Consider the following 62,275-nt stretch of genomic DNA (forward strand, 5'->3'; position numbering starts at 1 on the left):
GAGTGTATATTAGGAGTGAAAAAAATGACAATTTAAGTTATAAGTATGCATTCTTGAAAATTACATACGTCAGTTTGATCAAAACATGCATTTAGTCATGGTTCCCTCACTGGCTTTTTCTTTCAACCTCATCTCAATGTTTATTTTAAAATCAGTCATTAGGGGCCCGGTATTTCAAAACTGGATCAGAATGATCTGGAAAATTAAATCTCCCTTTTATCAATGACTTTGCCCCAGCATTTTAAACACTGGCAGTTTGGATCATGGCAAACCAGATATGACCAGATAGGGATTTTCAGAACTCTAGTCCCAGCCCCTGGATCGGAACAGAAAAGCACAGGGCCAGACTATTTAAGAAGTGCAAGTGGTAGCAAAACTGTCTCATCCAAATCTACAAAGTATACCTTCGTACAGCATTCATTAGATTATCAATGGCAACCCACATGTCAACTAGTAAGCCACTTGAATACTCACCTACTAAAAACAAGGGTGATTGCGAAATAAAGGTGCCCTGCCACATGTATTTCATTACTTTGTGGTAATGTTTGAAGTTCTACCATGGACTTTTTGCAGAAAATATGCCTTGGTTACCTTGTTTCAAGCAAATTCTGGTGTAGTATAGAGGGCCTGAATGAAAACTGAGCTTGATTTGTGCCAGTTCTCATAAACATTCAACAAGCTAAACTGCTTGACTCTAATTGGCTAACAGCTAGCCAATGCCTGGCTATCAGTATCCTTTACCCAGCGCAACTGGGTGAGCTCATGAATAGTAATGAGCTCAGGCAACGACGTCAGCCTGGTCAGATTTTGTAATTGCCCCAATTTCGCCTCTTAATTCTTTTCTGTGGCTAGAGCTGACAGAGGAGGTAGCAGTTCATTTTCACAACATAACAGATATGGACCTGACATATTTCACAAAATGCAAGAAAAAAAAAAAAAAGAAGTGGCAGGGCACCTTTGAGTCTAGGAGGTCATGCAAACATCAACAAATTTTACTGTGCTGACTTCTATGTTAGGTAGCTAACAGGTTAGCAAGCCAGTTGGCTGTGTTGATGTATGACGGTCTAGGGTTCAACTTTAAAAAAGGGGAAATTAGTTGGAATTACATCATACATTGAAAGCCAAACCTATACACCCTGGGTCTCAAACTCACGGCCCGCGCAATATTTTGTGGCCCCCTACTTGACATCAAAGTTCAGTGTTAGTGCGGCCCGCGCGTTCTGAAACTTTTTGTCATTGCGCTTGTCACTTATGGGCAACTATAGTAGTCTCCTGACATTGGCGTTTGTTGTCAAAGGTTGTCAAGCTAGCTAAGTACCTGGGAAAGTATCAACGTTAGTCACTTGTTTGAAATGTGTTTCGGAGTGACGGATAATATATTACACTACCCAGTTCCAATCATGTCTCTCTCAAAAAGTGCCGTAAAGAGAAAGGTTGGCGACGAGCACAGGCAATTTCAGGGAAAGTGGGAGAGGGATTTTTTTTGTTGACCACAGGGGCATCCCTACATGTCTCATATGCACAGAGAAAGTTGCAGTGTTCAAGGAATACAACATCATTACTCAACTTGACATGCCGAGGAGTATACAAATTGCCAGGTAGATGAGAAAGAATCGGGTTGCCGACCTTAAAAAAAAAAAAAAAAAAAAAAAAAAAAAAAAAAATTTGTATTCGAGCTAACAAGATTTATTCAAGAAAGCAAACAAAGAAGGAAGCAGCAGTCAAAGCTAGCTACGTGGTGAGTGAGATGATTGCTAAGGCTGGAAAGCTGTTCAAGGAAGACTAGTTCATCAAAAAGTGCACGTTACTAGCTGCAAATAAAGTCTGTCCAGAAAATAAGGGTCATTTTAGCAATATCAGCCTTTCATCTAACACAGTGGCAGAGCGCATTTCTGGCCTGTCAGAAAACATGACCAACTGCATGACAAAACCAAACGTTTTTGTGCACTCAGTCGCTCTTGATGAGAGCAGGGACAACACTGACGCTGCGTAGATTGCAGTATATGTCCATGGTGTTGACAACACATTTGAAGTGATTGAGGAGTTGCTCACTTTAACTCCAATGAATCGTCAGACCACCGCTCAGGAGATATTCCGCCAGCTGTGTGGTGCCATTGAGGATGCCGGTTTGCTGGAATAACAACTGACGGAGCACCATCAATGACAGGAAGGAAAAATGGACTGGTGGCACTTTTTCAAAGTAAACTGGAAAAGGAGAATGTGGAGGAGGCCATTGCTCTGCACTGTATTATCCATCAGCAGGCCCTTTGCGGCAAATTCCTGAGGTTTGACAATGTGATGTCTGTTGTGAAATGCATCAACCATATCAGACCTAGGGGCTTAAAGCACCGGCAGTTCCGCGCCTTGGACTATTTTTGAGAGAATTGCCACCCACCTTCCCTGAGCTCTCCAGGATGTCAAGGGGACCATGTGACTTTTTGGGAGCACATGTAAAAAGCTCTTCTCCACCATGAACTTCAATAAATCAAAGTACAGGTCCAGACTTACTGATGGACATCTTCAAGCTATACTGAGGGTTTCAACTTCTCTGGCACCAGAGAGTAGGCAAGAGCTTAGGTTCTGAAGAACCGTTCATGTTCAGAAAGGAATTTTCAAATTCAGAGGGATAGTTCATGTTCAGAAGAAACATTCATGTTGAAGAACTGTTTAGAAGATTGGATCAGTTGTCCTTTTTTTGGAATACTTGAAACACAATTTTTGTGAAACACTCGATGCGGCCCACCCAAACCCAGACTTTACCTCCAGCGGCCCCCAGGTAAGTTGAGTTTGAGCCTCCTAACTTAAAGTCTTGTGTGAGGTATCATCGAACTTAGCAGTTCCCTTTTCGTTGGTGACGATTTGCAATGTCTGTCGTCAAATGACCTCAGGTGGTGTGCAAATGTACGTCTGTGCCAGTAACCAGCAAGGTGGTGCGAGGGCCCGTCCAACACTGCTTGCAGCAAATAATATTTGAACATTGAATGAGCAAATGCAGCCTGTTATAAATATGTACTCCACTACTCAGGCTTATGCACCGTCAATGCCACTATCAGCATGTGGTTGTTGTTACATGTTCTGTCCACTAGAAGGACTTCCAACCTCAATATGGCCTTGAAGGGGACCTACGTCATGGCTCATTGCATTTCTGGGACGCTGCTGTCTGTTTACATTATTTTCCAACACAAACACAAAAATAAAATAAAAAATAAAAATCAGTCAACAACTCAGTAAAGAAACATTATCTGACAAGAGTATTGAACTGTTTTAAAGGCTAATGTTGCTCGGTTAGCACAATGACAACATGTTAGAAAGCACAGCCAAAACGATGTCATAAACTAAGCCACAATGCTAATGGCCTTAATAACTAAGCTAAATGGTGAACGATTAACTGCATTTTGAATAATATCGCAATATATTAAAATGCAATTTTCTATATTGCAAAGGCCACAATTTGGTCACGTAATTTGCGAGATACAGAAAAAGCACAACATTAAAAAAACTAAACAAAAAACACTTAATGCCGCGATGAGTAGGATATTAAAGTGGACCCTCTCCCAGCTGTATTTCACAGGCAGGCAGCAGCTATCAGGTCCCCAGAGCAACCAGAGATAATAAAATTCAACGTCTCCTTTAACATTGCAAAAGAAGAGCTGCCATTCACTGAAATTTAGATTGGAAATAATTCTGATGAAGAAAAATGGATTAAACGTGAACTCAACGTACAGGAATTATATTTTATGCGCCCAATTTATTGGGGTAATGGCAGACTGAAAAGACTGTTGCCATTGTGAATTCCACATACATGTAATTTATTATCTAAGTGACTAAAGCTTATACAAACCCTGTATTTTTCTGTGTGTATATATTCTACAGGACCATCACATACGCGTGTTTAAAACTATAGTCAGTTTTATTTGATATTAGTAATCAGGACAGGAGAAGATCCACTCCTCTAACAACTATGCAGAGCTCCACCTCATTTGCATGCCGCAAAGTGTGTAATTACTACAGAAAGCATTGTATTATTAAAATTGTTCAAATTTGTTAACAAAAAAAGTCAGTACACAAACGCTCGGGTGCACCTAAATAAAAAAAACGTAGGCGCACCACTGCAACCAAGGCAAAAAATTAGTCTGGAATCCAGAGATCATATTTGAACAGAGACAGGGGTTACCATGTCCCATCATATACGACCACAAAGTTCATTTAGTAAACTCCATCCTTTGAGAAATGGAAAGATAGGGATTGAACCTTAAAATCTATCTTATGGTTTTGTTTTTTGTTAAATTCCAAACATCCCATTTCAAAAGGATGATCAAAAGAAATGACAAGCTCAATTCTCAAACATAAACACAAAACAAAGTATACCTTGATGGCTTCCACGTCTGCTTGAGACGGCCCTGTCCTTTTTTTCTCAAGCTGTGCTGGCACTCCAGGGGTGAATCTGAAAGGAACACACCTTATTAAGACAACAAGGACACACATGGGCTTCTCTGACCTCTCAACCAATGTAGTCAATCTCTTGTATAGCATCTGTTCTTGAGTCACATAAACTGATACATTGTCCAGAGACAGCAGTCCTGAGTAACACTGTGGTGAAAGTTTCTGACTTTGGGTTTTAAAAGTAGAGTTAAGGCCCATTTAGCTTTTAATGCAGATCCCAGAGTTTTTAAATGGATTTTCTTGCATTGTGAAATACTCTTAAATCATTTAAAATGTTTCAACCTTCAGGAATTTTGTCATAGATGACTGCACATTACAAAAAAGGAAAAACAAGGTTGTCTATCACTGTGTATTTTGATGTACACAGATCAACTGTATATGACTAGTGGGTAAATTGTGTGTAACTTATTACGTCATTTTATCCTGCGTCAGCCAGGATCCAGTATTCTGAGGAGCTGCTGTCTAACATGGACTTTCATCTTACGTTTTTGTTCGCCTGGCAATATCCTTTGCAAGCTGAGCACCTCGTTTGCCCTTGAACATTTTCTCTGCCTCCTGCCGTTCCTATGACGATATCACACAGTTAAAGTGAAAACCCATATCAAATACAAACTGAGCTTTAATCCGTGGGGGGAGGGGGGATGCACAATTCAAGAGAACTTAAGACATTCAACAGGACGTTATCTCTGGTTTAGACAAGTTCAACACATTGTTAATAACATCTGTACTACTGTTATCTTTGATTACCAATAACTATCAACCACAAGACCTGGCCTTAAAATACTGAAGACATTCTCATGTTTAATTGGGAGTTTCAAAAATTGGTACAATATACCTTCTGCCGTGCACTTACCTTGAGCTTTACCTTCTGAAAGTCAAGCACACGGATCTGTGGGATTTTGTTGATGACATAGAGCCTGTAATGCTTCTTGTTTGTCACTGGATTCCTTAACAAGCTGGAGATTCAGTGATTATTACAAATTATAATTCATCAGTGCACACAATAATTCAGTATCCAAATAATCTTTAAGTGTTGATTCATACCTGAGAAGAGTCAATGTCTTCACTGAGGCCAGTGGGTCCAAGTCACCCTACACATGAAGAGAATAATGCTTAAGAAACACACATTATGGTTGATGATATACCACCTGAGGTCACAGTAAACCCATCTAAGGGGGATGAGTAAAAAAATGTACATGAACAAAATACACTGAAATATCAGAAGTTTTTGATGAACTTTTTGAAATTGGTGAACGTCCCTTGCATTGAAACCATTTTCAAACGAGTTGCTACAAAAAGGTAATTAAGACTTCACAACTCTCTGTATTTGTCAGTATGCCTATGTTCACAAGATTTGTTGTCCGGTGACTTTCCCATGATGAAACTTGATTGAAGATAATCTCCTCTGATGTCCTACCTTGGTTACAAGCTACTGCGTGAAGGAGGGGTTTCATTTTCACCGGGTGCGCAACGGCTGCGGATCCGCTCCAGAACGGCGGCGGAGTCATTAGGTTTCCATTAAAGTGTGTGTATTTTCACTGACTGCGGAACAGCTGTGTTCCGACTCCAGCACAGCTCAGGCAATCCGGAACACCCCGGAGCAGATACTAAGGGTGGAAATCACCAAACGCCTCCCAATACAATATCATTACGATACTTACTGTATGCCACGATACAATATTATTGCGATTTTAAACATATTGCAATATATAACCTTTTTCCCAACTTCTTTTTCCCAAATCCAAATGACGTCCCCAAAACGAAACTTTGTCAAAATCTGTTTTATCTAAAAAGATCATTTTCTGTTTGTTCATCTCACTTTAAGTTTTATTGGTGCAAAATGGGATTGTCAAGCAGACCAACACATACAGTATATAATAAAAGATTGATACATTGCGCCTGTGTATCAATACAGTAATGCCATGAAAATATTGTGATACTATGCTGTATAAATTTCCCCCCCCATCCCTAGCAGATGCGCAGAGCTTCTATTTTTGCCAGATGCCAGAGAGCTCTGCAGCAATTCAGCACACGGCAGATAGTGCGGGATAGGAAGTTGAGCACAGAAACAATTTAGCATCCGGTTAATTTTCAAAATAAAATAGAGCGTGCTCACAGGCGGATCACATTTCCTTGCACTACACCTAGAAAACACAGCACAGAGTTGTTTCCCTCTACTCTAGATGGTTTTGTGGATCTATTCTAATGAATTTGCAAGATGTCGTCCGTCCTCGAGACTTCAGCTGTCAGTCATGGCCGCAGCAAAACAAATACGGACCTGGTGGGTGTTGACCGACAGCAGAGCATGGAGACACACACAACAGAGGGGTGTTTTCAGAGCATCCCTGTTTCACAGGTAACAGTCTGTCTTTAGAACACCACCTTTGTTTTTTGGATTAGCCCAACCCACTGGAGACAGATTGTAGATAGAACTATAAAAGCTTGTTTTTACTTTTCTGCGTTAGGTTGCCCTGTCTGTTTGGAGTAGGCTATATGAACATATCAGAATTGGCATATTTCATAGTATAATAATTGTTTTATAACCACCGGCGCACCCACCCGCAACAACGGTAGCGTTCCCCACACCCCCCCAGACCCCGCTGGATGTTAAGCATCTACCATCCAAACGCAACAATAATATCACGGAAGGAATTGTCGACGTTATTGCTCAGGATATGAGGCCCATTGCTGTTGTTGAGGGCTGAGGTTTTAAGAACTTGTTAATATACAGCGCCAGCACGCCACACCATCATGGACTAACCGGAAAATGTGAGGGACACAAACAGAAAGTTTCAGGGTTAATGCAACACAGCGAGGCACTGAGCTTGACCACAGATATGTTTAAATATGCAGTATATATTAAAGTAGACGTCCCTTTTGTGTTTAAGAGTAAACGCTTTAAATTAATAGTCTATATAGTTAAGCCGCTTGGTGCGAGGACATGCACAGCGCGCTGATGCAGCGCTGTCACAGCCGACAGACGAGTGTCATTTCAGTGCAAAATAATTAGGTCAAAAACTATTTAATATACTGCAAGCCTACAAGGACAAGTACAGTTAATTAATCTAACAGCCCCCGTCAATTTTTAGTCGAAATTTCATGACTTTAGTCGACCAAGATTTTCTTAGGTTGATTCCAGCCCTAGTGGCAGGCAAGCTGCACCTGCCATGTAGCTGCTGAGTCTCTTAGTTAGCCGAGTAATCCAATTTCACATCCCATACACAGTTGATCTCCCTCAACTCGCGGTCAACTTAGTACTTACATGATGGGGTGCCGCTTTCTACCCGTCAGTAATCACACTCTCTGTCTCTCAGCTAGCTCTGCAACCTCTCCAGTTAGCTATGTTTGTAATTTAGCTAATCTCCAAAAACAAAATTGTGACTGATTAACCCTTTTGTGCCAAATGCTTCGCGACGACACATCTACCGCCGGTTACTGCGTTGCTCAACTCTGAACCTCCTGTCGGCTGCTGCGTGGCGCAGCATTCTGTATTCGTCAGTCTTTTCATGACGCGTGCAGCAGAGAACGCAACGTCATTGGTTCAAATACACATGGGGCGGGTCCTGTTGGCTATTTAAAGCCATGTGACCACCAAAATGTACTGTAGTTTGCTGAAAATCATGTCAATCGATTAGACATGCATGTGCGTTTGTTTATGAATACATGTGCGTTTGTTTATGAATACATGTGCGTTTGTTTATGAATCTTGTTGAATATTTGTTTATTACGAGCGAGAAAATGGCTCCCACAGAGGAAGTTGTAGATTATGATGAAGACATCCTCCCTCCCAAACTCCTCACCATCTTCCACCTCAATGTCACTGCCCTCGCTGTCAAAATCCTCCTCCGTCGTAGCCATTTTCTCGCTTGTCTCTCAAAAGTTCATAAACAAACGCACATGTATGTCTGGTTGATTGACACAACAGTGCGTTCTCTATGGCACGCGTCATGAAAAGACTGACGAATACAGAATGCTGCGTCACGCGAAAGCCGGCAGGAGGTTCAGAGTTGCGCAACGCAGTAACCGGCGGTAGATGTGTCATTGCGAAGCATCCATCACAAATGGGTTAAGTGAGAGCAGCTCACAATTGTCTAGGTTGGTGCTCCATAATCAACTTTAATAATACACAGCACTATTCCAATACTTAACATAGTTAAAAAAAGAAAATGCACACAAACATTAACGTTACTCATTGAGTGACAGTTTAGATTTTGCTCTCATGATGAAGTGGACATGGTTGGCTGGAAAGGTTTGTCAGGCCAACGGTCAACATATATGGGGAACTCTCATGCTGGATATGAAAGGTGCAGTGTCAACTCCAGTCATTTTGGAAGCTACAGTTTGTTGTGCTGTAGCACACGTAGAATTAGAACAGTTCTTGTTTTGCACCAGATTGTAGAAGAATATCTATTTCACTGGTATTCCAGCAAAACAGTCAACTTTGTCTTTACCAGTTTAATCATATAAACTTCATGTTCAGATGGTTCTATTGCACTTACTGCTGCTAAAATGTACTCACCAGCTCCTGAATGTTGTTGCTTGTGAGAATCAATTCTGTCAGACTCTGCAGAGATTGCTCCAGGTTCTCACCTATGCGACTGGAGAAACATTTCATGAAGTTACAAGCATGCAACCACGTTCTGGTTGGTCAAGTGTACTGTGACAAATGTAAACAAAGGCAGTACTTTGTTAGGACAGTCTGACGTAATTGACAGTTTGTACCATCTCAAAAGGCTCACTATTACTTACTTGTAAAACACAGTCTCAGCAATGTGTGCTTCTTGACGAGGCTCAAATAAAAGAGACCCACATTAAATGCAGGTAAGGTTGGGTATATTCACATTTAAACAGATGCCAGTCACTGGAATTCAGTATTTTCTCTCGGTTATAACATTTACATTTAATTTCAGTTGGCCAAACACATGGACTTTGAACATTTTTTTAAAAAAATGTTTTACACACACACACCACACAAAATCAAACCCTTCTTGTCTTCCCCATTCCTTCAACCTCCAGCTTGTCACCAAGGTATAAAGAACGCCATTAGGCGTGTCTCAGAAAAAGTGTAACTACACTTGCAGACGCTTTATTGACATTCCGCTGACCACTGCGACTTGAAAAAGCTACACACAAGCATGCACATAAGAGCACCCACTACCACAGAAACAGCACAGATGCTTTAATTCAACTAAGCTCTATCACACTACATACTGTAATGACCTGCAGTGCCCTGCTATGACATGAACTACTATGACTACCATTTGTAGTCACTGTTCCATTATCTTTATTTTGACTATTATGGCCACTGTGCATCACACCCCCAACCGGCACCATCAGACTCCGCCTACCAAGAATCTGGGTTTGCAGAGCTTTCTTCCTAAAAGGGAGTTTTTCCTCACCACTAGCCATGTTTCCATCCACACGTTTTTATCCGAATTAAGTGAAAAAAATTTCATGAATACCAACTAAACGAAATATGTTCAGTCTCATTGGATTTTATCCTGATCGATATACGGCTTATGCAATAAAAGCTGATGGAAATGTTATTTGCAGAATAATTAATGAACTGCGATTAAGTTAAAGGTCATTTTTGTGTTGCAACTCGCCACAAAACGAAGAAGTTTTAGTTAATTTCCGCCCAGTATTTCTTCTGTCTGCACAGATGGCAGGTGTCAACAAAAACACTTGGAAGGGGACGGACGAGGAGACGAGAGACTTTTTGAATTGAATTTATCAGGAACTTGAAGGAAATGACCAACAAAGGTTATGACAAGTTGTGGGACGTCCTGTGGAGTGAATGGAATGTGCCAAACAGCGAGACATGTCACAAAAAAGTTGTCTTGCAGCGGTGCCGGAGGGACAATAAAAGGCAGTGTCATCGTTTTCTTATTATAGCTTGAAATGTTGCCATCAACTGGCACATAAGCACTATAACTTGTCTGATATTGATCATTTGTTGGTAAATGGTGCAATCCATTTTGTCTAGAAACACTTTGTTTGCAAATGTTGGCTTGAATGTTGTGCAATTCAGTCCAAAAATGAATGGAAACACTGTAAAATGTCTAAAATCAATTTGGTAGGCCAATTTGATTGCAAAACAGCATGTGACGTCATTACGCACAGGTTTTTCTGCGCTTTAAAGCAGTAGGATTGAAACACCCTTTCACCAGCTTTATTTGCACAAGTATTTTTTTTTTACCGAACTTCAGATGGCTCGATTGGCAAGTGGATGGAAACTTATCTTCGATCGCACTGCTTGCTCTTGGGGAAAATACTAGCATAACTGGGGCTTTGTAAATTATAGAGCGTGGTTTAGACCTACTCTCTGTAGTGTCTCGAGAGAACTATGATTGATTGGATGACCATAAATAAAATTTAATTGAAAAACAGACTTCCCCAACTTCACTTGGAGTCCGCTAACCTTATGTTTTCTCTGCATTTGTCGGTCACAGCTTAAAGTAAGCTTAGAGAGTTGACACTAGCTAATTTAATCCCTTGTTTTAGCGGAACTCGATAACGTCAGTAAACTAGAACCAGGCCGGTTCTACGTGAAAAAACAACAGCAGAGAGAAATAGACTAACTAAACATACTTGCGGTCTGAGAGCTTCAGGTGAGACGGTACCGTATTCTGTACACTCAAACGTAGTGACAGAAGGTTGAAGAAAAATAAAATAAAAGGGAGTGACATTGACTGTAGGACACGGATCAGATGTCTTAGGAGTTATTAATGAAATCATAGAGAGTGTATTCTAATAGAAACAGTACACACTGCAATTATAACTGTGAGTAGCCAGCCTCTGATCAAGCTTAAGCTGCCTCCACTTAAGCAGTTTGAACTCTGCGCACCGCTACGTACGGCGCTTTAAAAATGTATTTTTTTTTTAATGTCTGAGTAAAAACTATTTTTTCTCTCCATTGAACACAATGCATTTTATTTTTAAACACACTCCACTTCCTGTCCTTCTGTCCACTCATAAACAGCTCATACCTTAGGAACAGAGTGACCTTGACATTCCTAGCGCAGAGAGCAAAGCAGGTATTCGCCATCAAGCAGGAATCTGTCATCAAGGATGGCAAGGGAGCTATTTCCCGTTGCTAGGTAATGGCAGGTTGCGCTGCTGTCTGATTAATTGCTGTCTGATAAATTGAGTCTGCTTCTGTATTTAAGTATGGTTGGTTTTAACACCTGATGGATAAAAACCAGTTTCAATCACTTTATCAGCATTGGGAGGCAGCATTTTCCCATGGCCGACTGGAGACTGCATGGAGACTCTCTGCCACAACCCCGTTCCTTGTAACTTGGGCAGTTTAGCCAACTGTTTTTCACACTAGGAAGGTAAAACTTTGCAATTAATCTGCAGTTTACATGCATGCTGAACCGTAGGAGTGTGCCATTACACTACTCACTTACTATTTATCTATTAAATGTTTTCAAAATAGAAAACATTACACTTCATAACATTTTGTATTTACAAGACTCTTGTATTAATGTACACATTAGCTACAATCAGAATGCAAAACAATTTCCCCCAGACTCCACCCGAATGTTTCCTCCAAAGACCTATTCTGAGCCAAGAAAAGGCCTGAAAGTAGCACTGAATTCTAACAGGTATTTGGACCTGTAATTAAGGCTTAAACATTATAAATATCCAATGATGTTTTTGTATGTCCAGGTTCTATAAAAATAGGCAATAGTCAACTTTCCCCATTACCAGTAAAGTATACATTTCTTTGTTTTTTCTGGCATGTCACGTTCCATGTCACAAAAAGCACAGTTAGTAAACATTAAAAAGAAGGATGGAGGCTAGTATTTCATCATATTTCCATTCAGAGTGTGTTGGCTATAACTTACCAAATCCTGTTGTTGTTCATTAGCAATGTTTTCAGTCTTTTAAGCAGAGGAAAACCATCCAGTTTTCTGATTTCATTATCAGAGAAGTCGATAGTGTCAAACTGGTCCAGAGTAGCACCAAGATTTTCAAGCACTGGGATTTTATAACCTGCGAGATGAAAAAAACATAAAAATGCATTGAGTATTGTCTCTGAAGATCTATTTGATCTAATTCACAGACAGTTCAGAAAGCTCTAAGGGTCCGTGCCTCCACCTACAGGTCTACATGCATGCTAAACCTAGAGGTATGTAGCTATATTGTAGATTTAATATAGAAGCATAAAACCCTCTTCAGCCATGCCCCATGGACCGCAGGTTTTCTACTGCGCTCAGCTCTCCACCAGGTGTTTGCTGTCAGCCCAGCCGCTGTCTCTCACATGGCACACACACCATTCTCAACTCAGTGGTAGGTCCTTCCCAAAGATGCAATGATGTTGTTTCGCGTTTAAATGCGTATGTTGTTTATTTCGGTTACCATTTCATGTATGAAATTACCAAACCTGCTTGTCTTTCTCCGAGCAGTGGCAGGTTAGTGTTAGTGAATGTAAAAAATAATGAACAGAACAACCTACTTGAACCTGAATTAATTTGCAGGTTCCATAAATGAATATGAACGACTATGAATTTTGAACAAGTAATGACATCACCACGGGCTGAATGGATTGTAGCTGATGTGGTCGTGGGCCAATCAGACGTCGCATTTAAACGAAGAACGAAAATCATTTCATTTGGACTCGATAGGTTTCGAGAAGGCATTTTACTTGGTAATTTATCCAGGCCTACACATTTATTTAAAAAAAGCCAATATTGCAAACGCCCCCAACACTCTAGAGGCCATGTCGGCAAGTTCTGCTAACAATGGCTAGCCCAGTTTCTCTTGTACTATGACAACGCCACACTAACAACTTATTGAAAATTGACCTGCCTTTCCGCTAAATGTATTAAATTCTTGGGATCAGCAGCAGCGCTTACCTGGGGATGCTACTGTCTTAGTATCGCTTTAACTTGCAAAGCTGCTACTGATTAGCTAAGTGGTTATAGTAACGTTAGCGAACTATCTAACCCTACGTTAGTTAGGCTGCTGTCAGACGTTAACTTAGCTAGCTACTTTGTTTTGTGTAATAGCTAAGGCTACATTTCCAGTGTAATCGTTGTAAGCTATTGCTACATAGACATTTTGCTGTCCATATCAGGAGAAAAACACTTTAAACGTTTTAGAATTGTTAGTGCGTGAGGCCCGCGTAAAACCCGGTCAAGCTAACTACATATCAAACTAACGTTGCTGTCCTGAAGGGAGTTGAACTAACCTCGTAAATCCAGCTCTCTGTCTCTCACAGGGTTGGTATACTGAGCAGCTTGCTCAATTAGCTCCGCAGATAGTTTCACCATGTCGTGGCAAAGAACAGAGGTTAGCGAAAATTATTTTTGTAGCTAAATGTTCTGAGGCGTGCAACCAAGATGTCCGTGGAACGCTGCACAAAACCATAGACAGTTAACAAAACACGCTGCCGCCTGGCCGGAACAAAAGCTTCCTTCGACCACTTTATGCCGATGAAAACCGGCTTTATTTTGTCTTAGCGCCCACCAGCGGATGGAGGACAAAAGAACATGAAACTCTTGTTGCAAGCATAGACTGTTGATATTAATTAATTTTTAATCAAATTAAGTAAATTAATTGAAATAATTTATTTAACTGTCTATGATATTAATGGGCAGAGCGCATACGGTTCGGCAAAGTGCTGCAAATGTGGAATTAACTTACACCTGCATTCTATCTGAATTCCTGCAGAGGGCGAGAAACGGGTTGCAAAAGGAGGTCGGTTTCTATAGAAGTCTATGGTGAAAGGACCCACTTCTTACTTGATTTATTACCTCAGTAAACATCTTCATGAAGTGTTTTTGGTCTAAATTGCTTGTTTTAAGTATTCTGCAACCCAGAATTTTTTTTTAATTATGGTCTCGTTGATTTTAAACTCGGCAATGTGATTAACAGTCCTCGGCCTGTCAGTCATGACACAGTCATAGACAGAGATGGGAAGTAATACTCAAGTAGATTTTTCTGATATTTTTACTTTACTTTACTATTTCTTTTTTAGCAACTTTTTTACTTTTATTCTTTATATTTTAACACGAATATCAGTACTTTCTACTCCTTACATTTAACTAAATTGGCTCGTTGCTTAAGTTTTCTAATAAAGGTCGTCTATCAGGTGTGATTGCGATTGCATGTCGAGGAATAGCGCGGAAACGCGCCTTACACCGCGAACGGGCGCGCATGGCACACGGGGAAAAAAGTGAGAGAAAAGATAAAGAGACTAGCTGTCTGGAGGGTAATCACTTGAGATCGTGTGCGTTTTTGAGAACTTTAAGTCCTATAACTTACGTTGTCAGTTCATTTAATTTCAATTTACCGTCTGTGTGAAGCAAACTTTAGCGCTTGCCCAGCGCATTAAAGTTTTTCTGGGAGACCGCTAGAGTAGAAGTCAAATGAAGCAAAGTTACAAGTCAAATTAAAACCTTATCAGCCGAGCTAAACATAATACTGATGTGAACGATAAAATAACACCTGCCTGTTATAACCCTGCAGATGTTAGGTCCCAGAAGGCCTTCTTTGCCTTTCTGTCCACAGGCTATGCTGTTTCAGATATTCATTGGTTGCCACTAGCCGTAGCATGCAACAGATGACATCTGGTTGAACCTCCAAGGCTTGTCAGAAAAAGTTGCTGTAAAACATAGAAACACAAATTATACAAGTAGAACAAAGTGGAGAGCTTGTATAATCTCATTTTGTAAGAGAAGTCAGTTCAGTTTTAATATAATTGAAGTTATACAATTGTATAGTGTTAATCTTAGGGCAGGGTAGGGTAGGACGGCCACTTAATTACCATTTAGTAATTACCATTTACCATTCAGGTGGTGGAGGCAATGACGTCTGCTGACCTGAAAGGAAGACACACACACACACAAAAACACACACACACACACACACACACACACATCAGAACAGTTGCGTGATATGCACCAGGTTGAATGTCAGTAGTTCCATGGTAGGAAATATGACTGGTTTCTTAAATGCATGCATAAATGCTAACTTACGGACAGGAATTCCAGACGTACACTCCATCCTGGAATGCTCTCTTGTTTGTGGAACAGATTCATCTAAAATAAAAGACCATACAGTTTGTACTGATTGCAAAAATAACATTTGAATGTACACAGTCAAACATTGTATGTGACAGGATTTCTGCATTGTAGCCATAGATTGTATATATTGATGGACAGAGCATCCGGTTCGGTTTCTATAGACCTTAAGTGATGAAACAACAAACGTGCTCTTTTCACCTGACACATCAAACACACTTGGGACAGCCAAACCTGCATCTTCACCCTCATCCAGCCCATCACTGCTCTCCCCCACTCCTGTCACAAGGCCTTGGTACGGCAGTAGGCCTTTCTCTTGGAGCAGTCCCAATACTACCTCAACACTCCAAGCAACTCCTGTTTCTCAAACATCAATTCAGCCTCTTATAGATCTATCCAGTGATGACGTTATTGTACTGGGATATGACACCAACATGCCTCCTTCTATCATCTCAGAAATATTACAAAACTCCGTTCTACACTTACTTTTGGCAGAGGCTGAAAAACTTGTCCACGCCATTGTCTCCTCTGAGCTTGATTACTGTAACGCACTTCTCATTGGGATCCCTAATAAGAGTCTGCAGAAACTACAGTATGTTCAGAATAGTGCTGCAAGGATCCTGATGAGAGTGCAAAAGTATGACCACATCACACCCATTCTCCACTCATTTCACTGGCTTCCCGTTTCTACTAGGATTGAATATAAGGTCTCAATTCTCACCCACCAGCATCTATGGTAATGCCCCCCCCTACCAGAAAGATCTACTCACCCCTCTCACTACAGCACGATCCCTCCGCTCAAAAAACTCCAACCGTCTCTTACTCCCTAGAACTAAGCTTAGCACCATGGGTGATCAAGCCTTTTTCTCTGCCGCTCCTTGGACTTGGAATGCCCTCCCTGACCATCTGAGGGCACCACAAACCATTGAGACCTTTAAAAAAAAACTAAAAACATTTCTTTTTAGCAGAACCTATGTGTTTACAACAATGTTGTTGCACTATTTATATGTATTTTAAACTGATGTTTTTATCTTGCTTTTATGATCTTAACTGTAGCACTTTGAGTTTTGTCTTAAATGTAAAGTGCATTACAAATAAAAGGTATAATTATTATTATTATTATTATTACATGCCTTGTTAACTTGTCGATGGTCTTGCTAACATTCTGATATTCTCACCTCTACACCTCAAGACCACAGTGTGTTCAGATTCCTGGCCAGTTAACAGCCAACAAGAAAGTGGCACAAACACAGTCAAATAGAAAATCAAATAGAAGTAGTAGTGGTAGCTGAGATGGAAGAAGATATTATTGACATTGTGGATCCTGACCGGCTTATAGTTCCACGAGCACAATGGCCATTGCTTTCTTTGCAAATCCAGAGAACATAATAAGAGAAGCAAGTCATCATGATTGAAGCATTTACAGACGACTGCATACTAGATGCTATTATTTCAACCAGGCGTGTGCTTGAATGTGGTTTAAGGCTCAGGTTGAGGCTGGAGTTGGAAGTGGGATCAACAGAGACTGCCTCATTGATTTTTGGGATATGTTTTATGCAACAAAGACCTGTGGAACCAACTACAAGATCCCAATTTTGTACCGTAAATTCCAAGAGAAAGAGTGGACTGCTGTTGCTCACATCTTGGCCTTTGGATGGCAGAAATTTCAGTTCAATTCACTTCAAAGGCTTAGCATGCTCAGCAGTCTGGTGGAGGAAATAGCCCACAAAGAGATGGCACAAGAACCAACATTTATCATAAAGTGTTGGAAGCCAATTCTCAGGTCTATTGTACAAACCAGGAGTTTTTGAGAATTGTAAGTCATATAACGTACAAGTGTAACTTATAACTTATATAAGTTATCATCATAAATATCAGTTCATTTATACCTGTTCTTTTATTGGTCTATAGTTCTAAAACATTTAAAATAAGTTAGATAGTGATTTTGTTTGTGAGTTTGTGCTTGATGCTTGATCAACTTCTGTGTTTTAACAGACACACCTGGGGAGAAGTTGGAAACCGGAAACAGCTTTAAATACAGTCCTAATCTAGTCCTCACTCACAAGTTTCAAATAACTTCACTGGAGTTACCGTTATTATTGTTTGTGTCATCAACACCATATTCAATCTAATTGAATGGGACAATACTGTACGTTGCACTTGAAGAAGACTTGACAGATTCGGCATTCTGCATTCATTCACAGCAAGTAAATGGGGCTTGATAACGCTAACATTAGCACATGAAGTAGTATGGATGGCAACATGATGGAAAATGAAGAAAACAGAGATCTCAGAGATGCGGCAGACAAGCAGCAAGACATTCCCATCATCCTTTGCCTTAACGGAGAGACGTTTGAGATAGTAGGCATCAATAATGACTCTTGGCCAATGTGCTGCGTAACTCTAAAAGTATGGGGAACTTCTTCATTGATGTGTAGTATTACACATTTAATCCTTTATTTTCTTTCCAAAAGCCCTAGGCAACGGCATATAAAGAGCATCTCAGCGTGCTATCTAGTAACGTATGTGGTCCAGGTAGCTTTGCACAAAAATGGTTGTCATTCCAAAGGCTATCTGCGACTGAACAGACTGAACAAACTGATCAGGAAGGCTGGCTCTGTGATCGGCTGCAAACAGGAGACAATTGAAGCTGTAGAGGAGAGGAGGTCACTGAACAACTGCTATCTATCACGGTTAACCCAGACCACCCTCTCCACCCCTCACTGGTCCAACAGAGGAGCAACTTCTCTGAGAGGCTCCGACAGCTTTGATGTCGCACGGACCGCAGCAGGACATCTTTCCTACCAAAGACAATAAAACGCTTCAAAACTCCATCACTGGGTGCTAGATAAGACTGAGACTCCACAATACTGCACTATGTGCAACTTTCATCTACATATTTACCATTAGTATTTAAGCAGTTGCACATTTTTTGTGTATTTTCAAATATTTGTTCTTGTATTTTATCCTATTATCATTTCATGTATATTGTATTTATGTGTACTGTATCCTAGTATTTTATTTATATTTATATTCTGTGCTTTGTGACTGCTATTTTGCCGCTGTAACAACATAATTTCCCATTTTCACTGGGATCAATATCTATCTATCTATCTATCTATCTATCTATCTATCTATCCATCTATCTATCTATCTATCTATCTATCTATCTATCTATCTATCTACTCTTACTTTTATACTATAGTTAATTTCCAAGCCTTTCATTTGTTACTTTTACTTGAGTAAATAAGTTCAATCAGTACTTCTACTTTTACCTGAGTATTTTTTAACACAAGTATCTGTATTAGTATCAATATTCAGTGTGCAGAATGACTATTATTGCCCATACTTATTATTATCATTATTCTGCATGTTTTTTTGTCCTGCTACCAGTCACGAACGTTGCTAACACATGCACACAAAATACATCAAAACGTGTGTAATGCTTGGGAATGGTGTGCTATGGGTTTCCTAAGAGATTTGCCACGCGGCTTTCATTAATTGGCAAAAAACAGTGGAAAATGTCCTCTTTAGACTTGATATGATATATGATATCAACATACTTTTACATAGAAACATAATTAAAAGTTTAAACGGAAGATAAGACTTTGGCATTTATTGGGCTGAATGGGCATTCAGAAATCAAGAGCAATTTCTACCAAATCACAGTTTATGTATCGTCCAGTTTTCAGACCGTCTATCTCTGAAGGATTAGGACTCTTAACACTTTATTGTTAAAACAACACTGTATGTTTTTAAAATGTAAGCAGAAATGGTGTATTATACATATACGCGAGTCAACATTGGCAAACCCGCAGACCCGGAAAGCGGAACCCAAAGCGGAATGTTGGGAGGCAAACGCAAGGAAATATGGAGAGTTGTGAGCCGGAAGGTCGGCGTTACAATGCCGTTGCAAATATCCCTGAGCCCTGAAGGATTTTTAACAGCCTCTGGTCAGTCTGATTTCAGTTTCTATAAAAGCTTGTAAAACATCAATCCTGTTGTCCATAGTCAATCTATGAACATAATTTCTTTTTGGGAAAAACGGGGCTATTAGAATATTGAATATCAGTTGAATGTTAAAAAGGTTGTAGGATCATAAAGACAAATGAACTCAGATATCACGCACGGTTTCTACCAAATCACAGTTTATGTTAGCTGTAATGATCATGAGTATGTGAGCTGGAATGAGCTACAAACATGAAAACTTGGGGGAATAACTAGAAGTGCATGTGCTTCTATAGAAATAGGAACCTAATCGGCCACATGGTGGCGCTGTAATTAAGTCATCAAAATGCAAATTTTGCACGGCCACGCCCCCCATACCAGAAGTCCGATTGACTTGAAAGGTTTGAGCTTGGAATCGCAACTTGCGGCTTTATTAGCAATTGTTTTTTTTCCTCTTCTTTTCTGAAATTGTCCTATATTTCACTATGTTTTTGTATTTGGATTGTAATCTGTGTTTCCCTTTGCATAAATTACTTCAGAAAAAGGTAGAAATAGGGGCACACAAATTCACCAGAATGCAGGAAATGAAGTATATAATAGTCAAATGTTCAGGGGGTGGACTCCCAGACCCCCATATCATAAGTCACCATGCACACAAATCTAGAAATAAAACACTGGCATTTGGGTTGCCGGACCAGTTATGAATAGACAAAATGTGCAATCTAACTTAGATGCAAGCTAGAAACTAAAAGTAACATACATTGCTACTATATTGCTCACACAGCACTGTGGAGATCTGGCAATGGGGGTGCAAAACTCAATCTCGCCTAGGGCAACCAAAGGGTTAGAACCCGGCCAAGTCACCAGCAACCGCTGTTTTCACAGAGATGAGACTGCAGCACAGGGGTTTCACACTTTTTGTGTGGATCACTATTTGTAAACAAGAATTTCAAACAGCATATTTACTGTTAGCCAGTGTTGTTTAGATGTGCACCAAGTAGTACGCCCACTGTTAAAATTTCATGTGGAATTTTCTAGTTATTACAACCTGTACAATAAGGTTTGTTTGCATAATAAACTCCAGCTATGTATTGATCTTTTTTACAGCATATTCTATTTTGATGGACTTACAGGATGACGTCTGGTTGCAACTGGAATTGGAATATATTGGACTCAATGTTAGACACATAAAAACCTTTAACGTTTAAACCTTTAATGTTTTTTGCAATACCATGTTTGTTGGGATTACAGTGTTCCATGCATTGTCACAGTGCTCTCAGAGAGAATGTGCACACAACAAGTGTATGACGTTTCTGAAGACAAAGTGATTTTATCAGCCACATAGTGGTTGTTGTTCAACATAACTAAGCTTGTGTGTGTGTTTGTGTGTGTGTGTGTGTGTGTGTGTGTGTGTGTGTCTGTGTGTGTGTGTGTGTACCCTCCTTGTCCTACGCATTCAGCTATAGTCCATCAATCAGTAGCTGTCTGAAAAGTCTATCACCGCCATACATGCATGTTGTGGCCACATCCTGCTTCTAGTTTACCTCCCAACCCTGAGTATTTGCCCAAGACTTGTAAGATAAAGGTATAACAGAAAGAGCACAGCAAACCTGTGATGATAGAGAAGCCTGACTGCCTGGAAGCGACACACAGAGTTGTAGTAACACTCCCAGTATGACACAGTGCCTTTGGGCAAGGTGGTGCCACTCAGCATACATCCCCAAGTCAGATCTTTCTCAGGCTAAAGGGTGGAGAGACCAGGTACTCATAAAAGTCTTGATAAACAGGGATGTTTACTTGCAGTCATTCTCAGTCGCTTTGGTGCATTTCTCACATCACTATTAACATTTTGCACAACAGTTAGTTAAACCTCCACGACATTTAGTCATTTTTGCACATCATAGTAGCCGTTCTCATTCCCTCCAACAAATTACAAATGCTTTTGGACATGCATCAATTACTTTCACACAACTCTCTGGTGTTTTATAAAATTATCATTTTCTTATGTCATGTCAGGCAAAATTAACTATCTGTGTGAATGCTGAATAGTCATTCCATATAAAACTAATAGTCCTCATTTCATTGCTTGAGTAATTACATTCTAAAATGTTAAACTAGTTGTCAGAATCTGTCAAGCAAATTTAACAAAAAATTTTATCAGTTTTTTTCCTGAAAATGTCTCCTAAATTGAACAATTTCTCTCAGAACTGACGAGAAGGGGTGTGTGAAGCATTAGTTGCAACCAATGAGAAGCTACTTATCTACAATCACTCAGCGCTGAATCCAATGAACCCCCACTTTACAAGCATATATAAACCAAGCAGGACATATTGTGTACTATTTCTATGATACTATTCAATTCAATTCAATTTCAATTCAATTTTATTTATAGTATCAATTCATAACAAGAGTTATCTCAAGACACTATACAGATAGACCACACTCCAGAATTTACAAGAACCCAACAGTTCTAGTAGTCTCCTCCAGAGCAAGCAACAGTGCGACAGTGGCGAGGAAAAACGACCTTTTAGGCAGAAACCTCGGTCAGACCCAGGCTCTTGGTAGGCGGTGTCTGACGGGCTGGTTAGGGTTAGAATGAAGAGTGGCAATAACAAAAATAGAAAAAATTAGTAGTCTGTAGCAGTTCTTTGTAGTAGTTCATGGCATAGCAGGACGCTGTGCGGCATTACAAGGCACAGCAGGACGTAGCAGGGCACTGCAGTGTAGCAGTTTGAACATGGCATAACAGAACATGGAGCGTGGAGCGGGACCAAGGCGACAGCTGCTACCCTGATTTTGGAGCCTCTCTGATCCAAGGGAACATTCTGGGGAAAAAAGAACATAAGGACTCCGGGGAATGACTCCCCACATAATCGAATAGATGGAAAGATAGAGGAGAGAGGAGCTCCGAGTATCAAAATAAGTCCCCAGTTGTCTAAAACTATTATTACAGCAAAACCAAGAGAGACAAGGTAAAGAGAGCTCCAGCCCGGGCGGGCCAGAACTCTCCTCAACCTGATCGGGCTGTATGCCAAGTCTCCCTTTAGTTTTACTATGACACAGAAATGGAAGGTCAGCCTCGTGGAAGAGGGGTGATGGTGCGGGGAGGAAGGCGAAGGGGACAAACACTATATGTGCAGCCATGTCAGAAAACAGCGGGAAAACAGGTGGAAGGTATATGACCGGCATCCACATACCCAAATGGCCCTGCTAACGGCTATGGACGCAACATGTGATGACATCAGAGGAGAGTCCTTCCGAGGGTGGATTTTCCTCTCTTCATTGGATGACATGATATTTACAGTACTATGTATGTTGTATGTTCAGTTCCAATATCTACTGCACTATTGTACACAGTTGTGCACAGCTCTACCCAAAGGGAGTTTAAGTTTGTTGTATTTTATTTCTTTTGCACAATGCTGTGAACAAATCAAAATTGCAAAGAGAATATGCAGTAAAAAAGTTGAAACATACATATTCAGTGTCTTGTCCTCAGTTACCTCACTAAATACAGAAATGTGTAACTTAAATGGCTGTGCAAATGGTATATAGTGCTGTCTTGAACATTTTCAGGTAGTGTCACCAAGATCTGACTTTTTTGCATTGGAAAACATTTACAGAGCAAACTGTCATAAGGAAAAAATGACAAAGCCATTTGACTATCTTGTTCATAAACAAGGGTGTCAGGACTTTTCATCTTGATTACACTGACACTTTCATTGACATGAATACTTGCTTTGGAGGAATGAGCTATCCATTTTGAGCAAGTGACACGCTTTTGCAGGTTACCAACTGGGTTTTGCAGTTTGTACTAATTGTTTTGAGAACTGCATTAACTGTTGTAAATGTACAGTAAATAGCGATGTGAGAAATGCACCAAAGTGACTGAGAAAACTGTAATTTAACATGTTTCCAACTATAAAAAGCAAATAATCACTTACCTCTCAACACCAAGCAACAGTCTGTAGTTGTGAAATCAGTTTACATATCAGCATGTTAAACAAAAGGAGTCGGATAAGCAACTTTTTACATGAGGCATTTTGAAGACAAGTTCAAAGTGGCAATGCGGACATTGCATCACTCCAAATCATATGATTATAAATTAAATGTGGTTATGGCATGGCAAAAAAATAATCTCTTAGAGTAACGCATTAAAACATTTGTATGTTAAGGAGGACTAAAATGATGAATTGCCCACATACGCTCGGCTCACTGAGCTAGCAGTAATTCTGCAGCTTTGTCTCACGGACATAATTGTGGAACTCAAATGTCAATCTGTTGTATGTGATAAATAAATGATGTACAAAAGGTACATGTTGGACTTTTGGATCCACAAACTACTATGCTTCATAACAATCAGACCTTATGGGATATTGAAAAGTCAAAATTTATGCAAACTGCGTTTGTAGAAAAGGTGATGTGTTCAACAACTCCTACCAGACCGCTATTTATCAATTGGGAAATCAAGTACAGTATGCTGCACATTGAAACATGGTCTCCTTCAGAATACATTGTTTTTTCCCCCCTTCGTCAGGGATCGGAAGCATTTGGAAAAGATACATAGATAAATAGATAGATAGATAGATAGATAGATAGATAGATAGATAGATAGATAGTGGCAAATTTTATCGAGCTGACAGGCTTAGGTAGCTTTGTATCACCTCATTTGTGTGGCCAGAATGCCTTGACTTCTGTGATTATGAGTGTTCTTAACTGCCACAAAAGTACAGTGGTACAAGTGTTTTTGTTGCAATTGCAATTGTTTTATGTGTACAAAAATATTATGTTTTTTACGTTTATGTTAATTTTAATTTTTTATGTTTATGTTTAACAAAAAAATACAAACATTTTAAAAAAGTATCATCATTATCCCATCATAATCATCATCTAAATAGACAGTCGACCTTAAAGACACCTTCCGAACTGATGTTATTTCACAATTCAACTTCTAAGTAGAAATCCGAATTGTTTTTGCATGCTATGACATTTGCTTCATTGACAGTGTCAATGGCTAAGTCTTTATTGACACAACACAAACACTCAAAGCAGAGCAGAGCTTTTATCAAAGATGCTCCACAGGATGCATATCCTGGTCTGAGGGAGCTGGCTGAGTCACTGTGGATTATTTACGCACACCTGGGACATTAACACAATCCTTCACACCTCCCTAGAGCAACACACGGAATATTTACACTTGAACAATGTGCCCATATTGTGTTCAGTTTCTATTGCAGACTAAGTGATGGGTGCGGACCACTGCATATAGAGATGTCTTACGCACTTAATAAGCCTTTGATTAGATATTTGAGGACTAAATATTTTATTCAGACTGCTTGGTAGTTGTAAGTCATTTTGTATGTATTAACATGCAGTATGTTGATACCCAATAGTCAATTTAAGCAAAGTGGAACAATGTGGTTAAAGTTAAATTTTGTCTCTTTATAGTCTCTGCTTACATGGACTCATAATGCACAGATTCTCTTTCAGACTCAGGGGATGGGCCCTTGGACACAAAAGCCCTTATTCCAACCCAGCACATCTTTAGACACAACTCATTCAGAAGTTATGATTTATGTACATCATCAATCAATCAATCAATCAACGTTTATTTATATAGCACTTTACAGCACCAGCAGGTGTCCAAAGTGCTTTGCATCATCAAGAAAACAAACACAACATTCACGTGAAAGAAAAACAAACAAAACAAACAAACAGATAAAGCATAAAAACAGTATGACAGATTAAGTAACCTATAACCTATAACATCATCACACTTAACATGCTTTCAAGAAGAAATTTAAACCCTTTGACTTACCAACAAGAAATGTTAAATCACAGAGGCCATGGCTCAACCTGTGCCCAAATAGGACCATTCAGTAATCCATCCATGTCTTTTGTCCTTAAACTTGAACCAATACCTGCGTACACCATAGCAATGATGTTCAAAGCACTGCATCAGAGCTTTAATGTTGTAAAAAGAAAGTCACTTGGCAGTTGACCTTTCAAGTATTTTACTTCTTCATTTTGTTAGGTGGTAGGAGTGTGCTGAACCATCATTGGGGAATGGAAATTGGTATGAAGGAACCAGGATGGTTAACAGCCCATTCCCACTCCACATTATGCTTGATACTCAGCATTCTAACTGAAGCAAGTTTATGACATATATATATATATATATATATATATATATATATATATATATATATATATATATATATATATATATATATATATATATACTGAATATATATGTACATTCAAATTTCAGGAAATGTATTATTCCTATGTCTTTGTATTTGGGACATGTACACACAACATGTAATACTGTTGCAATGTCCTTGCAAGTCATTTTTATCAGATTGATTTAAATGCTGCAGACATTTTATTGATCTTTTTTGGAATTAAATTCTCAGAGGGAATTTCCTTTTTGGGGCAAACTTTTAATATGGTTAAAAAGAAAATTGACATTGGTGGTCAGTGGTTGTCATTATACATAACCATTTTCTTTCGAAGCAGCATTCAATTGCGTTAGCGTGTATGTAGTATATAATTATCTTCTGCAAGAGGTGTTCATTCATTCATTTAAAAAAAATCAAAGCCTCCTGTTGGTTCTGCAGTTCATTAGGGCCTATAGGCAGGGGTGTAGCACAGAATTCTGGACCCTGGCATTTATAGTCATTCTCTATGGGCCGCTACCCACATCCACAGTTATTCATTCTAGTATCTTTGTGGGCCTTTCTCATTTGTGACCCTGTATACTCAGGCCCCCCTTTCCCCCCAGTTCAACACCCCTGCCTGAAAGGTGAACAAGTTGCTTGGCGCAGTGATGGAGGTGATGACATGTTACATGTTCAAATAGTAACCTTATATCCAGGTATTCATTTAATATGTAAATGCCTTACCCTTACCTCTCTCTTAGCTCCACCTTCACTGGTTATAAAGGGATTCTTCCAGGTGAGTGCTCTCACAGTGGGTCAGTCCTCCGGACCAAACATGGGAACCAGAGGAATCCAATCCACATTATGGCTCATCAACCTGGTGCTGCTGACCAACACACTCACTCAGACTAGTAAGTGATGATGACCTGAAAAATTCTCACAGCTTTGCATTTATTGGATACAGTAGAAGATGATTGGAACAGGTCATTAGAGGATGTACTGGATGTAGTCATCAGAAGTTCATTTTGGTGTATACTCAATATTTTGTTTTAATAACTTGTAGTTTTTCTTTGTATTTTTTGTAAAATATCATAAGAAAGACATTGTTTTGTATAATTCACATTCTCTGACTTCTTATCTTTAATTTGCCAATCATCAGTTACATTACAATATGTAGTTTTAAGTATAAGTATTATTTAAACTTATTCACAATATCTCAGAAGATTCCAATTTTCTGAACTGAGGTTGAATATCTACAATAATCCATATTATTGAATTGACTTTGGCCAACCTGTTCTCATTCCCAACTCATCAAATACCAAATACCTTGGATGGTGGTCCTCGAATTCTGATGCACACTCACTGAGGCATTTAACTAATCCCACGCCCATCCTCATCATTATTAGATGCTCAGAGCAACTGAAAGAAAGGTGACATGGGAGGAGGTCTGGAAGTTTTATATTACATATGTATGGGCATTTTGTTGTGTTGAGATTGAGGGCACTGAACATTTGTCCAACAGTCCAATATTCCAGAGGCCCCAAAAACAAAACATATTGTTCCAACAGCCTGTTATTTAAAAAAACAACAAAGCTAACTGTTCCAAAGTCCTATTGCTCCTACAATACACACACTTTACCATTTAACACTATTAATCCTGCAAAGGAAATTAAAACATTTTTACTCTGTTGTTAGTAAAACACCTTAGACTCAGGTCTGAAATACACACACCTGCTCAGGACCTAAGGAGAGATGCCAGAGTGAGACTCACATAGACACACACCCATAACAAGATGGGAGTTCGTAGCCTTGCTCAAGGGCACCTTGGCAGTGAAGTGGTACCTCTCCAGCTACCAGACCAACTTCTGTATATGGGTCCTTATGGGGAATTGAACCAGTGATCCTCCGTTTCCCTACCCAACTCCTTACAGACTTGACTACTGCCACCCCAACATAATTGTTTTGAAGAAATGTATTTTATAAATCGCTAAGATTTTAAAGGAAAAAGAGGACAACTGAAATGCCTAACCATAAATAATGGCCCAGTGGCATTTTTCTATTGGGGTTTTGGTATTGGGATTTTTGAATAATAGTCTGTTGGACTAATGGGCACTCCTCACAATCACAACACAACAAAGTGGAACCATACAAATGTAATATAAAACTTCCATTCTTTATTAACAATCATGCCGACATAGGTGTTAAAATAATGTCAAACAGTTGGTTCCAACTAAGTTCCCACCAATCATAGTTTAGGATAATGGGGTGGCCTTGGTCACACAGTGTAAGCATAAATAAATGATTGTTTCTTCTCTTCAAAACAGTAACCATCATTCCATCTCTACAGACACTGAGCCTGGGTTCAGGTAACTGAGCAAATGCACAAAAATGATTTTTGAATAACGTCTGTCAGTTAAAAATATGTTTTAATATGTTAATGTTGATGTAGCTAATACAGACCACATCGGCCAAGTATGCACGACTTGGGGACACTATCACTGGAAGACCTTTGATGGAAATTTCTTCCACCTGCCCTCCACCTGTAACCATATCGTGGCCTCCCAGTGTAAGAACAGCTACGAAGATTTTAACATCCAGATGCGGCGCAAGACAGTCAACGACATCCCCACCATAAGCAACATCATCATGAAGCTGGATAGCTCTGTGGTGGAGTTCTCCAACAGCTCAGTGATTGTGAATGGCCAGACGTAAGTTCAGTCCAGACAGTCATATACATTTAGGCCTATCCCTGAGACATTATAACTCATATATTACATGTACCAGCATGTAACAGCCTGAGACTGTTTTAAGTGTTGGCAATTTTGCTCTAATCAGATATTTACATTCAGCTCAGTATTGAAATATACGTTTTGAAAATTCTTTCTTTACCTTACAAAAACATTAATTTGACAGAAAAACATACCACCAAAGCTTAGCTTTTTCTGGAGCTTTCAATCACATCTCTTGGTCTCAGTAAACGGAGGGTGCTGTCATGGGGATGTTTAGTAATTTTAAATGTATTGTAATTTTCTATGGCATGTCAGGGTGTCATTGGAAATGAGAGCTTGCTCTCAATTGGCCCTCCCTGAATAAATAATCATGACATATTTCTATCTCATATCTCTATCCACAAATTCCATTCGCTGGGAAATTGTGATCTCCTTATTATTGCAAGCCCTGTGTAAAGGCTTTCCATAGTGTTTCAGATTCTTAAATCAACAATATGAACAGCTTATGGATGCATCTACCAGTTCCATTTGTCTCACAAATATAGGCATCAATTAATGTTTTCCATTCCAATGAACAACTTTACTTTTAGTGTAGATTTTGTGTTATTGGTTGGTTTGGGTTTTTATTTTTATTTTTGGTACTGTAGTGATTATCGCTTAAGTTGTTTACATGAAAGTTCCAAAACAAAGCTTTGATGAATCAATTGAATGATAGAAAAAGACTTCCTGTGTCAGCTTCTGTTTTATTTTCTGAAACTCTCTGTGTTTACTGCAGGGTGTCTTTGCCATTTGTCACACTTGGGGTGACTATCAAGGGGACCACATCTAGTATCTCTGTCGAAGCTAAGATGGGAATTAGAGTTATCTGGAACCTTGACGACTCCCTGGATGTATGTAGCACACCCTCACATAACTTAAACTTGATTTGATAAGTATAATGAAAACAGCCAGTGAAGTTTAGTCCCATCAACTCATCAAACTATTGACCACCATCACAGTTGTTTGCAAACCAGCAATTTGATAACTGTATTAGTTTTGACCAGTCCACTCTTTTTAGTTTGACAAAAGGCAAACATTATTGCTACTGATAGCTGACTGCTCTTTAAATATAGAGTTGGAGCTGATCTATTTAGAGTGGAGGTATCAACTCCTCAGGGCCTGGTGTAATTTAATTGAACACTCAAGTTCAATTCAATTTTATTTATAATATCAATTCATAACAAGAGTTATAGCCAGACACTGTACAGAAAGAATATGTCTAGACCACAATATAATTTACAAACACCAAACAATTCTAGTAATTCCCCCAGGAGCAAGCCTTTAGTGCAACAGTGGCAAGGAAAACTTCCTTTTAGGGAGAAACCTCTAACCCAGGCTCTTGGTAGGTGGTAATTGACAGTGCCAGTTGGGGTATTTATAGTCACAAATAAAGAAAATGTATCAATAAATACACATAGTAGTTGTAGTACTTAATGCAGAGCAGGGCACTGTGGAGCGTAGCAGGCATAGCAGGATGCGGACCAGGGCCACGGCAACAGCTGCAACCATGATTTAGGTGCCACCCCCAACCAAGGAAAACCTTTGGCCCAAAAAAATCATAAGGACTCCGGGGAATAAGCTCCCCAGAGCTTAGTGTGTCAAAGGAAGTCCCCAGCATAATTTAGAGATGGTGCAAGGCAAACTTGAACCATGATTGAAAACTGAGCGCCATGACTATGGGCACTAAATGTCTTGTGTTGTGCATATCCTGACATGTTTATGCACATAATGAAACAGTTTAGGTGAAAATATGAACACCAAAATCAGTTTGCCCATGGCCAAAGGCTTGCAATTAAATCTCAGCGATATCTGATTTGAAGCAGACAAACAGGCAGAAAAGTAACCTCCGTGACTGAGGAAACAGGAAGAAGCCCCTGCTTATTGATCAAATATGACTGAATAGCAGTAGTGAGTCACTTTGGGACTTTGCAAAATATGTCCTGGAGAGATAAGCAAACAATGTGAATGGGCCAAGCCTGAAAACCACAAAAGAAATGTAACTGCTTTAAGTAAACGTGTGTAATTTGCTGACAGTCATGCACCAGCTTCAAAAGAAAAGCTTTCCTCTCCTACAATAACTACCCAAATCAAACACTGCAAAAGAGTTTACCCATGTCAGAGCAGGAGTGTCACCTACTCATTGCCAAGTGGATCATATAGAAAGAATGACATATGTCACATTTTAAGTCATAAAATCCTTTGAATCATAAATGATAAATTACTAACTTGTAATTTTGCCAAAACTACTGTATGTTTGGGATTTGTTCACAGGTTGAAATAGATAACAAATTCCGGAACCAGACATGTGGACTTTGTGGAAACTTTGACGGTGTTTCTAATGATTTCATGAAAGACGGTAAGATCCTTGTCAGTGTACTCAATGCGTGAATCGATACTTTCATATTAGACATGCAGAGGCTTTAAAAGATCCTGTGTCTCTTTGGACATTTCATGATTCACAGTTGATATATTAAGGAGTTTTTTACACAGATCAACAGTATCTAACTTTGATATCAAGTAAAAACGTCCCTTATGTTTATTATTTATATTGGGATACATATAGTCAGCAGACAGTTAGCAATGAGTCTGGACCAACAGATTTACATTGCCCTAACCCAGAATGGATAGCCGGTGTAGCCAACCATACTCCAGCGCTAGTCTATAGCCACATTGTTCCACTTCCGGGATATGTCCAGTGGCGCAAGAAATTCCACCAGATGCACTTCTTCGCCGATGTCCGTTTCCTTCTGCTTTTGCCTAAAGAATAGAGGATTCAAAATGAATGAGTCAGTTCTGCTGGTGGAAACTTCCACAAGTGGGAGGAACTAGAAAGATTTATTAGAAAAAAATGACATTGTTAAAATGCCCTCATTAGTAAATGTACAACAGCTCAATACTACAACTGTATGAAGGGAGAGTACATTTTGGCATCAGAAAAAAAAATGTCCTTAAAAAAATTATTTTTGAGAATAATGGTCTATTTCAACATGTAGCTCTGCTTTAAAAAAAATTGTAGTGCTGTAAGTAGCACGACAAATGAAAACAATCGGGGCTGTCTACACTGAGATATCCTCCTGCTAGAGTTAGCACCCAACAGACTTAAACAGGGCAAGTTTTAAACGTGTTTTTAGCCTCTAAACATTCTCTAAATTGAATTACCAGTAACTAGTCATGTGCAGTTATTCATTCCAAGTGAACACAGTGAATTTTACTGCAGTAGATGTGACAGAAAGGTATAAGGTTGTTTTAATTCAGCCCTCTGTTGATTTCCTGTTTTCCGGTAAAGTCCACACTAGTTGATTGTCACAACTTTCATGCATTTCTTCCACATCTACTGCAGTCAGATTCACTGTGTTCAAACATTAGGAATGTCTAGAGGCTAAAAACACGTTTAAAACTTGCCCTGTTTAAGCCTTTTGGGTGCTAACTCTAGCAGGGGGATAACTAACGGTAGACAGCACCAATTGGTTTCATTGGTCTCGCTATTGACAGCACTACAAATTAAAAATAAAACAGCTACATGTTGAAATTGAGCAGAATTCTCCGTTAAAAAACGGAATTACTGGCAGTGAAGTTGTGTTGGCACTGAAAAAGTATTGGCAGTGAAAAATAAAACACAAACATTAAAAAAGATTTGTACCACACTCTATGGTGTCTATTGTAACCTTGTAAGACATAAAAATGCATTTATAAGGCTTTATTAAATTTGTCATAATTGTTTTAATAATGCATGACGACGTACAAGGGTTATATATTATTATCCGTGGTGGACATGATGTAATATAAGTTCAGCATTAATTATGCTTCTTACCTCCATGCCAAAGTGACAACCGTGTTTGAAAGAAGAATCGAATGAAAGCACTGTACATATGGAATTAGCTATTGTATGATACAATAGTAAAATTATGAGGATTTATGAGCGATATTTGCTGCAAGTAAAGTGTAAGACATTGAAAAATGTCACAATGATTTTTCAAGCCATGTCCAGTCTATTTTCCAAAACAAAGAACCTCATATTCCAATTAAAACAGACAAATAACTCAGTTTCTTTAGAAACTAAAATCAGTGCAATCTCAGTTTAAGGCTTTTATCCACCGGTAAGGAAAGGAGAGGTTGGTACCTAGCTTTTAAACAGTTGAACAGCATATTTTCCTACAAACTAAAAGATACTGGGCTGAATAATCAGAATGTCCATTGTTGTGTGATTGGCTGTAGGACTTATGCTGTCTCTTACCGACTATGCTGATACCTGGAAGGTGGACGGGCCAACAGAGACTTGTGAGGAGCCTGTCCTCAACCCAGTCCTAAGCTGTGGCGATAAAGTAATTATTTACTTTCATTAAATATCTCATTAAGTCACATGTGAAGAATGAGGGACCTATACTATCTTATCTGTATCAAGGTTGCGGTAGTTTGATAGCATTGAAAAGAACTGTAGGTCATGCTACCCACAACATTGCATTTCACCACTGAGTGTGAAGGCTATAGTGTGAGGAAAAGCCTCCTAATAATTTGAAAGTATGAGAAACACTATCCAAATTGGCACATATCTCTAGCACACTATGCTCTGCTCCTCAAACTTACTCACACACCAACCTGAAGCTCAAACGGGTCTACACCTCATTGTCTCTGCATCGACATCCAAGCATCTAAAAATTAAGACCCCAAAAAGGAATTTATGAAAAATTGACTTATTTGGTTTGTTTTTCAGCCATTCTGTGACCAGATCTTCTCCGGTGCTTCATTTAGTAGTTGCCAAAACCTTCTGGATGTTGAGTCCTTCAGTGAAGTCTGTATGGCTGATATGTGCAACTCTAAAGAAAACACTGACTCTGCCCTCTGCAAAACCATCTCAGAGTACTCCAGAGAGTGTATCCATGCAGGTGGCCAGCCCCAACAATGGAGGAATGCAACATTTTGCTGTAAGGGTGCTTTTTGCCTCATGTTTTGCATTTTGTCTTTGATTGACACAGGTACAGCAACAATAAAGTGTTTTTCCCTACAGATGTGAAATGTCCATACAACATGGAGTTCTTGGAGTATAGCAGTTCATGTACTGACAGCTGCTCCACCCCTCAGGCCAGCCAGACATGTCACAGTCACTACAGTGATGGCTGCCGCTGCCCTGCTGGTATCTGCACACTTTTCACACTACAGTGTAAACGCTATATGCAACCAAATTGTGAAGGAGGGTTCAGGTTTAGAGGTTGACTGCCATTGTCATGGGGCATCGGTCAGAATGGATAACAGAACAAAACAGACAAACACACATGGGTTGGAGAATGTAGGAGGACACCAAGGGCAGTCTTTAAATAAGGAATGACCAGAGGTGGGTAGAGTAGCCAACAATTGTACTCAAGTAAAAGTACTGTTACTTCAGAATAATTTGACTTAAGTAAAAGTAAAAGTAGTCATCCAAATAATTACTTGAGTAAGAGTAAAAAAGTACTTGAGGAAAAAACTACTCAAGTAGTGAGTAACTGTTGAGTAACGTCTGATTTATTTCTTAACACAAGCATCAATCAGACAGAAATACAAAATAATCATATTTAGGCAAATTATAGTTCATCCAATCAATAAAATTAATTAAAATTAATTTATTAATTACAAATTAGCTTACTTGAGAGACTTGTCACATCAAATTTGGATGGATACTACATGTGTAAAACATACTGTATGTAACCTAAAAGACAAACATCCACCTCTCCAGAGCAAAAACTAAAACTAGCGCTACGTCTCCTCAGCTTAGATGTTGAGTTTTTGAACGCTCACATGTCCGTTTGTTTGGACGACACAGAAGACGCCGCATGACGGAGCTGCTGTTTCGCACTTTTCCTAAGGTAACCATGCTTTCACTATGAGGCCGAGCCGCCGAGGAGGGGGGGGGTCCTCCTGGTCTGCGTTGCCTTGGCGACTTTTGATTCTGGGTCTTTGCTTTGCTACGACTGTAAAGCTAACCTCTTTATATGTCTATGGGCTAACCTGTCCCGCTGCTAAAACAAGTGTGGTCACGTGACTGCACAACGACGTGTGATTGGTGAAGCACAGTCACGTGGCAGAGCCTTCAGCGGAAGTCTCTCTCTCTCTGTCAAAATAAAACATTAAAATGAGACGTACGCTGGGGTAAAAACAATGAAGCGTAGTAACGAGTAACGAGCTCATTGTAGCCTAATGTAGCGGAGTAAGAGTACAGTTTATTTTTCACTAATCTACTCAAGTAAAAATAAAAGTATAGTGATTCAAAACTACTCCTAGAAGTACAATTTTTTCAAAACTTACTCAAGTAAATGTAACGGAGTAAATGTAACTCGTTACTACCCACCTCTGGGAATGACCATGTGAACTCAATCAGGTATATAGGGTGAAAGCAAAAGCCAATGAGTAGTGAAGACAGTGGAGGAAAGGAAGTTGGGTACAGGAAGGGAGGTACAGTAGGTGTGGAAAGCAAGTGTCAAAATAAGTTAGAAATTAGGGATTTTTCATATGCTGTTTCAATCATGCATCATTCACAGACATAAAACCTGACAGTAATGGTTATTGTCTATCCTCTCCCTTTCAGGAACGGTCTTTGATGACATTAGTAACAATGGCTGTATCACAGTGGATCAGTGTCCATGTCTGCACAACAACAATGTCTACAAGTCAGGAGAGTCCTACTCCTACACTTGTGGATCATGGTAAGATGAAATCGTGGGTGTACAAATAAAAACAACGGAACATGAGTTTAGTTGTTCACTTGAGGCTACATTTACATGTCTACATTTTCGTTTAAAAACGAATATCATTTGCTATGTTTACACCTCACGTTCACACTGCTCTGGCGTTTCCAAACTTCTAATCCGGAGAAATATAACAATTCTGACCACGCTTTTGTTTGGAATCTGTGGGATTGTTTTGCAGTTTTAAAGACCGCAAACGGAGACCTTGGGCAACACCAACACTCAAGCCAATGTTTGGTCGCTTGATTGGGTCACAACGTCACGTTCACTGAGATTAAGCTACTAACATTACTTAGGCAACTACCAATATAGTATACACGTGCGTTGTTGATGAGATATGCAGGACAATGTTTGTGTGTGGCTCAAAAGTCTGCTTAAAAACCGAAACAAGCAATGTAAATGTAGCCTAGTTATTTATTTGATAAAATGTTATGAAAATGAATACAAACTGTGTTCACATCTTTTTACGTAATTCATCTTTAACGATGATTGAAAAAAACTCATCATCTACAAAATTAGGATTTCTTTCTTGTGTGTGTCAGGCTAACATTATAAGAAAGAATAGAGACGACAATGTGATGACTACAAGTGCTAATGCGTTTAAAAAACGTGACTACAACCATTTTTACAATTGCATTGCAAGTGAATCTTGTTTGTTTAAATCATTAAGTCACAATTTTAATTACTTACACAAGATAAGTAGACCAACATAATGTCCTTCATTTTGTTGTAGCATCCAAATCCTGACTTTCTCTCCCTGTTCCTTGGTATGAGCATGTATCTGCCACATTGTTGGCTTTATTACATCATGTTCAGTCTGGTCTCCGGCCCTCTGAGAATAGTTATATATATTTATTTTTTCTACTTAATAAATTGCAGTTAAGGGGTGACCTCACATGTGCCCCACATAGGCTGAATCCTTGACAGTGGTCTGTTTTTGATTCCGACCTATGGCACCTTGTTGCATGTCTCTACCACTCTCTCCTCTTTCTTTTTTTCAAGCTGTCCTATCAATTAAAGGTCATAAAAGCCCTAAAAAACTAAAATAACAAATAAAATCCAGTTAAATGCATTGACTTTGAATTTACAGCATTAGAATATTCATTTTATATGTGTTGTTACAATTGAGAGAAGGGTAACAACATGACAATGTCAATAATGCTATTATGATCATGTTTGCATGACACATGCTTCAAACATGTGACAGATTGTCCATTGAGTATGCGTCATTGACTATGCATGATGGATAGTGATACAGATTCTGTGTTTTCTCTTGTTACATTCAGTCTTATCTGCCTGTTTAATCTTCCTTCCTCCTGCATACACCTGTTCTGAGGTGATGCAAAGAGCTGAGACAAAAAAATTGATTCAAAGCATTGTATCATACCCAGGAAATGTTTGGGATTTTTTCTCAGGAGGGTTAATGCACTGTTATGGTATGTCACAATCGATCACAGATAGATTTGCTGCTGTAGTGAAGTCTGTCTCTGTAATCAAGCAATGTTCACCTGATTAATTATTATACTGATATTGCTGTTGCTTCTGATTTTGTAATTTTTTATTCCTGCATGTGTGTGTGTGTGCTCACAGTGTTTGTGAGAGTGGCCAGTGGACATGTACGGAAGAGAACTGTCCAGCAACCTGCTCTGTGAAGGGAGGAGCCCACATCAGCACCTTTGATGGAAAAGTCTACACCTTCCATGGGGACTGCTCTTATGTGCTGGCTAAGGTAATACAGCACATATCATTATACAGTTTGTAACCCTGCTATCACCACAATCATGTGTAGCTGATAATACCCCACTCTGTAGAGGTAGTTCTTAGTGTAGTTCTGCTCTGGACAACAGGGAGAGTACAAGATCTAGGTCCGTACGTCCAAGCACAGTTGGCCCCAGTACCTAATTCTGCAAGTATGTAGTCTATGTAGCAAGATCTGCCTGATCTCCCAACTCAACTTGGGGCAATGGAGGTATGGTAGGCTGGGCTTCAGGACTCCTATTTCTAACACAATGACCACCAGTGTTATGTGCTCCTAAACCGAACTTCGGGTCTGCACTATCTTCCCCCCTGTATGCTATACCTAGCTAGTGGGACGCCCCTACTTCTGAGTAAATATCTAAACAAGTAATTTATTGATTGACCCTTTAAAATGTTGTAAATCAAACCTAGTCCAGTTAAATTTGACCAGTTTCAACTCTACTATTGCAGGAATTACATCAAATAAAATAAGGTTCAATGTGACAGAACAACGTATGCTTTTCAAAAAAAGGTTTCTCACAGCAGACAATCCTTAATTGTTTTTAAACAGATATTCCACATAGAAAATTAAACACAGGCTTGCAGTCAATGAAAAAAAATAAAGCAAAGGGTGTTACATTCAGGTAACGTCCAACCGACTCCCACTTTCAGTATATTATTGACAGTTTAACAGAGCATGCAAATTATCCTTAAATGTTTAGCAATCAATACACTCAACCAGAATCACATTTGTTTACACTCACTGTCCCTCCAAAGGTGCAACTTTGAGTCCGCTGAAAATTGCTCCCAAAGTCTATACTGACAGCTGAAGTCTGTTATTGTACAGCTTTAGCTGCTGATGCTTCCAGTCCATGGTCAAAATAGGGAAACACAAACCATACCTCAATCTCTGTTGTAAAATAAGGAACAAAAATCTGTGACGACAGAATATTCAGAACGATGTGCAGCAGGTTAAACCAGGGTGAATTGCTGAGATGGCCTCTGGAAGGCAGGTAATCCTAACCAGGGCCTGCATTGCCTAGAGCGTCAAATGTGTTGGGGGCACCGTGTCCCCCTTAGGTCTACTTCCCATTAATAATAGAGTTAGAATGACAAGCAAAATAAAACATGCTTTTTTAAACATCCTAGGGCGCCCCCTCAGTCAGGCGTTTACATGTCAACCTGATTATTAGATTGAATTGATGATTATTGTTGATCATTTCCTAAAAGTGACTATGGGTCAGACTCAAACACATGGAGCTCTGAAACAAACCTGTGGGTCGCTTAGTGGCCATTCTAGCTGCAAAAATAGATGAGCAGCAGCACAGTCCATGCAGCTGCTGCAGCGCGCCTTCCATGGTCTGTGCAGCTTCAAGATGGAGAATGGACGTGCTTTGCTGTGGGCATGGTCGGCAGATGTGTCCCTATTTCTGCCGTAGTTTTGCGTTTCCACCTCCGTTGTAGAGCAGCGTACAGCCACTTCCCTAAACTGTCTCATTCAGAGAGAAGCATCTCCAACAGGGCTCTGAGTCTGTCAGGAGGTCTGAGAGCTACCGTATCAGCAGAGCAATCACGTAATGCACAGCAGACTATGGTGCAGGTGGATTATTTTCTGAAATATTGTGACATTATTCTTGTAATAGCCTATTGTTTTATCACTTTATTTTTTTTTCTTAACTCCTTCAAATCTCAGAACACAGATGAAATATATTTTGAATGTGCACAAAGTTTTGAACATGAGCTGAAATCTTGGTCAAACACATTTGAACTATTCCAATCCAGGGGTTTATTTATACATTAAATAAACCCCTGGATTGGAATAAAAAAAATATATGAATAATTGTCATATGCACATTAAAGGAGGTTACGTACCCAACACAAGTTGGAAGAGTAAATTATGCTAGACTACATGTGTGCTGACTCAGATATAATTAGAAGAGTCAACCTACAGGAGAATTAATAGATGAAAGCAATACAGAATGCCTGAGAGCCTTCCTGCAATATGCCATTATGTTTCTATATTTGCATTGTAATCTATGTTTCCCTTTACATAAAGGTATTTCAGGCTTAAATTGATTCAGAAAAGGTTAAAAAAAATTGATGCATAAACATTCACCAGAATGCAGGAAATTAAGTATTTAATGCTCAAAATGTTCAAGGGGTGGACCCCCCAGGCCTCATCGTGAGTCACCATGCACACAAATCTAGAAGCAAAGTTATGATTAGACCAAATGGTGGTGCCAGCTAATTTACATGCATGCTAGAAACTAAAATTAACATACATTACTACTCTATTAGGGCAACCAAAGGCCTAAAACCAGTCCTAAACCTAACTTTAATATTCACTCACAGGATAATATTCTCTAAGTTGCAGGTGCTGGTGTTAAGGCAAGGTTGCTCTCCAACTCGTATCAGTCGCGAAAACTGTCCTTTAGAGCTTGACTGGCAGCTGAGTAGGATTAGACAACGCTCCTTTCCCTACTCTAATCTTTTACTATCAAGGCAACATGGATGGCGCTAACTAAGACTTCGTTGCTATTGCTAACTGACCTTCGTTCAGCTGAGGAAATGTGTCCTTGTCTGCGCGAACAGACTCTGCCCTCACTTAAAGCTTTGACTTGTTGTCCGTCCTTCACACAATAGTTTGGTTATTTTTTCCTAAAGAAAATTCAGCGAGAATGGGGTTCTCCAGTCAACTTCGATGTACCTTCCTTTTTGCCCCCAGTACTGCACACTTTATTCTGTTTTCACCCCTTACACTGGATGGGCTATCTTGACCTTAAATCTTTACTCCTGAAAGGGTGATACACCTGTCACAAATGATAGGGGCATCTCGGCTATCTTAACTATCTGTACCGTTACACATGTACACAACAGAGTCATTCCATTGAATACCAGAAGCATGGATTGGTCTGCACAGAGAATCACTGTCATAGGCTACGTTTACACCAATATATTTTGGTTTAAAAATCTGTGCTATGTTTATGCCTCACATCCGTACTACTCTGGAGTATCCGAGCACCTAAAACGGAGACATTATGAAAACACTGCTGTCCCCCATTTTGGTTGGAAAACTCTGGGGTTGCTTTGTAATCTGGACTGGCTGTAACGGAAACCTTTAGAATCAATGATGCACATCCATCATGATTTATCTGTTAGGTAGGCTTACGTACCTTTCACTCTCACTTGAACCCCAAGTTGCACACACACATGCACATCGTGTGAATGTGTGTGTGTTTATCTGATGAGGTGGCACCTTGTACAGCAGCCTTGACCACAGTGTATGAATGGTGAATTCAATTCAATTCAATTTTATTTATAGTATCAAATCACAACAAGAGTTATCTCAAGACACTTTACAGATAGAGCAGGTCTAGACCACACTCCAGAATCCACAAGGACCCAACAGTTCCAGTAGTTTCCTCCAGAGCAAGCAACAGTGCGACAGTGGCGAGGAAAAACTTCCTTTTAGGCAGAAACCTCGGTCAGACCCAGGCTCTTGGGAGGCGGTGTCTGGCGACCGGTTGGGATTAGAATGAAATGGTGGTGAATGTACTATGTAAAAGTGCTTTGAGTAGTAGTTAAGACTAGAAAAGCGCTATATAAGAACAGTCCATTTACATTAAATCTAACTATTAATTTTTTTGATTAATCAAACAAATAATTGTTTTATTAGGGATTATTTTCCTATTAACACATTTCACTATTAATTTACACAAAACAAATTTCAATAAGGTTCAAATCTGTATTTATTAAACTTTTTTAACACTGCACTGTTCAAGTAAAATGAATTTGTAGTGCAATCTGAAGCCAGATGTAGGCTATCAATCCAACTACTAAATCAAGTCACTTTCAGGAGGAATACAAAAAATAAAAACTTAAAGTAAACAGCCTGTATTTGCTGTATTTTTTAACAGTAGTAGGTAAAATGATGAATAAGCTCTTGTTTTACATCCAAGCTATTCTCCTTTTAATCTTACATTAAAAAAGTGCAATTTTAGCAACATAAAAAATCTGATGTAGGAAATCAATAAATCCAACATGAGGCAAGTTTCAGAGTGTCTAAATTGAGTGTGTAATTGATTGGGTCACTCATGATGATGGTAAACCAAAAAAATAACACTGCCGACTGACAGTGTTTCATGATGCTTAATGTTAAGTCATAGCGGGGGCAAACCGGGGTAAAAACATACCGTTGGGCTACTAATGGGAACAAATTCTGTGTCACTATGTCGATAATCGCAAATGCTTGGAAGTCAAGCTTAGATCTTGCTCAAAAAAATCAAGCCCAACCCTATCCGAGCCTGTGCACGGTGTTTCTGATCCCAACCTGACACATTCACTGGAATTATGAGCTTGAGCCCAATTTAAACCCGAAAATGTAATACGTGGGCAGTAATAACTTACGTTATAAAGGACTCCTGAGATATTTGAGACAATCTAGCCTGGTTGCGCATTCACCAAAAAAAAACAGTTTACCTCACACTCAAGTCAGTGCAGGACATATACCCAGTGCTACGGGAGAAGCTGGAGAGGCATAGCTTTCTCCCCACCCAATTAGGCTAATAAAGTAATGATTAAAAAAACACAAATACTAGGATAATGGGGTGACATATCAGCCCGACCCGGCTCGTGGCTCAGGCAGAGAATCTAAGCTCTACTTGGGAGGGAAAAAAAGGTGAGCAGAACCTATGGTGTTTTGCTGCTGTTATCCTGACTCAGGGATCATTTCACAAAGTTTACAGATTACCATGTTGTCGTTGGCATTAAGAGTAAAATACTCCCACACTTTAGAAGACCATATGCAAGCATCTCAGTGTGTTGCTAGGAATCCAGTCATGCGCTGTTGCTGGAGGCAGTTGTTTTTAGATTTCCATGTGTGACACGTTTCAATTTACACAATATATGTCATAATCTTTAAGAAGTAAAAAGTTTTGGATTAAATTTTACTTCTTCCACCCATGTTGCAATAATATCATAATCCTACTGTGGATTGTGGAAATCATTGTGAAAACAAAACTTTCTAGAGGTTGTGTTATTACTTTGGACAGGTCAGCATCAAAAAAGCCAATTAGTAGATTCATGATTTTTTCCATGTTAACATTAGTTGCTTCATGTACATTAGTTATTAAAAACTTTGCTTTGTTTAGCTTTTCATATACCGTAGCTAGATGCCTAAACTCTGTGGCAAGGCTGTAATGTTTAAATAACCATGCTGATTCCAAACAGACAATTCAATGCAGTTTGACCCACAGATAGCTTTCACACAGTGGCCATCATTTATTGACAAATTGTGTTCTGCTATGAACACACCTATTGTTTGCATCACAAACAAGGTTGTCAGTGAAGACCCAGTTGCAGCGTTAACCATCGCTGCAGGTAACAAACTCGAATGACAAAGTGCATGGACCGAAGCTTTGTAACTAGCATCTTATGACTAGCAAGCACTTTCTTACCGCTGCTGCCGTACAGTGAGAATCTTCCTTGAACATACGCTGCAGAAGCAAGCACCCGGCTCTCTCAACTTGAGGCATCAAGTGCTAAACGTCTACCCGTCTCCAACCTTTTCCTCTTGTCCTATATTCATGCCCAGCGCCATCTGTTTTTAACTCCTTCCTCAACTAAAGCTAGATGTACATGCTCCAATTTTGATAAAATTTGCCTAGGAGATGGTCTCTGGAAGACCACACCTCATTCTCGCTTTTCGGCCAAGACCCGCCCTACTTTGCATCTGATTGGTTAGAACGTGTTTCATTGGTAGGTGGAAGTTTGATGAGTGGTGAAACCGAGCGCGTTTAAAAAATCCCATGTTTAATTTATTTGTCTAAAATAGTTATACGCAGAAATCTCCTCGAGTACTTTAAGCCCTGCGTTAGTTAGAGCTGCGTTCCTCTCATATGATTGGTAGGCGAAATCATTTGACTTGAAAACATTTAATTGCATCCAAGTTCCCAAATATTTATTTATTTCTTTTCCCACCCGGGATCCGGCACGGCGCCCGAATACTTTAAGCCCCGTGATTGTAATGACAGGCACACATTACTCACTAATGGATTACAAGAGGCAACAAAATGAGGGTCAAACAAAACAGTTTACATCTTTTATATACCCACATTTTGCTGCCTTGCCAAAGGGCAGCTCTAGGCCATAGCCGTGTCTGCCTATACACGCTGTCTCTGATGTATTTCACCGTCACTAATTTTCTTTCTTTGACTCATTTAAGTTCAAGTTTTTTCCCAATTTGTGTTGCAGCAAGATAATGGCTCCTTATACACTGTGCTGGTGGATCTGGTCAAGTGCGGTATGGCTGACAGCAGGACCTGCCTCAGAGCTGTAACTCTGGGTTTATACAGCAATTCTGTGGTAAGCTCCAGACACCTGTATCTCTCCCCCCCCCACCCACCCACACACCCACACACACACATACACACACACACAGCTTTACTATTCCCTATTCTGTCAGAAACCACACTGTTGAACATGATCCATGTGTGCTACTTTTATATTTTGCATTGATTCCCATTTGTGTAGAGTGTGCTATTTGAGTTGTTATGGCTTACCTGATAATAACAAAGTTGTGCGACCATCACCAAATTGTGCATCACATAGGGATTATACAACATCTAAGAATTATTTGGAAACACTGTTGGATTCCTGTTTGATATGATCTCAAATGTGTCTTTCCACACACTGTCAGGTTGTTAAAATTCAGGCATCCGGGCAGGTCTATGTGAACCAGATTCTTTCCCAGCTTCCACTGTTTACACGTGAGTTACCTCAATTATATAACAGAAGACACACAGCGTGCTGAAAAAGCTTCTTTTTTTTAAGTGCTCATATTATGAAAAAGTATCACTTTTTCTGGTGTTTGTTATTTGGTGTCTCTGGTGCTTCCACACGCATAAAAACTATCCACGCTGTTTTGAGTGAGATACAGGTTTCAATGTTCTCTGCTGAAACGAGGTGGCTAACCGTAGCACATGCTAGCGCTAGATGCTAGCTTGTAGCTAGCATCTAGCTTGAAAATTTACTAGCTTGCTCAATGGCAAAACACTGCTACAACACACACTAGTTCACCATTATCTCCAATAGAACTACTTACATGTCCCTGTTCTGCAGGTATTCCACAAGTGGCACTCATTCAGAAAAAGTCTCCCAGCTAAGGGACTGTTTGTTTATTACATATGGTACTACCGGAGGAGTAATGGGGTCTTCTCCCTTTGCCAGTCATACATACCTTTTTCTATGACCCTCCCCAACATTTTACTTATGCCTTCTCTTCTGGTTTTTGCTTGGCGTTAACAGAACAAATAACCAATGTTTTGAAGCAACCATAACATACTAGGCTTAACCTCTTCTCATTTTACACATGACTCTCCACTGTTATGGTGGCCATTTCAGTAGATTTACCACTAACATTGTTATGGAAACACAATAAGCATGGAAACTAAATGCACACTCCCTGCTTTACTGCATTACTTCAAATACTAAGTTACTCCTCTAGTAAACAAGTATTTACATGAAATAAAACAATAAAACATTAGGACCCTTTAACAAAGCACACTGGGTAATACCAAATCCAACATGTGAACTGGTTGCTATGAACTCGTCACTAGGCTTCCACAGTCATTGTATATTAGCACAGGTATAGCTGCCGAAACTGAACACTATCTAAAACTACATTTCTAACCTATTTGACTCAAACTCCAGCCCTAACCTATAAGTGCAGGATAAAAATGTTGATGTACATGTTTAAAGGTGTTTATTGATCAAGTTCTCCAATCCTGTACACCAAATAAAGATGAGATAATTCATATGAAATTGGGTTCTATCCAACATGCAGAGAATTTAAGCTTGTGCAGCAAGGCATTGATTTTTTTTTTAATGTCTTCTGACTGTTGCAGCGGAACTTAGTGCCTTCAGTCCATCATCCTTCTACATCCTCATAAGCCTAAAGCTGGGCATTCAAGTGATGGTCCAACTGTCCCCCATGATGCAGGTCTTCATCTCAGCTCAACCTTCACTCAAAGGAACCACCTCTGGTATGGCTCAACATATTTTCTTCAGCGTCTGAAAAGCCCCTCCATTATTTACAAATTATTATCAACTAGTTATATTCAGAGTAAGGGTGTTTTATGTAATACACATGTTAACATTGGTATTTGTGGAAAATTGTGTCTCCTTACTCAACAGGTTTGTGTGGAAACTTCAACGACATAATGAGTGATGACTTCAGGGTGATTAGTGGGCTGGTTGAGGGCACTGCTGCAGCGTTCGCCAACACATGGAAAACTAGAGCTAGCTGCCCTGACATTACAACGCACTTTGGACACCCCTGTCGCCAAAGTATCAGCCAGGGTACAGCTGACTTTCCTCCAAAGCAGTCCACTTCCTTCAGTGTGGTAAAGTTCACCATGCCATTTTTAGAGCCTATAATGTTAAGTAGCTTATTTCTGTATTTTTCTGTATTTCAGAGAGTTATGCCGAGTACTGGTGCTCTAAACTTGCGGATCCCAAGGATGTGTTTTCTCCTTGCCACTCTGTCATTAGCCCCAACATTTATCGAGATGTAAGTCTGCATACAAGATTCTGCACTGAAAAACATTCTAAACTATTGCGCCTTAATAATGTGTCCATGTCCACTGTGTCTTCTTACAGAACTGCATGTATGACAGCTGTAACTGTGAGATAAGTGAGGAATGCATGTGTGCTGCAGTCTCCTCCTATGTCTATGCCTGTGCAGCTGCAGGAATCCAGCTCACCGGCTGGAGAGCAACCATCTGTGGTGGGTAAAACACAAATCTGTAGTGTCTCTTAGTAACATCAGACAGGTTTAGCCTCTTTTTAGGTGTCAGGAGTAAAAATAAGTCATCAGAAATTGATCTTAATTCGTTAATTAAAAAAAAATTGTAGGCGTCCACTGTGGTCAGGGCTGTTTTGGTAGTCAAGTGGGTGGATAACACATTTGTTAGGGCTAAAGTGATCATTGATTTGATGTTTTGAAATGTAATTGTACGAGTAGTACGTTGCCTAGGGAGAGAAGTGGGGATAGTAAAGAGGATAGCATGATGATCTGAGACAGCAAGGTCCAGGCTCTGTATATGGAGGGCTTTAGTAACCGGTGGAGCACACAAGGTCCAATGTGTGACCTTTGGTGTGGATGGAACCTTGGACATGCTGTGTGAAGTTCAGTGTTGGGAAGGATACTTTCAAAACGTATTCCGTTACAGAATACATGCCCAAAAATGTTATTTGTAACGTGTTCCGTTATCTTACTCAATCTGAATAACGTGTTGACCATTGTCAGCTACGGCTGCTGAACTACATGTTGTAAACAGCCGTGGCCCGGTGGCCTGGTCCTCTGGTAACGTTAGCAGTTGGCAGGGTTAGCATGGCGGCGGTGGCCAGGACCAGTCGGGATCACTTTACTGGCTGTGTCTCAAATGTTTTTGCGAGTAAGTAAACTCAGGTACTGCAGCTATATAATTCATTGTGAGTACGTGAATGATGAAATGACATATAATGCCCGTCCCAAGTAGCTAGGATGAATTAACCTGAAGCTAATTCTTACCTGTTTAGGAGGAAATTAGCCAACTCAGCGTCATTTTGGGCTCTAAATGACGCATACTCTAAATACATCTCCAATATTTACCCAGGGTTTGTTACGTCTCTGGTCGGTTTGTTTGCTGCTTTCATGGCTGTAATAACGTTACAGCTGTAGTGCGCTAGGTTTACGTTTTTACAGGTATATCTGGCAACCCAGCCTGGATGTCAGACTGCCTAGTTGATAACAACACACAGGCCAAAACACAAACAGACATTTCGTCACGTAAATTTTCAAAATGGAGAAAATGCTGGCATTAGCATTGTGTTCAGAAAAGATAGTATTTACACTTAGCATGTTTTCCTAATATCTGATGATGCATTGGGGTAATTTGGGGATTTATTACAGTAAATATATTACATAATGGACCTTTAATTTACTAGAAAACAATAAAAAATATTTATTTTGCAGTTTATGAAGCGGCAATATTCATGCCAGTGTCCTCATGTTCTATATGGGATATTGATGCTTTTTAAAAATGTTTAATATGTCTGGCTCCTCCCCTAACAAACAGCTGATCACTTTCAAGGGCAAGCTGCATATTTAATGAGATTTCATTCTTGCTTTGTTTAGAAGGCCAGTGCAATCGACAACTGACAATTAACCTGCATTAAAATTGGATTCATCTAGCAGATTCTCATTCTCTCATACTAATTCTCATACTAATCTTATCTCTCCTACTAGGCAAATTCATTACATCGTGTCCAGCAGGGACAGTGTATGACTACAACATGACCTGCTGCAGTCGTACCTGCCGTTCTCTCAGCCAGGCTGACTACTCCTGCCAGACCACCTTCACCACAGTGGACGGCTGTGGCTGCGCCGAGGGAACCTACATGAACGAGGTGGGGCAGTGCGTGTCCAGCGACAGCTGTCCCTGCTACGATAAAGACAACATAATTCCTCCTGGACAGGTTGTCAGCAAAGATGGCTTCACATGGTACATACACAACTACTACTACTACTACTACTATTTCTATTTCTACTACTACTACTACTACTCTACACGCTATTGCACAGCGTGATCATGTCAGGAGTTGGCCATTTAGCGGTCAGCTTATAAACACTATTATATCACTTTATAATGAGCTGTTAATCAAGAATGTGGACAGGCTGTTGTGTTCCATTTTTGGGTTATAGCCGACAGGACAAACATTAAAGGTATACCTATACCTTTAATGTATGTCCTGTATGTCCTGTACATACACATTGAATTCATACACTCAGAAAAATGGAGGAAAGTAAACATAATGTGCTTGGTAGACAATAGGGAGGTTTATTTCTGGAAAAGCCATAGAAATAGAAACAAGTTAACGCTAGGCAGCTCTGTAAGTGTTTTTGAGATGCTAATGTTACGATGACAACACAACATGCTATGATTTGTAGAATAATTTTCACCATTACGATCCTAGTTTAGAGGGTAAGCATACTAATGTTTGCTAATTTGCACTGATGTCAAGTGCAGTTGAGGTTGGAATGTCATTAGATCATGACATATTTGGTCTTAAACCAAAGTATGGGACACATTAAACTGTTGACCAGAAATATCATTTTGACTGGAATACAAATGTCTATTTTAAATGTTATAAAAGTCTTCAGAAAAAATAAAAAGGCAATCCATCGAACAAAAGTTCACAGAAGTGTCAACAAACCAGAACAAAGCCTCAATGGCTTTCAATTGCATCTATATATAATCCAATTTTAACACTAATGCAGTCAATTTAGTTAACTGTAAAGGTGCTATGTGTGTATCAGTTGTTATTGCAAATATGTAACATGATTAAAATTAAAAAAAGAGGAAATTTAGCTTGAATTTGAATGTATTTGGTGTGACTACAACTTAAGTTAAATAAATGTTAGTATCCCGGTGGGGTGCAATTTGTTTTACAGCCAGCAGAAAATTTAAAAACAGCACACAGCATAACACTGGATGTGTGAACACTCATGATGGGATAACAGGAAATCTGTTTTCCATTCTACACATTCTGCCAGCATGAAGTGAATGTACCAATAGAACTAGCATTGTATCACTAAGAAGAAACAATAATAACAATAATAATAATAATAATAATAATAATAATAATAATAATAATAGAAAGGGGACAGTCAAAGGCCAGCTAAAGGACTGTGTAGCAAGTATAAATCAATCAGAATCAGAATCAGAATCAGCTTTATTCGCCAGGTATGAGGACACGAGGAATTTTTCTTTGGAGCATTGTGGCTCACACTGTGCTTACACACAAAACAACCAAAACAAAAAAAATATACACACTAAAATATACACACAATACATAAATACTCCAAACAGAACAATATAAAGGCATGAGTGCAATGAAGAGATCAATAAAATTATTTAAATGTGGAGGATAGTGTAAAGGATACTGGGATAAATAGTATTATGTTATTATATTACAATATGAACAGTATGAACATTATGGACAGTTCTGAAATAGAAAATGAGAACGATGAATGAATAACATATAAGAGAGATGTGAGAATGGGAATGATGAGTAAGTACTAAATAATAAATAATAAGTGAGATATGAGAATGAGAATGATGAATAAATAGTAAATAATAAGTGAGATATGAGAATGAGAATGATGAATAATACTAAATAGGTGGAATAGTAAGTGGAACCAGTGAACAGGTGCAGCAGAGACAGTTTTACTGGGTTATTGACCAGAATTGAGCCTGACACTGACGGTAAGAAGTCAGCTGTTCATCAGAGAGATGGCTTGTGGGTAGAAACTGTTACTGAATCTGACATACTAATCATAAGATCATGACATCATAATCACAGTATGTTATTAAGATTTAGATAACATTCAGGATGCTACTGTAGCTGATGACATTAACTATATTTTCTCATTTCTTCTTATACCTGTTCTCACAGTGTCTGCAGACATGGGACTCTCAGCTGCTCAGGAGGGGCAGATCTACTACTATGTATGTTTCCACATAAGGACAAATACCTATAATTCCAATAACCTAGCGAGTTAAATGCTTTTGTCTTAAAGGTGAACTTTGGGGGGTTTCAAATAACAAAATTACCCATTAATTGTAATTTGTGAATAATAACCTAATTAATGTTGAGTGTTCAAGCATTTTAAATTCTCTTCCACATCATGAAGCTTCAAAGCTGGAAGAAAAAAATGGTTCCTGCTGAAATACAGGGAATTGTGCATTAAATTGTGCAAATGGCATCTGGAATTTGACATGATCATAATATTCTTTATCATTCCAAGCCTCACCATCATGTGTTGCCCCCATGGTTTACTTCGACTGCTCCACTGGTCAACCTGGGGCCACTGGGACAGAGTGTCAGAAGAGCTGCAGCACCCTGGACATGGCTTGTGTAAGTACAGCATAACACAAACACACTGACAGAAGTCAAACACACATGCACAAGCCCTGTTAGGCTCACAACCTCCTAATTTGTTTTGATACAGATCAGTACAGGCTGTACATCTGGCTGCATGTGCCCTGATGGCCTTGTGTCAGATGGAGCAGGAGGCTGTATCAACGAGACCAACTGTCCGTGTCTGCACAATGGACAGGTTTATCAACTTGGGCAGACACTGAGTGTGGACTGCAACACCTGGTTTGTACAGTGCCTTGCATACACATTTTAGTGTGTACCTGCACTGAGATCCGCACAGTATATGTTTCTCTCACAGAGGTTGCTTACGTACAGAAAGATTTCAGATTGCATTTTACTTTTTTTTTAAATTAACAAACTGATGAAGTAATATTTGTAGCAAGATTGTCAGTTTATAAAACCATACATATTAAGATAAGAAAGAAAACTGATGCCAACATAAACAATGAAATAAAACAACACAAAAACATAATTAAGTTAAAAAGAATATAAGCAAGCACATATTAATTAATATGTCTCAAGTTCAGAAACATTTTAATAGTAACAGAAGGAATACATGAACTATTTCTGCAATCATAGTTTTGGTTATGAGTTTATAAGCAGAAATTCTGAAAATGTTAAGTTGATGTTTACCATTCACCAAATGTCTGTTATGACTTTACCAAGTAATACAAATGGAAATTCAAAAACAAGATGCTAATCATTCATTCATTTCTAAAAGATTGTAATTTACTATAGAATGTGTAACTATAGAATTATAATACACTATGATCCTTAATTAGTGAACATAACTTATGAAGTATTATACTTGACCTTATAAGTCATTATAAAACACAGTAATAGCAGTAGTTATTATATTTATAGTGATAAGCAATCATAAATACTCATAATGATATGTAAAACAAAAAAGTGAAAAATGTTACCCCAATTGCACAAGGGTTTTTGCATTCTAAATTTAGATTTAGTAAATAATTTTAGATGTTTTTGCTGATTAAAAATAAACCCCTTAAAAATGCAATGGTTTTTCTGCACGTTTCAATTAAAAGTTTTGTCTCACGTGTGTCTCCCCAGCTACTGTAATGGACGGAAGTTCACATGTACCACCAATGTGTGTGATGCAGTTTGTGGGATTTATGGTGACGGTCACTACGTCACATTTGATGACAAGAGGTTTGACTTCAACGGAGAGTGTGAATACACACTCCTACAGGTAAAGTGACAGATCACATTGAATACAATTGTAATCAATTAATATATAAAAATGCAGTATTTCACAAAAAACAATGTATAGACTAGTACAAAAGTAATCCCTCTCAGTCATCACTTATGACCCACTAGAACCATGTGGTGGTGTCTGTATCTGCAAAGACCGTGCCCTTGATTTGATCTTTGCTTAGTGTTTTGCGTGTGGGATGCTTATGTGCATCAACAAAGAGTCCCACTTTTGGGTCCAACATTTGTGTCTGATTCACAGCCAATAACAGCGTGCAGGGTGTGCTTTTCATTCTTTTCCAGTTTTAACCCGTGCACACACAGACAGGATGTAGCACTGCCTTTGCACATATTCATGTGCTAAATGTGTGTATCTGTTTATAGTGCAGCCAAACACATTGTTTTGTATGAAACATCTGTCAATAATCTGCTAATCTGCATTCTTCTATCATAACATGAACAACCATTATTTGATGAGAGTTGATTATCTTGTTGAGGAGTTGGAGGTGTGCAGCCTGTTGTCTGCGTATCACTGTAGCTGCTCTTTGTTGTTCCATTAGTCCATAGTGACTCTTGTCCTCTCAAAAACCCTAATGTTTTTCCATTGGAACACAAAATTCTAAGCAGCGGAAGGAAATTAGCAGAAACTTTATCCAGCTCGGATAGTAAGGTGGTTATCAGTGAGATAAATTGATGCTTGATTAAACGCTGCATTTGACTCCTGTGAGGCCCTGAGACTTAGGTAAGCAATATGAATCTAGTGCATTAATGGCAGACTCTGCCACTAACTAGAAACTACTATTTAGAGAGGTATTTACTGAATACATGTGTGGCTATTGCAAGAAAAAAGCAGACCAGTAATTGGTGATAGAGTTTATCATTATGAAAAAGATTAGGGATTAGGTTGTCCAGTAATTGCATGTTTATGCCTCACTCAGGACTATTGTGGCACCGGTCAGAGCAATGGAAGCTTCAGAATTATCACAGAGAATGTTCCCTGTGGAACCACAGGAACCACCTGCTCCAAGACCATCAAAATCTTCCTGGAGGTAAACACAACACACGCACACTCAAGTACTACGTGTGGCTCAAAGGATAATCACTAAGGCTGGGACCTATTATTATTTTATAATTTATATTTTCCTTGGTAAATCAGCATTAAAATGATTTTTTAATGTATCAAAACTATTTAACTATATATTAACAGTGTTTACTTGTTCCACCTCAATTTCTGTAAATGGTACAGTAATACAATATATGTTTATTTGATGTTGATGCCCACAGGATAATGAATTCCAACTTAAAGATGAGAACTTCCAAGTGGTGAAGAGCAACAGCCAGGTGATCCCTGCTCAGGTACACAAGATGGGTATTTACCTTGTGGTGATGATCAAACCGGGACTTGTGCTCATGTGGGACCAGAAGACCAGTCTTTTCATTAAACTCAGCCCACAGTTCCAGGTAAAAAATGTCTGCTTGACCCTTGTATTTAACACAAATTGTGTTGGTTAAGGCAGTTTCAGTCCGCCTTATGTCATGTAATGATACACCATGAGAATTTTCTCAGACACGTCAGGACATTTCGTTCCACAAAGCAACTTGCAGTAATCAATACTTTGGATGAACATCTTGCCTAACATAAGTAAAATCAATCTGTAAATAACTTTGTAATGAAAAATGACTCACTCACAGTGCTGACATCACAAAGACTCAGCAACTTTACTGAGCTTTTTAGCCTCAATTAATCCCAGAAAAACTTAGTGTGAACTTGTGAACATTGCATCAGCCTAAATACCGGATATTTTCCTCAGGAACTGGTGGCGACCAAACAGAGAAAAAAGGAGAGTGAATATTGGACTTAAATATGTCTGGTAATTTAAAACATGACAGCATTCTTTTGCTGTCTGCTAACACATTGGTCACAACAAGTTTATAAGTCTGGACAATGATAGTGGCTGTGTGATGTTTTTATGGAGAAAATAGATTAATATAGCTTATGTTACATTTCTCATGGAAACATGGCTTACAATAAATCATATGTTTTGTTGCAATACTATTGCAATACTATTTTGTAGTCGGCAGTTCTTCAGTGAATGTGTCACTTTGAAAGACAGGACAAAGTTTTTTTTCCAAACAACAGTTTGCACTTTATGAACTGGAAAGCAAAGACATCACTTGAAAATACTAAACCTACATTTGAGGAGTGAAGGATATTTGAGTGGCAGCACACCAGCTTTACTCTGTACCAGTCCTATCATAGCATTACATTATGCTATTGGGTTCCTCCCTCTCAGGGTCAAGTCTGTGGCCTGTGTGGAAACTACGACGGCAACAGTAAGAATGACTACACTACACGCTCCCAGGAGACAGTGGCAGATGTTCTAGAATTTGGTAACAGTTGGAAGGTTTCATCCGACTGCCCAAGTGCCCAACTACTCACTGATCCCTGTGCCTCTAACCGCTACCGGGCAGCCTGGTCCCAGAAACAGTGTAGCATCATCACCAGTGCCACCTTCCAGAGCTGTCATTCAAAGGTAACTATGGTGATAGGCACATGGATACACACACTTGTGTATGCAATTATACAATCTGAATCACTTTTACTGCCACAGTATTTGGGAAATGTTATAAATATTAACGTTTATCCTACCTATGGTACTAAGCGTTCATTGCTCAGTTCTGATCTGTTAAATCAAAACATTGGTCAAGAGAAAAATCTCTTAAAAGCTAAATTTCAGACAGTAAAATATATGGACTGGATATTCATATGCCCTTGAGGTTTTTCCTTATGATTTTGGCGAACTAAGACCTTCAAATTATACCATCACCCCAATATTTCTACCTTAAACACCAATAGTTCTCCCTGTGTGATTAGTACTAATACTACCAATGACACTGTTGCTAATAATACCACAAGCACAGGACAAAATTGTTGTTGCCCTCAGCTTTTATTATTCTGCTAAACCGTACACTATTGTATGTTCAAGGTTGACCCTGGTCCATACTTTGACTCTTGTGTGAGAGACTCTTGTGCTTGTGACACCGGCGGGGACTGTGAATGTCTTTGTACTGCTGTTGCTGCTTATGCCAAAGCTTGTAATGAAGCTGGGGCCTGCATAAAATGGAGAACTCCCAAGCTGTGCCGTAAGTTTGGCCACCATGACACCAGGAGGGAATTGTATCTTTAGCCAACATATTTCAGTTTGTTTGTACTTATATTAGTACTTTTTTTTCTCTTGCAGCTATTTTCTGCGATTTTTATAACTCCCCTGGTGACTGTGAGTGGCACTACAAGCCTTGTGGAGCTGACTGCATGAAGACCTGTAGGAATCCCTCAGGAAACTGTTCCAGCCTCATTACTGCTCTGGAAGGTAAGGTCAAGTGCTTTCTCATTTTCTCAGGAATTATAGGGTTAATCTGCATAACTTTTAATTTCTTTGGGTCAGTTTAGCTGGTTTTTAAGCTTAATTAACCTTTCTTGCAGTTGTGTTAACATGTTTTAAATAATTTAAAATAAACTCATTCAAGGGAGTGTGTGGCTCACCCGCCAAGAGGAAAAAGCTAAAGACAAAGAACCTCATTCTAACTTTGTTCTGCTGCATTAGTGTTATATATTACAGATTACCAATCCCCAGGCCACAGACTTGCACAGGGCCAACAATTGAGACCAAATTACATTGTTTGAGAAGTAACAAATAACATTTACCCTTGTTACTGTAATAAAGTGTTTTTTGTGTACCTTTTTAGAATATAAAAAAATTCACCCCAAAACAAGTTTCCTTTTTATTTTTAAAGAACTATACTAAAAAATCACAACTTTTTTTCAACTTTCACTGTCTTCCCCAACTTTATTGTAACAACTTTTATTGCAATTTTCTACCAAAGCTCCCACAAAGTCAGGTATTTTAAACTGCAACCATCTCAAAAAAGGCCGAAATCCTGGAGGGACTGCCCCTGTGTGTTTTTTCATGTGTTATGGTGCGCATTCACCAGCGTCTTTTTTGTTGTTGTGGTGCACATAGTCTAATCCTGATTTTGTCTGTCATCTCATCTCATATGCTGTTTCTCTATGACACCGTCCTGTCTGAACAGGGAATTGGCCTTAACTCAGTTTGTCCAATAATCATATAATTATAACATACCTTTAGTCAGTCTTGAGGAATAGGCTTACGCAACGATTTAAGGCTTAATCCATAGGGGGCGCCAAAATACTACAAATATTTAGTATGCATGGACGGAACTTCAAAAAAATTGGTACACATGGTCTGCACCCAGGATCAGAATCATATCATGTCATGTTGATTGGTGCATGTGGGACTGGTCTTTTTAGCATAATATGCTAACTTATGCCTTATGCTAATGCTTCCCATAGAACATGATGCCATTTGGACTGTTGGTGGTGCTATAACTTAAGGCCAAATACTTTTACTTTTACTCAAGTATAATGCCTTAACGTAACAGTAGTTTTACTTGAGCACAATATTGTAGTACTCTTTCCACTTTTAAATAGTGTTTACCATGTAGCTATACTTGTATTTTTACTAAGATTAAGCCATATGTTATGATGGTTTTGCAGGCTGCTATCCACAGTGTCCCCCAACCCAGCCCTTCTTTGATGAAGACACCATGAAGTGTGCTGCCTGGGACCAATGTGGCTGCTATGATGACATAAACATACACTACAGCATTGGAGAGAAGGTTCCATCAAACAACTGTTACACTTGGTAGGTTTTTGGTCACAATAAGAGCTTGGCAGACTGTAGGCAATGATGCATATACAGTACCACATTTGGACATGCACGCTAGTGGTGTAAAACAACTGAGAGAGATTGCATCCTTACTTGGACCAGTCAGCTTATTGACAGTCCAATGAAATAGCCACTGACAATTGAAGGAACAACAGAAGGGCCCCAAGAGTCTCATTTTCTTCAGAGGAGGATGCTTCATAATTTGTGTCCTCCTCAAGATTATCCTCAGTCTCGGACACATTCTCCTCTGTCACTTTAATTGTCAAAGAGCTGTGTCAAAACTTCGCTGACAGAATAACCTTTCTTGCTGGCCATTTTCGATTGAGAGTAAATGTACAGAGATCGCTCATTGAGCACCAAGAGAAATGGTTTAAAAGTCTCTAGTACCTGCGTGTGAGTTTTTATATGTGTGCCTCTTCTCTGTGTATCATGTGATGCAAATCACCCCTGCGGAAATCATATTTTCCCCCTTCAGAGTAAGGGAACAATATTTATATATATATATATATATATATATATTTACACACGTACATATACTAAACAAAGTTATAAACACTGTTATTTGCCCCCATTTTTCATGAGCTGAACTCAAAGATCTAACACTTATTCTATGTAAACAAAATGCTTATTTCTCTCAAATATTGTTCAGAAATCTGTGTTAGTGAGTACTTTTCCTTTGCCGAGAAAATCCATCCACCATGGCATGTCAAGATGCTGATTAGACAGCATAATTACTGGGCACAATAAAAGGCCACTCTAAAATTAGAGGGCAGTAAACCAGTCAGTATCTGGTGTGACCACCATTTGCCTCACACAGTGCAAGACATCTACTTTGCATGAAGTTGATCAGGTTGTTGATTGCAGCCTGTGGAATGTTGGTTAACTGTTCTTTAATGGCTGTGCGAAGTTGCTGGATATTGGCAGGACCTGGAAAAAGCTGTCGTAGACGCCGATCCAGAGCATCCCAAATATGCTCAATGGGTGACATGTCCGGTGAGATGCTGGCCATGTAAGAGAATTGTGTGCAGATCTTTGAAACATGGCCACACAAAGATTGGTCTGTGATTATTGGATCAATTTAGTTTTAAACAACATGAGCAACATGAGGACATGGTCTTGGAGGAATGGCACAACAGTGGGCCTCAGGATCTTGTCACGGTATCTCTATGCATTCAACATGCCACTCGATCTACAACGTTGACATAACCACTTAGCAAAGCGTTCGCCCACATTCCTGCAGTCAGCACGCCATTTACCCTCAAAACTTGCAGCGTCTGTGGCACTGTGCTGTGTGATAAAACTGCACATTTTAGAGTGGCCTCTTATTGTGGCCAATCTGTGGCACACCTGTGCAATAATCATAGTATAGTATAGTATATGAGGGATATAATGTATGTAATGATATCTGTTCATTAACAACACTACTACTACTTTGTAGACATTATTATTTATAATTTCATTGATTAACAGTAAAATGACTGTTTGCTAACAGTTAAATTACAATTAACTAAAGATTAATTAACTATCAATTTACCATCTATTAATTATGGTTACTATAAAGTGTTACCCAATACATACCAGTTAATTGGTGACTTTAAAATGCATGTAGCTTTAAATGTAAGCATTATTTGGGTGTCTGTCTCTATGTATCAGCCCTGGGATTGAATGGTGAAATGCCCAATTCCTTTGAAAGAATTTTCTTTCTTAAGAACACAATTAAAGGTAAAGCATACAATCTGACTTGTTGCTGCACTTCTAGGATATTTATACAATCTGTGAAATGTGATTGTTTCATGGTCACATAAATATTGCTTTTATTTTCTATTGCTCCAAAAAGGGAAAGGATTTCATAGTGTTCTAATTATTGCCTGTTTTTTTATTTATGCAGATAAGACCAAAAGATGTTTGGAAGGATTGAGCGGGGTGTCTATAGATATTTTTAGAAAAATGTGGTTTAGGGAAAGAGTCAAGGATGGAAACTTTTATGAATTTGAATCTCTCTGTCCTGGTCTAATAATGGTTTACATTCCTTTGCCTTCATTTCTATTTCAAAGCTCCTGTACAGTCTCTGGAATAAGATGCAGCTACAATGTAAACTGTAAGTAAATAAGTAAACATATACACTGACTTTATCTATTTATTACTTTAGAAACACACACACACACACACACACACACACACACACACACACACACACACATATATATATTTATATATATATATATATATATATATATATACATATATATATACAGTATATCTAACGGGTGAATGTTCTAAAAAAAATTGAAAACATTATATTCTTGATCTGCAGCTTGCACATGTTTCATTAATGGAAAAACCTACAAATATGGGGAAACCATATACAACACCACAGACGGGCTAGGAAACTGCATCACAGCTGAGTGCGGGGCCAATGGGAACGTAACCAGAAGTATGTACCCGTGCCTAACTACTACCACAGCAAGTCCTACAACTACCCCTTTTGCATTCAGCACAGTTGGAAAGACAACTTCAGGTAAGAAAATCTATCCAACCACCCTAAACACTGATCTTGCTTTCATATTCATCATTAGATTGGACCTTGCTCCTGTGCTTGCTATTGTTGGATATTATTGTTGGACACTCCTCCTTGCAACTCTGCATTAGAGTGGCACTCAGACACTACAAATCATCAATAGAGAGGGAACTCCCCGCTGAGTTCTACGATACCTCACACATGACTCTACGTCATACAGTTCATTAACTGTGAAAGGAGGTGTGGCCAAAACATAGGGGTTGGAGCAAACCTTTACCAATAAAACTGGAAGTCTCTGCTGAGTTCATCGATACCTCACATAAGACTCTACCTTAGACAGGTCACCAGTTATGAATAGGGGGCGGGCCAAACCATCACCAATGAATAAGGAACTCTTTGCTGAGTTCAATGATACCTCACACTAGACTCTACCTTACACGGTTCAAAAGTCATAAGAGGTGGCGGGGCCTAACTACATGGGTGTGGTTACGGTGTAGGGGGCGGCTCAGTATCACATATAGACCACACATAGGATTCATGTAAATCGGATGATGTTTGTCATATTAGGCGGATATCCTAGTGCCAGTGGGGGGCGCTATGACCAAAAGTTAATATTGGCCTGTATATGTACTCAGTCATGGACTCTTGATGATTGTGTGAAATTTCTAGCAGATATGATAATGTAGTTACAGACACTTTCTCGTTCATTGCTAAACACTGAAAAACGCTGCTGTGCCCACACCGTTTGACAAAAAAAAATTATTTTGAAACTTTTCATTTTAAGATGTTGAGATGGTACAGACTCAATTTGAAGACCATTGGATGAAATCTCTAGGAGGAGTATTTTAAAATATAGAACCTTGACTTTTAGGTCTACTTCCTGTTGCAACTAGGAGTTGCTACAAATTTGAGCCAATATCTGCGTGTATATGTTGTCCGGGTTGGACTCTTAGAAATCCTGAAAGGTATCAAGTTACACCCACTTCCTGTTTCAATGGCGAAACGCACAAATTAGCTGCCCTGCCACGACCCTGCCCTATGACGAAAGTTTTTCTTTTACTAACTTTAGATGGCACAGACCAAATTTGAAGTTCATTGGATGAAATCTCTAGGAGTATTTAGGGTATGGCTCCGATGAGCTTTTCTGTACGTCTTTAAATGCTACATATGTATGCCACGTTTCATTAGTCTACGTTAAACGCACTGCAGGAGCTAAATTCTTTTAATTTAATAAGGGGGCATTGCCGAGCCATTTTTGTAAGCCTATTTCCCAAAACATTAAAATACATACATTTTTACCAGGATTGATGCAACCGCCAATTTTGGACTGTTTTTCAGTATGTAAAGACCCTCAAAAAGGCGATTAATTGGCCAAAGAAAGGAATTACGATAATTCCTTCATTTTAAAATGGGGCTTCGCAGCGGTCCGATTGCACCCTAAAAATACAAAATTAGTCATTTCTACAATTGTATGATATAATTTATAATGCACTAATTTTGCAAAAATGTCTGATTTTACCACAGTTGTAACTACATTACTGTCAAAAAACACATTGGGAACCACATCCAAATCTAAAGAAACCACAACCACGACAAGGGTTGCAACAACAAAACCACCTACCACTGGCCCAGGAAAAAGCTCTACAGAAGCAATATCTACAGAAGCCACAAGCCCTGAAACAACAGTTGTGACATCAAAACCTTCTGTTGTTACCACAACTATTAATGTACCATCAGCAATATCTACAGAAGCCACAACCAAATCTGTAGAGACAACAGCATCAGAAAAGACAACAGCAAATATTGCAACAACAATTCCACCAAAAGAATTCACCAGTGGCCCAGTAACAAGCTCTACCACAGCTGTTATTGAAACTACAACCTCAGTGCCAGGTGTTACAACAACAAGCCCTGAAACGACAGTTGTGACATCCAAACCTTCTGTTGTTACCACAACTATTAATGTACCTTCACAAACATCTACAGTATCCACAACCAAATCTCTAGAGACAACAGCATCAGAAAAGACAACATCTTCAGAAAAGACAACAGCAAAGATTGTGACGACAATACCACCTAAAGAAGTCACCACTCGCCCAGTAACAAGCTCTACCACAGCTGTGGTTGAAACTACAACCTCAGTGCCAGGTGTTACATCAAGAAGACCTGAAACAACAGTTGTGACATCCAAACCTTCTGTAGTTACCACAACTATTAATGTACCTTCAAAAACATCTACAGTATCCACAACCAAATCTCTAGAGACAACAGCATCAGAAAAGACAACATCTTCAGAAAAGACAACAGCAAAGATTGGGACGACAATACCACCTAAAGAAGTCACCACTGGCCCAGTAACAAGCTCTACCACAGCTGTGGTTGAAACTACAACCTCAGTGTCAGGTGTTACAACAACAAGGCCTGAAACAACAGTTGTGACATCCCTTCCTTCTGTTGTTACCACAACTATTAATGTACCATCAGCAATATCTACAGAAGCCACAACCAAATCTGTAGAGACAACAGCATCAGAAAAGACAACTTCATCAGAAAAGACAACAGCAAATATTGCAACAACAATACCACCAAAACAATTCACCAGTGGCCCAGTAACAAGCTCTACCACAGCTGTTATTGAAACTACAACCTCAGAGCCAGGTGTTGCAACAACAAGCCCTGAAACAACAGTTGGGACATCCAAACCTTCTGTTGTTACCACAACTATTAATGTACCATTACAAACATCTACAGAATCCACAACCAAATCTGTAGAGACAACAGCATCAGAAAAGACAACATCATCAGAAAAGACAACAGCAAAGATGGTGACGACAATACCACCTAAAGAAGTCACCATTGGCCCACTAACAAGCTCTACCACAGCTGTGGTTGAAACTACAACCTCAGTGCCAGGTGTTACGACAAAGAGCCCTGAAACAACAGTTGTGACATCAAAACCTTCTGTTGTTACCACAACTATTAATGTACCAACAGCAATATCTACAGAGTCCACAACCAAACCTGTAGAGACAACAGCATCAGAAAAGACAACAGCAAATATTGCAACAACAATACCACCTAAAGAATTCACCAGTGGCCCAGTAACAAGCTCTACGGCAGCTGTGATTGAAACTACAACCTCGGTGCTAGGTTTTACAACAACAAGCCCTGAAACAACAGTTGTGACATCCAAACCTTCTGTTGTTACCACAACTATTAATGTACCATCACAAACAGCTACAGAATCCACAACCAAATCTGTAGAGACAACAGCCTCAGAAAAGACAACATCTTCAGAAAAGACAACAGCAAAGATTGTGACGACAATACCACCTAAAGAAGTCACCACTGGCCCAGTAACAAGCTCTACCACAGCTGTGGTTGAAACTACAACCTCAGTGCCAGGTGTTACAACAACAAGCCCTGAAACGACAGTTGTGACATCCAAACCTTCTGTTGTTACCACAACTATTAATGTACCTTCACAAACATCTACAGAATCCACAACCAAATCTCTAGAGACAACAGCATCAGAAAAGACAACAACATCAGAAAAAACAACAGCAAATATTGGAACAACAATCCCACCTAAAGAATTCACCAGTGGCCCAGTGACAAGCTCTACCACAGCTGTGGTTGAAACTACAACTTCAGTGCCAGGTGTTACGACAACAAGCCCTGAAACAACAGTTGTGACATCAAAACCTTCTGTTGTTACCACAACCATTAATGTACCATCAGCAATATCTACAGAAGCCACAACCAAATCTGTAGAGACAACAGCATCAGAAAAGACAACATCATCAGACAAGACAACAGCAAATATTGCAACAACAATACCACCCACAGAAGTTACCACTGGCCCAGCAACAAGCTCTACCACAGCTGTGGTTGAAACTACAACTTCAGTGCCAGGTGTTACGACAACGAGCCCTGAAACAACAGTTGTGACATCAAAACCTTCTGTTGTTACCACAACTATTAATGTACCATCAGCAATATCTACA

The 62,275-nt window shown here is 39.3% G+C and overlaps 4 protein-coding genes across 4 annotated transcripts in view; 3 read left to right on the forward strand and 1 right to left on the reverse strand.

The window, feature by feature from the left end:
• Positions 1-13,906, reverse strand: part of snrpa1 (small nuclear ribonucleoprotein polypeptide A') — a 16,504-nt gene extending 2,598 nt beyond the window's left edge. Inside the window, exons 1-7 of the mRNA XM_034877649.1 lie at positions 13,643-13,906; positions 12,297-12,444; positions 8,963-9,041; positions 5,488-5,534; positions 5,297-5,399; positions 4,928-5,007; positions 4,369-4,444 (exon numbers count right to left, since the gene is read on the reverse strand). Coding sequence (XP_034733540.1) covers positions 4,369-4,444; positions 4,928-5,007; positions 5,297-5,399; positions 5,488-5,534; positions 8,963-9,041; positions 12,297-12,444; positions 13,643-13,724 — 615 coding nt within the window. The 5' untranslated portion in view covers positions 13,725-13,906. The remainder of the gene's footprint in view (positions 1-4,368; positions 4,445-4,927; positions 5,008-5,296; positions 5,400-5,487; positions 5,535-8,962; positions 9,042-12,296; positions 12,445-13,642) is intronic.
• Positions 13,907-26,403: 12,497 nt separating this feature from the next.
• On the forward strand, positions 26,404-52,851 carry LOC117947985 (mucin-5AC-like). Its single transcript, XM_034877392.1, has 24 exons — positions 26,404-26,493; positions 27,907-27,948; positions 28,032-28,290; positions 29,087-29,201; positions 30,622-30,706; positions 32,566-32,672; positions 33,062-33,272; positions 33,356-33,481; positions 34,910-35,027; positions 36,660-36,798; positions 43,059-43,169; positions 43,504-43,573; positions 44,711-44,848; positions 45,000-45,164; positions 45,281-45,375; positions 45,465-45,591; positions 47,095-47,350; positions 49,305-49,357; positions 49,657-49,766; positions 49,861-50,012; positions 50,862-51,000; positions 51,941-52,051; positions 52,287-52,463; positions 52,789-52,851. The coding sequence occupies exons 1-24, from the start codon at positions 26,418-26,420 to the stop codon at positions 52,849-52,851; spliced, it is 3,045 nt and encodes a 1,014-aa protein (XP_034733283.1). The 5' UTR covers positions 26,404-26,417.
• Positions 52,852-53,264: 413 nt separating this feature from the next.
• Positions 53,265-60,038, forward strand: LOC117947988 (mucin-5B-like). Its single transcript, XM_034877407.1, has 8 exons — positions 53,265-53,536; positions 53,990-54,146; positions 54,245-54,373; positions 55,579-55,726; positions 57,805-57,848; positions 58,065-58,268; positions 59,793-59,866; positions 60,006-60,038. The coding sequence occupies exons 3-8, from the start codon at positions 54,316-54,318 to the stop codon at positions 60,036-60,038; spliced, it is 561 nt and encodes a 186-aa protein (XP_034733298.1). The 5' UTR covers positions 53,265-53,536; positions 53,990-54,146; positions 54,245-54,315.
• Positions 60,039-61,429: 1,391 nt separating this feature from the next.
• LOC117946075 (intestinal mucin-like protein) overlaps positions 61,430-62,275 on the forward strand; it is an 18,460-nt gene continuing 17,614 nt past the window's right edge. The window contains exon 1 of the mRNA XM_034873957.1: positions 61,430-61,455. The gene's annotated coding sequence lies outside the window, so the exon portion shown is untranslated. The remainder of the gene's footprint in view (positions 61,456-62,275) is intronic.

The sequence above is a fragment of the Etheostoma cragini genome, chromosome 1 (assembly GCF_013103735.1).
Source record: "Etheostoma cragini isolate CJK2018 chromosome 1, CSU_Ecrag_1.0, whole genome shotgun sequence".
Lineage (NCBI taxonomy): Eukaryota > Metazoa > Chordata > Actinopteri > Perciformes > Percidae > Etheostoma > Etheostoma cragini.

Bases quoted from the DNA above. Each gene is read 5' to 3' on its own strand.
- LOC117947985 (XM_034877392.1), top strand. From the start codon at position 26,418: ATGGGAACCAGAGGAATCCAATCCACATTATGGCTCATCAACCTGGTG. The intron at 27,949-28,031 runs GTAACTGAGCAA...ATGTTGATGTAG, and splicing joins GACACTGAGCCTGGGTTCAG to CTAATACAGACCACATCGGC. The intron at 49,358-49,656 runs GTATGTTTCCAC...TATCATTCCAAG, and splicing joins AGGGGCAGATCTACTACTAT to CCTCACCATCATGTGTTGCC.
- LOC117947988 (XM_034877407.1), top strand. From the start codon at position 54,316: ATGAAGACCTGTAGGAATCCCTCAGGAAACTGTTCCAGCCTCATTACT. The intron at 55,727-57,804 runs GTAGGTTTTTGG...TCTATTTCAAAG, and splicing joins TCAAACAACTGTTACACTTG to CTCCTGTACAGTCTCTGGAA. The intron at 59,867-60,005 runs GTTGCAACAACA...ATGTACCATCAG, and splicing joins AAACCACAACCACGACAAGG to CAATATCTACAGAAGCCACA.